We start from the raw sequence: 57,629 nt of genomic DNA, 5'->3' as shown, positions 1-57,629 counted from the left end.
CCACTAACAGAAACTGAGGAGAAAATGGCAAAGGCTTGTTGATTACAGATCAGCAATGAGTTTTTAATAAAATATGAAACTTCATAGACATTTACTCCTATAGATGACTTACATTTTTTAGACTGAGCATACAGTTTTTTTCTCTCTGGAATGCATTTGTTGTATATTTTGGAAAGTTCAGCCAGGTTTCTCATTGTAGTGCTGAGCCTTACAAGCTTAGCCTGAGATTTCACAAAATGGCCATCTTACAGATGATATATATTCTTTTGATTTAGGTGGTTTTCAAACCTGCATTATTTAGTCCAGTTGAATCAGACTCTGGTTTGTTTCCTCCTTGGTAAATTCATTTGGGCATATCTGAACACAGCAGGTGTGGACCAAACAACCATACCAAAACCCTTTAGAGGAAGTGATCTCGATCTGGTTTTCAAACTAATTCTGGTGCGGTTTGTTTGCGGAGCATGATCAAACTCGATCTGACCCGACTAAAAGACGTACCCTGTAAGTTTGAGCTAAACGGTTCTCATAGCCAGGAGCTAGCATGAATGAATTGAGGACTGACGTTGACTAACAAGGAAGTAAGTTGCCTTCTTGATATCTGGGACTTCTTCCTGTTTTAACATTCTTGCTCCCGACCCAGACACAACTAACCAATGAGTGGAGTGAATGTTCTTTCATGACTTTAGTGATGCATTTTAGTTTGCTTTAATTTTTTCTGTGTCAAGGGAATCTGAACCACGAACAAAACGCAACCAGTGTACCAACTCAACCACTGATTCAGACCAGAGCAAACCAACTATAGGTTTGAACCATAGACTGTATATAAAGATGGACGTAGCGAGGTGTGACATCACCCGTTTGTTTGTGTTGGAGTTTGTTTGAAGCAAAGGGTTGCTGCTTATGGTTGCCGCCATCTTTTCCGTTTGGAGCCAGGACCTTCCAAATAAGGAGTGCAGGGTGTTGCCTTTCACGCTCTGGAGACACACCCTGCTGCCTTGTACCCAAGCTAAAGCTAGCTTACTGGGAACATTTAGTGCTGTGCACTTGGGCAAATATTAGTTACTTTAGCTAAATTGTGCTAACAGGGAAGGTATTATCAAATAACATTAAACTTAGTGAAATATTGTTACAATAGTCTGACTCAGTGCGGGGAGATCAGCGGGTGAGCCAACTGTCAATCACAGCTGTCAATCAACACCCACACAGCAGACATCAAAGCTGCTATAAGTCTTCAAATCTTATTAACAGAGCAATAATTTCCAAAATGTCCACCGGCACACTTATTAGAGGGACTGAATTTAGAGATTGAGACCATAATGACTCGTTGAAAAAAATATTGACTTACTATTTCTAGAGAGAAGTTGAGGCTTTTTGAATGAGAATAAGACCAAAGACTAGAAAAGTTTGCAGTTTCCATCCATCCAAGTTTTTTGCTTTTTTTGTGTGTAATGAGCAATGCTTTCCTTAATAACGGCAGCACTTACTCCTGCACGTTCTTTCTCATGAACAAACACATCTGTGGCTTTAAGCTTCGCTGTATCGTGTTACAAGTACTCGCCATCTTAACCCCCTCAGTTCATATAAACATTTATAATGCAGCAGTACACAGGATGCATTAAAAGAAAGCAGATTATTTGCATATTAAAACATTAGCCTGCGTTTTTGTGTGTGTGCATGTCCAACTTAATCTGAGTGAGGGAGAAACATTTACTGGACACACACATACACGCGCAGTGTTTCCATGGGGACCAAGCAGCCACTCTGCTCTTCAATAGCGGGTGAGTGAGTCGAGGTAGACAGCTATTGTGTTGTGTGTGTTTGGGGGGTCGGGGTGGCGGTTTGAGAGGGTTGAGGGGGGAGGGAGGGGGGGCAGAATTAGACAACACACTAGACAGATGAAAGCACTGCACATCTAATCATAATTTAGTCATCACTAGGAGATGCTGTGATCAAAATAAAGAAGGAAATAGGCAAGACTGACAGGACAGAGAGAGACTGAGTATATGAGTCAAGGGAAGGGACTGTTTAATGGAAAATGATGAAGCCTTGTGGACAAAGATGGTCTTATTTCTAAAGTTGATGCTTATTTGTGGCATCCATCCCCACAATGAGGCACATACACATAGCCTAAAAGGGTTTATAAAGCTCAGACAGCTATATTGTTAAAGACAGTGGACCTAAATTCTTGCCTTTTTATGTACAATTATGATGTATTAAAATGCAAAAAACTGAAAGGAAATGGGAAACAAAAGGGCTGAATTTAATACAATTTTCCTTAAAAAGAACAAAATGTTTCTTACTGACTTACAGCAGAAAATGATTTGTCCAAATTCAAGGAAAAACAGAAACATTTGATGGCACACTGAATAAAATGCTGACAGTCCTCAAAGGTGAAAATATCAGTAAAGAAAGCTTTGTGAGCCAGGTGACAGGGAGAGTCCTGTGTGTTTGGCTCAGTATGGATCAATTTATATCTGAGACATGTAGGACTATTATCCTGCAACAATGGTGCAGAGAGAGTAACATAGTAGAGCCCATTAGGCTGTCCTGGCCCTCCTCTCTTTCACTGAGGAGAACTTTTTAAACAAATCCAGACAAAGACCATTCAGAGAAAGGAAGAGAAGGAGGGGGTACAACTGGGGTTTCCTCAAATGGGCTTTTGAAAGCTTCTAATGATATTTCTTGAATTGGAGCCACTGGTAATCAGTAACTTGTGGTGATATTTGGAATCATCAAATATACCTTTTTTCCTACAAAACATCCAGAAAATTACATTTTTCCAGTGTTTTCTTCAGAATATTATTCTGAACAAATTCATTATACCTCAAACATGATTTCAGACTATAATTATGCACTATTTATCAGTTTGAAGCAATAATATTGTTTAACAATTAGTGTTATAGTATTAAATAATTACATCCTATACATCTTATTGTTTCATTTAATTTTCCAAGACAAGAGCAGGATTAACCCACCAGGGGGCTCTGGGGCAAAATATGCATGTTCCTCCCCATAATTACTGTTTGTTGTGTCTATGTGTTAATTTGTCACACTTGAAACACTTTATGGATAATTTATGCACAGTGTAAGCACAGTTTCAACATAAAGCCTGTTGAAATATTAAACATATTAAACTTTGACACAGGCTCCTCTGTAAGGCCTATAGACTGGGTAAAAAGCAGGGCCGACCTTAAGTCCTCACCATTTCAGTTTTAATTGTGCTTTATTGGTGCATATTACCAAACAAATTATGATATTACCACAAAGTAGACTGGTTGGGTGCAGGGAAAGCTTCAAGCAGTCCATTAAGGGGAAAACTATTCTCCATCTCTGCTTTTCCTCCACTCTCCAGTCCTCTTCCCATCTTGGTCAGATTCATGTGTAGATGTGTGTCACGAGCTTTCTTTGTGAGACTAAATAAATGCACCACCCCCCTGCTATCACTCAAGGTACTGATGATGCCATTTAGGGATTTTTATCCCATTTCATGAGAGTGAAAATAATGAAAATGACCTATGTGTAACACAAGTGGGGAACAGAGAATGAGTAAATGTAAAAAAAAGGATCAAATGAGGCACATGTTTTTATCCCTGTGTAGCTCTTCCATCATTGCAACTACAGGTAGCAATGAAATGAAGAATATAAATAACAACACAGTAATGGCTTAGCATATTTCCAACATGTCATGAGGGTTTAATGAGAAAGATGAGATGAAAATAAACGTTTGCCAAAAGATTTTCGAATAAAAATTTCTACAGAGCAATAAAGCCAAACTCCAGTATTAGAAGTAATAGTAGAATGATGAAATTACATTCAATAGTCATGCATTGATTGAGACAGTGATGGTGATGACTGTACAAATTTTCCTCACCATCATAGCTATGTATTCTCTTGTTTGTCACGTGTGCCTTTTATTATTATTATTTTTATTGCATCATGTTTTTAAAAGAATATATTTCCTGATTTGTTTTTTTCTCCTCCTATTTTAGGGAGGTATTTTCAGGGCAAAAGATTAACGTGGAAGCTATATATGGGATCTAGTTCCCGTATAAATGAAAAAAAAGAAGCCCTGAGTTGAGTTTGAATAATTTGCTGAACTATCTCACCATTTATTGGTTAATTCATGCTATTTTCTATAATTATCCATAAACATTTATTTCGTAAAATATGATTTTATGTCTGTAGTTTTGCCCTTAATAACATCTATAAAGTACTGAACCGTGTTTGGTGCATGTAATTAGTAACTAACATTGTGCATACTACATGCAGTACTGTGTGACGTTACAGTGCAAAACCGTTACACGGAACCTTCGTCCTGTTGCTGTCGGAGGACTTTATCGCTGACGGACTAGCAAATGACATAATGGTAAACACAGTAAGGTGAGTCCCGATTTATGTTCTATATCTCCTGCTTGGCCCCGGCTTTATCCCAACACAATACCAGTAAAGCTCCACGGAGACGTAATGCTCATGATGTGAGTGAGTGAGCAGTTTTATCCTCTACTGGAGTGACATTGCTCACGGATGGAGAGAGGGTAGCCGTTAGCTTCCAGCTAACTAGCACCCCGGCTCCCATCACATCAGCTGGGAACAGAAGAGGCCTTTCTCAGCCTTTCTCAGCATTTTGTCAGCCAACCCTCTGAATGATTCATCCATTTCTAATATTTATGTAGAAGTGTCGTGATAATAAGATGTATTAGCGAGCTAGCTCACGTAGCAAGTCACGGTAGCTAAGCAGTAGGCTGACCGTGGCTTCACCTCTGCCAGTGTTTACTGCTGACACACACAGACACACACTGTAAACGACTGTACTGAGGCTTCAGTCGGGTTTGTTTTATTTCTGACTGCTTCTAGTCAGAATAAACTTTGGTAACATTGTGTATTAAAAGGACGAGTTAAGCTAACAGGCAATAGTTATATTCAGTCTCCATGATGTAAGTTCTCACTTTGAATTGAAGATGTAATTAACCTGTATATCAACATTCAATATCATGTTTATCATGTTAAGTGTAACAGCTGAGTGACGAACAATTCCTCTTAGGACCAAAGTATAAAAACATTTTAAAAAGCATCTGAAGTGTATGGGTGCATAAAAAGGTAATTATAGATGTGAGTTTTCATTTGGATAAAGTAAAAGAGTAAAAACAAAAGGTGCTGCATTTACAGGACAAACACACACAAAAAAGCTGCTCTCTGACTGTGTTGTTTTGGTGGACAAAGACCTGAGTCAGCAACCACAAGAGAACCTCACATTGCACACTGTGCTCATGTTTTCTGTATTTGAATCGCAGAGTTATGAGCTTTTATTATGTAATAGACAGAATTACTATAATAGTAAATTGTGAATAAAATTCCAAACATGTTGCTACAACCTGAGTATGACATCAGAGTGGTGTTAAATGTATATGATGAATTTGTTGTGGCTAATTCAGGCTCTAACCAAACAACACATACTTCTTTTTAAACTGTACCTGTCTGACTTCCTAAAAAAGAATAATGCTTTATTCAAGTTTGATAGAAGGTGCCGTAAAGCTTTCACATAAAGGACCAGATAAAATATTTTTGTTAAATTCAAAAAAATGAATTTTGTTAATTTTATAAATCTGTGCAAAACCCCAAGTAGATGGAGCCTGGTTCCAGACCTCTGAATTGCTGCCAACATCTCAGATTCTGTTCAGGGATTCAAAAACTGTACATTCAAATAAAGCAGGGAAAAAATAAAATAAAAATAAATAGTAATTCAATCTAATTATCAGGCTAAAGCAGATATAACCTTTGGGATGTACACATTTAGGGCAATGGTGGTGAGAGTTGGATGTATTTAGATTTTAGTAAAATTAAACAATTTGATATTTTGTTGGTGTAAGTATTTGATTTGTTGAGTTTCGTTCATTCAGCTGTTTTCCTCATGGTGACCACAGACTCCAGGTCAGATTTTAGACATTTTTTTCAAAAGTTGTCTATTGAAGATAAAGAGATTTGTACTTGGGTTTTGATATGAGTGGACTTTTACTAATTATTCTAATGTGCTTATGCATAGTTGACGGTAATGGCTTGACAGCATGTGTGAGTCAACGGGTGTTCAGTGGGAAGCTCAATGACTAATTCATCTTGATGACTTGCTCAGTAAGATCAGAGCTGTATCTGTAGGAAGATGATGTCATGGTAAAATGCGTATACAGCCTCATGAGTACATACAGGGTCATACTGTGTGTTCATTTAAAATGTAAACTAGTGAGTGTTAGTGATGGAGACACATTAACCATGGATGTGTCAGAAAAGCTGCTAGCCTTGTCCCCAAGTCCCCAAACAAAACATAAACATCACTGGGACATCTACGCTAATATCCTCTTTTGTATCGTCAACAAATGATCATGGATAAATCGTAAATATTCAATATATCGCCCGGCTCTACTAGAAATTGGATTACAGTGATGTAATGGCCTTTTAAAAAATTCATATGCGGGGAAAAGTAAAAGAGCCTGAGCTGTGGAGGAGAAGAAAATCAATGAGAGGGAGAGAGCACATATGAGAAAGAAAGACATATAGAGAGAGAGAGAGACAGAGGAGTGGAGGGAATAAGAAGAGACAGGCGGTCAGGCAGATGGATGGCAACCCCACCCCTGGCCTGCTTCCTCTCTGCCTGCCCAGTCCAGTGATAAGCAGCTGAGGAGGAAGTCCAGTATTATTTCATCAGGACATGTGAGAGAGGATGATGCTGCTGCTGCTGCTGCTGAGGAGGAATCTGTGAAGCTCTGGTCTCAGTTTGATGAGGGGACTGTAGGTGGGCAGGTACAGTAGCAGGATGCTTCAAGTTGTCAGACAAGACTTCAAAATCTTTTAACTTTTATCTTTTCAAAGCCTTTATTTTTACTTTAAGAAATCATTTGGAACATGAGTCTATTTTTTATGTATCTATGAATAACTACCCTTTTCTGGTGGCTGTGTTTCCATTCTTTATATTTGTTCGGCATGCTTCCTTTTTACTGTTTCCTCTTTCTCTCTTTCCTTTTGTTACAGTGAAGCCACAAACAGTCTTCACTGACTTCACAGCCACAGACGAGCCAAAACGCAAGAATTTGTCTCCAGCCCTTGAACAGTCCTGTTTAGCTCTGGCATTAAGCTTCAGTAGCTTTCCCCTCAAGAGGTAGAGACATCCCATAGAAAAGGAAGGCTGTAAGCCCTGGATGAAGGCCCTGTCTTGAGGCAGAGAGCAGGACTTGGCTTCAGACAGCAGTTCGTGAAGCCTGCAGGCTGCTTGGATCTTCTTCACCCTTTCCTTGCTTGCCCACATGCCTGAAAGACTCGCAATTGTCCAGCTGACTGCTAGTTTTGTTTGTTGGACATGTGGATGCTGCTAACAGGGTTTTTGTGCCCATTTTGGAAAGCTATCTAGTTGTGAGATTTTCAGCTCAGGGGAAGGCCCAGCCATGGAGGGCCTTGAGCAACTTGACATGGTGGGAGATATCAGCCCGGCTCTGGAGGCTACCGAGGACTTCATCCACTGCATGGATGGGATACAAGGCCAAGGTCCGAGCCAAGCTCAGACAGGGAGCCTCCAGCCTCCCAGGCAGCCAAAGCAGTTGCAAGAAGTCTCCAGTGCCGCACTGGGGAAACTGAGCTCCAGCGGTGTGTGGAGCCTCCTGGCTGGAGAGCAGCCGGAGGTGGGGCCCTTAGGCCTGGCATGGGCCGACAACTTCAGCGTGTTGGGGCTGGGCATGGGCTTGAGGCATGGCAAGAGGAGCCGAGCACGCTCCACCAATGACCTGGCAGCCCATACCAAGGAGTGTACCAATAACACCGCTAACTCCTCATCCAACTCTGCCTTCAAGAAGGGACACAGCCGGTCAAGATCAGACGTCAACTACCGGCCGTCTGCCTACACCGACAACGGACTGCCCACCATCGACTGCAACACCTTGAAGAACATGATCCTCAACCACCAGCAAGAGGGTGAGTTCACGTACGGCACACTGTGTTTGGGTCTGTGTGTGATCTGATGTAGATATACTGATTATAGATGTGTTAGTCTGAATCTTTTAGGTCTGTGAAAGAGCTGAAAAGATGAATCACTTAAAAATTGCAAAAGTTGGGATAAGCTTTTATTTTGATCAATCAGTTATTTTGATAATAATGTTGGACAGTTGAGCAGACAACACAAGCTATTTTAGGACGTCACTTTGGGCTTTGGGAAATGTTGAGCATTTTTAACTGTTTTCTTACATTTCATAGAGTAATCAATGATCAAATATAGATTCAAAGATTATAAAAAACTGCAATGATTTGGCATCAAAGTAGACTTTTTGCACCATGTTCTCTCTTATTTTGCATAAATGCTGAAACTTAAATTATCTTTTTTACTTATATATTAGTGTTTTTCACTTCACTTTTTTCTCTTTTGTTGTCAGCAGTTTCCATTGGAAAATAAGGCTGGGTGATTTGATGAAATATACTGTGGGACAATGGACATGAGTGAACTTTTAGAGATTGTAGAGTTTATACTGAGTTATCTATCCTGTAAAATAAAATCAAGTCAAATTAATTTAAATAGCCCAAAATCACAATATCTCTGGTTACATACGGCCATTACAACAATGTTGTGTTTAATAAGTAGTGCTTCTTCATGGCAGTATTGGAATTGTAGATGAGTCTGATGAAATACCTTAATTATCTAGTTGTTTCAGATTGTTAATCTATAAGTGGTTTCTCAATTGAATTGGCAGAAAATATACTATATCATTATATATATTACATATACTATGATATGAGACATTATTGCTTAGCCCTATTTGAATGTAACTTTAAAGGTAGAAAAGTGAAATGTGTCTTCAGTGAGGTCTCTGGATTATCCTCAGTATCCAAACTCGCTAAACTAAACAGCATTAATCTACATTGTATTTAGGAGGCAGTACGAGGGTCAGTGGACCTGTTAGACATATGTGTTCTGTAATTTAGGTGACCTGACCCTCAATGGATTTGCCTAATTGGGCGTTTGTGGCATGGAGAGCCGTTGTCTCCTTGACTTATTAAACATGATGTCATGTCCTTTGGTAACCAACTCATTAAAACTGAGGTATTCTTAATTCTAGGCAATATGTCTGTCCCTACCTGTCAGATACATGTATTACCTCCTCTGATGTGTACTGATCAACCGTCCAGTCACTGGAAAGCTTTCTCAGCCTTGAGAGGCTTTGGCAGGACAGAAGTCCTGGACTATTTGTGCTGCAGATCGGGGCGTATGCTGTACTTATGTTGAAGCATCCTCAGAGAAGCAATAATGATAGAAGATGATGATAACTTGAAATGACACAGCTGTGCTATGACAGTCAGTATTCAGGCAGAGAGACGGACACACACACACAAACATACACACACACACACACACACACACACACCATTTGTTTGTGTGTTTTGGCCATCTGAAGGCCTAAGGAGATCCTAAGGGATCCTGAGGGATAATAGCCTGTAATCCTGTCAGCAAATGGACTCAAATGAGGCGAGAGAAGAGGGAACCCAATTACCCGTCTCCTGATACTGGCAGGATTATTTAGTATTAGCATATGTGTGAAAAGGCATCAGGCTATTTAGTTTGGCTCGATGTGTATTGAAAGGAGAGAGGTAGGAAAAGGCCAGTAATAAGCAGAAGGCAGAGTGATTTAGCTCGGCCTCGCTACATCTCTTCATTCACATTGGGGAAAAAAAAGTAGCGTGTTTGCCTTTCCATTAGTGACAGCTGGGGATGTTTAGATGGTAAATGGAAATGATGATCCAATATACATGTATATACAGGACCAAACAGGCTGTGTGTGATGCTTTTATTAAAGCTCTTTATTTCATAACATTACTCTCATAGGATATTGTGAAAAAGACTACAAAAGCTTGCAAATTATTATTGTAAATAATAGGTCTATATTTGGTTGCACATTTTGAGTAAAAACACATGTCTCTGTGAAGCGCATTGAGCTTATCTGTAAAGAAATGTGCTATATATAAAGATTAATGTTAATCAGGTCAGAAATGAAAATGATCTCTTGTCTGGTTTGTAGTTCCAACAGAGTGATAAGTCCTCTCTCTAGCAGATCACGTCACGTTCTCACAAATAAACTTTCTTTCATCAGATCAATATTTAAAGTTGATCAACTCAATAGTTTTGAAACAGGACTTTTGGTATTTAGATCAAGATGTTTGTGTAAAATAAGGTGTGCCAAGTTTAGTAGTCTACAGCTGCATTATTTCAGTATGTCAGATACATTTACTCAACAATATGAGTATTGGCTCGGATTCAGTATCAGCAGACACCCGGTCTTAAACAACTAGGATCTGGGACAAAAAACTTGATTGGGACATCCCTGCTGAAAACTGTTGATAAAATAGCCTTGTCTTACCATCTTCAACACATCAGACTCCAAACCTCTGAATCACTTATTCATTCATTCATATGAAACACTGTTTGGTGTTTGTAGAGAGAGAGTGTGCCAACAAATTGAAGGATATAAAAATCAATAAAAATTAAAGCTGCAAGCGGCAATGATTGGGCCCTGGTGCTCCTGCGTACGTCGAGTCGGGTGCAGTCGAAGGGCTTCAGCCACAGGCATGTAGATGTCTCCAGACCCGGGCTGTTTTCAGATAATGAAAGAAGGAGGTTAACATCACTTCCTTTGTCCGCTATTTTACCTGCTGCTGGTGCTGCATTGAAATTTCGTAGGGGGCGCTATGGAGCCAGTTTGCATCACTGACTGAATATTGGTATGAAGACGTGTTCAGGCTGGGAGTCTTATCAAACATGTAAAGTTTGGTGTAGATTCCAGCATTTACACTAAAGTTATAGCAATTTCGTCTGTCATGGCGAAACATCAAAACTCAACGCCACGTCATGGCCACATGCTTCAACGCTAGCTAAATCTTTTGATAACTTTTGATCATACACTAGTGTAGATGACACACACTGATTTTGAAGTCGTTACGATGAATTCTGTAGGAGTTCATTAAAATACAAGGTATGCGAAATGGCCAAAAAAACATGAAAATTGACCAGTTTTCCTGTAGGACTTACAATATGGCTCCAAGAGGCTTTTTTGTGCGTCTTGACATGATCTACGTTAATCTGGAAGGCGGGGCTACAATTTTGAAATTTTCAAGGGGGCGCTGTTGAGCCATATTGCCATGCCTATGTAAATGAGGATTATCCAGGATTTTAACTGGTGTCACTCCAGACATGTGTGCCAAGTTTCGTGACTGTACACCCATCCCTTGTCCCTGAAAAACAGCATCGTATTTCATGGCGAAGGATGTGTCGCCATGGCAACGGTGTTTTGTTATGGCTCATGACCTGCTGAATGTAGCATCACCAAGGTCTTACATCTTAGCTGAGTCAATTTCAGGTGCATCGGCCAAATTTCCTAGGAGTAACACAACAAAGAATGACGCATAATACATCCTGTTGCGCTAGGACTGTCACTAAATATGGGCCTGAACATGTGTTCAGACTGTGACTAATACAATTTGATCTTCACTGCTATTATAGTATGTTACTGGTTAGTACTACAGAATAACAACAATCATAATAATAACAATAAGTATAAGTAGCAATAGCCAGGGAAAGATGCCAACAGGACTGCGAAGAACCGCAAAGGCTTGGCCTGCATCCCAGGATTCCTGCGAGATGAGAAAGCACAAAAAACTCCAGGGAAGAAGCAAAGTTAGTGACATGCATTGATGTTACATGAATGCATACAGATGGAGCTCAGTGCATCATGGGAAGTCCTTCAGCAGTCTAGGCCTATAGCAGCATAACTAAGGGCTGATCCAAGGCGAGCCTGGTCGGCCCTAACTATAAGCTTTATCAAAAAGGAAAGTTTTAAGCCTACTCTTAAACATAGAGAGGGTGTCTGCACCCCGGAACGAATCTGGAAGATGGTTCCACAAGAGAGGAGCCTGATAGCTGAAGGCTCTGCCTCCCATTCTACTTTTAAAGACTGTAGGAACCACCAGTAAGCCTGCATTCTGGGAGCGCAATGTTCTAGTGGGATAATACGGTACTATGAGCGCTTCAAGATATGATGGTGCCTGACCATTAAGGGCTTTGTAAGTTAGGAGAAGGATTTTAAATTATATTCTAGATTTCATAGGAAGCCAATGTAGCGAAGCTAAAATGGGAGAAATGTGATTTCTAGTTTTTGTTAGTACATGTGCAGCTGCGTTCTGGACCAGCTGGAGAGTCTTTAGAGACTTGTTAGGGCAGCCTGATAATAAGGAATTGCAATAATCCAGCCTAGAAGTAACAAATGCATGGACTAGTTTTTCTGCATCTTTTTGGAGCAGGATGTGCCTGATTTTTGTGATATTACGTAAGTGAAAAAGGCAGCCCTTGAAATTTGATTTATGTGGGAGTTAAAGGACATATCCTGATCAAAGATAACTCCCAGATTCCTTACGGTGGTGCTGGAGGCCAGGGTAATGCCATCCAGAGTTAAAGTTAGTCATTAGATAATGTGTTTCTAAGGTGTTTAGGGCCAAGCACAATAACTTCAGTTTTATCTGAGTTTAGCAGTAGAAAATTGCAGGTCATCCAGGTCTTTATGTCCTTAAGGCATGCTTGGAGTTTGTTTGACTGATTGATTTCATCAGGCTTCATTGATAAATATAATTGGGTATCATCTGCATAACAATGAACATTTATGGAGTGTTTCCTAATAATGTTAAGCAAAAGAACTCCTTCAGTTAATGAAATGAAATAATCCAAAGATTATTGACTGTACTTGTATAGCGCCTTTCTAGTCCTGTGACCACTCAAAGCGCTTTTACACTACGAATCACATTCACCCATTCACCACCGATCTTCCAATTAGTGGACGACCTGCTCTACCTCCTGAGCCACAGCTGCCCCCTTATTATTATATTATAAATATGACATAAAACAGACAGCAAAATCAAAAGAGGTAGTGAGTTTGTGACATACAAAAAGAGTGACTTCCTCCCTAACTATTTATGCTATTTTGATCTCTGGAATTTCTTCAGTCCATGTTTATTATTACAACCAATGGAACGAGTCCTGTGACGCACAATGTGGTATTGAATGTGTGTTGAGCAGGTGTGTGTGTGTATAGTCACACTTTACCACACATTCAGTTTCACTTAATTTCCACTTTTTTTGCTCATGTCTTCCTATGAAAATGAAACTGTGAACATCTTTTTGTTAATGATGAAAGTTAATTGGATGCGTTTATGACACCTAAAGCCAACTCTCCATCTGTCTACCTTCATTCGGGACTTTATACTGACTTTGCATGCACTCGTGGCCTCTAAATTTCATTTCCGGTTCTTTCTGAAGGCACTGTAACACATTACTCATATTTTCTCCTCTAAATTCCTCACTCAACTTAAGAATTTACCACTGTACTTAGTCCCAAAAGACACACACACACGTGCCCGCCTTTATAGACTTCTCAGAAGCTGCTTTTACAAGTTGACGCTGATTGATGACTGGGTACTTACTTTAAGAGAACTCTAAATTTACCTGTAGATGTGAATATGTTTGCCTGTGTATGTGTTAGCCCTTTTATAGACTGGGGACCTGTCCAGATTGTACCCTACGTCTTGCCTAGTGCATGCTGGGATAGGCTTCCTGAACAGGACAAGCGCTGCAGTTTAGAAAGCAGTTGGATGGTGGACTGGTGTGTGGCTGCAGGTGCTTTTTCCTGCTTTTTCATGTTCAGTCTATATGTGCGTTGGTATCCAGGAAACCATGGGAGTCTGTTAGATTGTAAAAGAGCATGATTGGCTTTGTAATCAGTGGGTGAGGTTGCTTGTTTAAGGCTGAAGCAGGGGGTTGTGTTCTATGTCTTGATGGACTTGAGGGCAGTTGTACTGAAGAGTTAGTTTGCAGCGCTGAGAGTGAAGTATTAATTCTGGCTGAAGGTTTGTGTGTGTGTATATTAGACTATTACTAGGGTGTGATGTCAAAACCTACCAGGTGGATGTGACGGCTAATTGAACCAAGCAGTTTCCCCCACCGCACACAAGCCTAATTCTCATCTCGACCTTCCCAAGCGTGAAGACTGCCAATCAGCCCGACTTGATTCCAGCTAAACTTATTTGCATATTCATTTGTTCCCTAAGCAAAAGGTTTGTTAACATGCAAAGTCTGAGACCTGGAGTGACACCGTGTCTACTGCCGTTTTTGATAAGATTGATGAGGCACTTGACTCGCCACCCTCTAGTTAACAGGAGCTGTAAGAGATTTAGGTTTTCCTTTTCCTTCTTGACTGATTCAGCACGTCAAGAAAACAAAATGCAATATCAGCCAATTACACCACTTCTCCTGGGAGTGTACATTGAAATTAGTTTGTGAGATTGGTGGAGGGGTGGGGATAAGTGATTGTTGTTATTTTTAAGTAAACCTGTCTGCTCAGGAAGTGGTTATTTAATGATTTGCAGGTCAAAAGACGTGTAGATGTTTAGGTTTAAACTGGGCTAAAGGTGACAAAACAATCTCAACAACACAAAGTTTCACTCAGTAGCTGTTCTGGAGTTTCTGACTGTATCACACTAAGTTTTGTTGAAGTTTTTAGACATCAAGGTTACATATAACCATTATGTTAATAATTGTGTTCAATTGTAAAGGAGGCCTGGGCTAAATGTTGAAATATAGTCTCATATATAATCAAGAAAAAACAAGACAACTGTACCTATTTATTAAACTCACAAATATCTCCCTCTTCCACCCAGATTTAGCTGGTAATCAAAAGATGAAATTTCAAGTCCTGCCTTGGTCATACTAAATACTACCGGAAAAAAAAAATGAAATAGAAGGAAGAACATAATTATTAAGAAAGGTTAAACTAAGGTAACTTTAAGTCCATTAAAAGACCATTATTTGCAGAAATTTGAAGAAATTACTTTTTAGAAATACCCAGATGTCACCTGCATTTACTCTGTGGAGAAGGAGGAAATAAATCAAGTAATAATAATGATAATAATAATAATAATACAGGCTTAATACAGGCAGTCTCACATAAGGCTTGTGAGAATAGTAAAAAATGGGGCAAGGTAAATTACATACATAAATGCAAGAAAATTGTACCATGTCTATATTCACATAGAAAAATCCTTTCTTTAATACTTCACAATGTTGGCCTTGTCTTTGTTGCACGATCTCTCTGTTCCTCTTTTTAGTTGAAGACCCAGTGGGTTGAGGTTGAAACAAAAACAAGAATGATGTCATTTTTAAACATTGTTTGGTTTTATGGCTTATGTGAAACGCTGCATACTTAAACTGCTGACGTATGGCTACAGTTCCCAAATATTCATCCACAGGTCACTGCTATGTGGTAACATTCGCTCTTCTAAACGATTCAGATAGCTGACAAGCTGAATCACAGCTACACCTCAAGGTTAACATTTGTATGCACAGATTATTATACTGGATGAAGTTACTGTTTACATTTTTACACTTCAAATTGTAACACTGAAATAAAATAGTGGAAAGTAAAGAGTGTTATAGATAACAAACAGATTCAATGTCTTAAATTTGCTGTTTATTATCATCTGGCTGGTATGGTTTTTTTTAGAATTTTTTCAGGCCATATCACAGCTCTTAATAAAGGCTGGCCCAGTTTCATGACCTGTTGTCTATCTGAGTGTGAACCTGCCTTAATCAAGGAGAAAACACTCCATAATCACAGGAGAAGGAGAGTGAGACAGAGAGGGGAAAGACATAAATGAGGGTAAAACAAACCTCCTCAGAGAGAGGGGTGTGCCCCGGTGCCCTAGGATTATGTGGCCTCTTTTACAATGCTGTTTCTTCCTGCCTTGGTGACAGGGAACTTTCTCAGAGAAGCACTGGTGCATGGCTATCTCTTACCAAAATACCAAAGCTCCTGTGTGAGCCGCAAGCCTCTGATAAGGTACCTTGAGGAGGAAACTGGACCATCCAGATTCAGGTTCCTGAGATCAGTTAGAGGTGTAAGGACTGACAGAAACGGGGAGAAAAAGCTACGTAAGCAAATGAAAAGGACAAAGCTGAGCAACTCTTAAGGACAGTGTATTACCTGTGTAAGCTGTCTCTGCTCTACCAGCTGTATGAGATTTTTTTGTTTGCTACAGCATACATACAGATGAATGAGAAATTAAACGAAAAAACAGTACAGGTGTGAATGCTTGACCCCAGCATAACAGAGCCACCAGATCCCCTCACTGTAGGGGTCAAGCATTCAGACCTGGACCAGGTTTTCCTTTAATTTGTCACCCGTCTGTATCTGCTCTGTAAATGGATGAGAAAACATCAGAAGCCAAAGGGAAGAAACTGGAATATTGTCAGTTCTCTATCAACATAGTACAGCTCTGTGGACAACTTGTTTCCAGACAGCCAATTAAATCGCTTCAATTTAAACCACATTTCCATAAAGCAGTGACATTGGCGTTCTTTCATAATCAGAACAGACGGTCACACTGAGCCTGATAGCATCCTGTTAAACAACACAAGAGCCACAGACTCTGAACAATCCCATATTTGCTTTCCTGCTAAAGTCTCCTTCTCTAACTTACAAACATGAACAAACGTCTTCTCCTGCTGTTGCACATGTGTACCGCTAACGTCAATTAGGAGGCTAGGTTGCTAATTAGCTGTAAATATCCTTTCAGTTTGTTTATATGCTAGTGTGTTACTTACTCTCCTGTACCACTGCTAACAACACAGTCTGTCCATGACTTATAGCACAAGTTTGTTTACTTTGTCCCTTGTTCTCCTGCCGGTGCTAGAGATCAGTGGCTGTCAATCAAACGCAGACATTGACACGCCCCTCCTGCTGAGATGAAAAAGATTTTATTTTTGATGTTTCCCAAAAACCTTGTTCCGTCTTCCTTTTAATAATAAAAAACTATTAAAATACACTGAAGAACGTGTTGATATAGTTTTTGACCACAAAAAATCATGAATATCATCAATAAATGTGATATCAGTTGGACTTCAACAAAATCAATAAGATTCAGTTCACCACTTAGAACTGTCAGCCTCCAGATAAACAAATATTTATCTATGAAGGCAACAGAACATGTACTGTATGATATTGTTCAGTATGCAGGTGAGGAAGACTATTCACACATAAACATTAAACAATTACAGCTGCCAACGCCCACAAAGAATCAAGCTGCAGAACTGTCATAGCCACCTTTCAAGTCTCGGGGGAATGTATGAATGTTTGTACTAAAAAAGTTTCAGTGCATTTACACTAAAATATTCCTTTCCTTTATAATTAAGCTTGTTTACTTGTTAATTACAAATGTTCATTAGCAAGGTAATAACATCAGAATCGTTACTTTACTGAAATAAAAGCTCTTGTTGTCTCAGATGTTGTTAGCCATAACACAGAGACATTACTCATCTCTGTTTGATCATTCTCTCCCTCTCTGTCACTCTCCGTCCTTCTCCCTCCCATGTTTCCCTGCACAGCTGATAAAAGCAGCAGTAGCAGTGTGGTGAAGCAGGGAGAGATGGAGCAGCGTGAGGGGCCCCGAGGCCGTTGGACATCCTGTCATGTTGAGCTGACACCCTGCGAGCTCCGTCTGTACACTCTGGACAGCAGCGCCAACCGCCAGCTAGGCACAGCCTACTCTCTGTCACACTGCCAGAGCGTCATCTCACCAGCACCTTGCAGCCAGCCTGGCCAGATCACCCAGCCTGCTGACCAACGCACGCTCCAAGCCTTGTTCTTCAACAGCACACGCCTCCAGCTGAGGGCGGCCAACCAATGGGAAGCCATGGAGTGGAGACGGCTGATGTGGGAAAAGGTGCAGGCAGTCAGACCCGTAAGACAGGAGAACCGCCAGCGGAAGACCGAAGTGGAAAATCAACAGGTTGCCAAGTTCCCTGCACCCATGTCGCCCTCCTCATCACCATCACCGTCGGGGCTCGACACCAGGCCCGATGGCGACAGCGACACCCCCATCTCTGCAGAGACGTCACTCTCTCTCCAGCCTAATTATGGTGTCCTGAGCAGACCCACCACCCTTCCTCTGTTCACCAAATGCTGCCAGGACGTCCTCAAAGCTGGTCTGCTCCACCAGCTGATGGACCAGAACAACTGGAGGGCCTTCACCTTCGTCCTGACCAGATCCTCTCTCCAAGCCTTCCCTACCGAGGGCCGCGGGTCTGTGTCGCAACCTGTCCTCCAGTACCCCCTGGTTTCCTGCTTGGCCGTGCAGAAAGATCAAGAGCCAGAGAACGGAGAGCCATGGACCGATAGAGGGGACTGTTTCCAGGCTGTTTTCTCCAAAAATGTACTCCGACTTAGAGCGGATGATCAGCTCAAGGCTCAGGAATGGGTGGAGGCCCTGCAAGAGGCAGTGGGAGCACAACGGCCTGCACAAGAAGAAGGTGGAGACTTAGGAGAAGGAGCTCCAGGTCTCCAGGGGGTGCTGCTGAGATCAAAACCATCTCGGGAGAGGAGGCAGCGGGAGGCCCAGAGAGCCAAGCGTCAGTCAGTCACCACCAGTTTCCTGAGTATTCTCACCTGTCTGGCTGTGGAGAAAGGGCTCACTGCTCAGAGCTTCAGGTGTGCAGGTGAGTGGCCTTCACAGATACACAGATACATACACATACACACACAGTGGAGATTAGTAGTTGCTTTCAATACAAAGTGTTTGAAATTTCAACACATGACACCTCACCTGATTGGCTCCCAAGCGAGTGTATTATAGGTATACAGATACATTTTCTCACTGGGTTTGTTTGTTTGAGTCTGAAACAGTTTGATTGTCCCTCCACCTCTAATCCTGCTGGTCGGCTTTCATTCTTGTTCCAATCCAGGGTCTGCTTATACATAGTTCTTTCGTCTACTAAGTGCGACTGCTCACGATTCTCAGGAAATGAGACTGGACTCTGCAAGAAAAACTGAGAACAATTAATGTCCAGGTGGAGCCACCAAGCCTCAAGGAACAGGGCCTTATAGCTTTAATTGCTATCGATTAATAATTAATCACTGTAAAGTCCATTCTCAGTGTGTGTGCACTGCAGGCTCCAAGTTTCCACATCACACTTGTGTAAATTGCATAGTGGACCACGATTGGTTCCAGACTACTTGTGATGTCACGAATCAGGCTCATAGGTACACGCCTTACACTCAGATTTTCAGTGAGCTCACAGAAATGTTCTGCCTTTAGCAGATGAATGTGAAAACACACTCAGCACAAACATCACAGTCTGGTGACAAAAAGAAAAACACAGTTTTTAGTGGAGGGGGACTTTAAGAAGTTTTAAAGAGCTGTATGTGAAGTATTTTCAGGCCATTCATGTATGGAAGCAGTCTGTTTAGCCAGAGATGGACATTAATGAGCATGCTCAATGGAAAAGCACCTGACAGACCTTGTCTCTACACTGCATTGTGTCAGCCTACATGGACGTGTTCATACATGTTCCATGCAATCCACACCGTCATAAATTTTGGGCTGCCCACGAACAGTCCTCGCAGTCTAGGGCAGTTGATGAAATTCACATCATGCAGATCCTTGTGCCTTTGCAGATGCGGAAAGTACAGTTTTGCCTTGTTGCATTCATGGAGCCGTGTGAGGTCAAAAGGTCAGAAAGAAATGCAGGAAAAAAAACAATACAGAATGTTTTTTCAAAAGCTGAAATTTAAAACTTTAATAAAGCCTTTTCCGCTTCATAGTAACTTCCAGTGTATGTAAGGATCATTTATAGTATAACAAACATCCTTGTGTTGAAATTGCATAACAAGAAGCCAAAAATAATCTCAAATTGTATTATAAATGATATATACATGCTGTAGATATTACAGTTGTACAGTGTGAAGGATGCTGTCTCTTTCATTGCTTCAACCTCTTCCTGTCAGTCAGTGGTTTTGGGTGTTTTTCAGTATTTAGTCTTTACCCTTTTTCATATCCTGCAGCATTACAGCCTGTCTGCCTCCTTTATTATTATTCCTGTTGGTCTCCATACCAGGCCCTTGGACAGCCCCATAAATGGCAGGCGGTGCCTTTACTCTCCCTGGGTGTGAAGCGTGGGCTTCCTCTCTCTCTCTCTCTCTCTCTTAGGAGGGCTTTGAATAATCACCGCTCACCTCCCTTTTTATTTGTAACAACTGGCTTATTAATGCAGGGCTGTTTGAAAGGCCAGCTGAAACAGGAACAAGGACAGAGGACGTCTGGGGGCAACTGATGATAATTGGTAGGCTTAAAGCACCAGAGGAGAGGAAAAATGGATGAATGAATGAATGAGAACGAATGAAAGCGTCCTGGGGATGCTACAGTGGTCGGGCCTGATCGTAGTTGTTGGATTGAAGGGTCTCTGGGTAGAGCTGGATGGGAGGGACAGCTGGATACGTCCATTTTCTATACAGAGCTCACCTCTGCTTACTCAATCCGTTTATTTCCCTCTTTTTTCCTCCCTTTCTTTCTTTCACCGGTTCATTCAGCCTTTCTCTCTTTTTGTCTCCCCGTCTACCTCTGCCTTCCCCTTCATTTATTTGACTGTATCCCTTTTTAGTCTCCTGCAGTGTTACTTTGCGGGTCCTGAAAAAGCATTTTACAGGATTTGAATTAAAGGCCCTAAAACTGAATTCTAAATCCAGGTATTGTTAGAGGTCCTGTCTTTTCATAGGATTATATTTTCACATTTTTTCATTTGGAAATTGGTCCCATAATGACACTCTCACTAGTTTTAAAATGACAATCTTAAATGTAAGCATAGAGAACAAATCTCATGTGCAGAGCCAGACCAACAATGAAGTAGTATGTATTCAAAGCCTGATATATCTTATTCCTCTGTGCCATAGACCTCTGTTATTTTCTAAAAAGTGTGACATGTTCCTTCACCAGGAAGAGATCAGTCACAATCATTTGTAGAAACGTATCCAAAGACTAACATCTGTAATTCCATTTTCAGTCTCAGGAGAGAAGTTCCTTGTATGGCAGACACCACTGAGCATGTGCAGCAATTTGGTTCCATTTACAGAGCATCACTAGCTTGTTGTGCTACATATCACGACTCTGTAAACGGAAACCGCATTCCTGCACATGCGTAGTGGCGTCTGCCTTACACAGAACTACTCTCTGGAAACTGAAAACGTGATTCCAGTTATTAGTCTTTGGAACTGTTTCTAAACAAACTACCAAGCCCAAACTCTTCAAAGCCAAAGAACATCTCACCCAGTGTCAAACTCTGTACATACAGTACATCATCCTGCACAGTGAGGCTCAAACATCAGCTGAAGGAACAAGAAGTAGAACATATTTTTGAGTGGAGGAGGAATTTAATGACTAATTCAACTTAGGCAGGCCTGGTTAGTGCTTCCTCATTTTTGAAATAGGACTGTGATTTACAGTGAGTAGAAAATGCATCATTCTCTCCCTCCCTTTAATATATGTGATTGTACCTTCTTTTTTGTGTTTATCTGAAAGAAAGGTTTAGGATACACTGTGAGCAGAACATCCACACAGTAGAAACTGAGCACAGACAACCTCTCTTACAAACCATGCAGGATGGCCAATAAGTAAGAAGATGCATCATCTGTTGAGCTTTCATCAAAGTCAGAGTATTGATGCAGCGGCTTTGTGTGGAGCATTAACTCAGCACATTAGACGTGTCACTTGTAAATGGAGCTACTAATGCACTAATGCTCATATTCTGTGTTGTGCAAATTATGCCCTTTGCTGTTTCTGGTGCAAATGCCCAGACATTGTTGATGCTGTTTTAGTTTACTTTTGATGAATACTGCTTGGTTGGAAGCTCTGCTCACAACAAAGAAATAGGGAATATTTGGCTACACTGGTGGCCTGGAGGTTCTGGGGTCAAGTCAGGCCTTTGTTGCATGTCCCAATCTCTCTCTCTCTCTTCCTTCCTTTACTATCATCTCTCTTCTACCAACACGAAATGCCCAAAAATATGTAAAAGAAATGAAGAATGTAAACAAAGACGATGTAAGGTAAGCACTCATATTGGCCCTTAAAACCCCATAATCCCAGTGTATGGAAAACATCCCTCTTCTGTTAACCTGAATGCACATCTGATTATTCATATATGAAGCCGCCACTATGAACAAGATCTCTTCATGATGACGACTGTGCCGCCCGATGTTCAGCATGCTACTTTGGTTTCCACCAATTCCTCTTTGAACTTGTTTCAAGTCTTCCCTTTGCATATGCATGTTGCCTCCATCTATACATATTGAGTGATTGGTTATTTAACATCAAAATGTAAAATGTATTCAACTAATTACACATGGGAATTGCTGCGTTTGTCATTCCTTTTGAAGAAAACTGTTAGTGTTCGTTTGAAGACCGTGACTCCCCGTCACCCCTCACCACACACACACACACACACACACACACACACACACACACACACACACACATTGTGCAGTGTGTCCTCAGGTTTGGTGACCCCTGTCATTGCACTGGAGCACATTCTCAGGCCCCCAACAGGCCGGGTGAAGTGGGAATCGGTAGATATGAGCAAATAGAGGATGTAGGAGGTGGGCCCACATCAAAATATAGACAGTCTCTCTCTCTCTCTCTCTCTCTCTCTCTCTCTCTCTCTCTCTCTCTCTCTCTCTCTCTCTCTCTCTCTCTCTCTCTCTCTCTCTCTCTCTCACACACTCACACACACACACACATTCTCTCACTATCTTTCTCATAGTACTCGCCATTGGTGCACATTTTCATTCGAGTGTTCGGTCGATATGAATGAGACACATCAAAGCTCAGCCTTCTCTCGCCTTTTCAGTTTTAATTCACACACATGTACATAACACGCACACACACACACACACACACACACACACACACCAGTGTCCTCTCAGAGGTGTGGTAGTTTGAACCAGCAGCGGGCAGATGAAAGCATGAGCCCGTTTTTGCCCACATGTCATCTCTCTCTCTCTCACTCTCTCTCTCTCTCTCTCTCTCTCTCTCTCTCTCTCTCTCTCTCTCTCTCTCTCTCTCTCTCTCTCTGTCTCTCTCTCCACCGTACACTCACCCTGGGCAGGTCAAAGTGACCCTCTCTCACTACAGAGAGCCGCAGTACAATCGGTAGACCTTTGAGCTACGTTTGAATTCCCATTCATCTTCCCTTCTGTCCCTCTTTCTCTTAGTCCCAGAAAGACCCATAAAAGATCAGAGACGAGTAGAAAAAGCAGTTGTAACACAGTGCTGAAAACGGATAAAGTAGTTAGCAATTAGTGATAGAAGGTATTAACAGTTCATCTGAAAATGGAGAAAGTACCTTGAGCGTTGCGAATAGGTTTAAAATGGAGAAAAGTAGTGCCAGTAAACTCTGAAAATTTAAGAAATAGTTTATTGTTAGTTGTAGTTGACAGTAGTTGATAATTATAACACCACATCCTTTTACTCACTTTTCATTATCAGCACAAAATGTGGTTGAGGAGGTACTTCTTATTAAAACAAACAACAACAACCAGGATCTTTGCTGGGCCTATTTTTCCCACAGTTGTCTAATTACCTGACTAAACTATAAATAGGATCTAATATTATTGATATCCTGCTGTGGAGCCACACCCTGTAGAATAAGCATTACAGTTGTAACTGCTGGTACAGGTCAGATTGGTAATTACTTCTATGAATGATTATTGTGGTATCTGCTGTGTGTAATCTTTAGGGCTGTAGTTTATGTTTTCTGCCTTTATAATCTATATAAAGTCTAGGGTGTTGTCTTTCAGTTGCTTATTTTGTCTGAATAGCAGCCATAAAACCCAAAGCATGGATATTACCCCAACAGAAACACAGCTCCGCATGTGACTAAAACGCCAAATACTATTTTTTGTACATTCATTTTTGATCTATTTGCATTGGCTTTTGCTTGATATTAATCTTTTTCAGGCATTTGACCAATAACACAAGTCAAACTTTTTTATCAACAATCTGGTTCAGACAGAGGAGGGGGCTCCTTCCATTTCCACAGGAGGACAGAAAACACACAGTGGTTTAAAATATAAACTTCCAAAACACACAATCAGTAGCTATAAAAAAGAAACAAAAAAAAGTGTTGCAGCCGCAGCATCCATGACTTTTCTTGGCTGTAGATGGCGCTCATCAGCACAGCTACATCAGGCTGCAACTACTACAGCTTGAGGCTGAAGCCAATGTGGAAGTATCTGAAAGTGCAATACCCCCGACAGCCGCTAGATGCTCCAACTGACTCCCATTCATAAAAACTCAACTTCTCTCTAGAAAGTCAATCTTTTTTTTTTTAACGAGTCATTATGGTCTCATTCAATAAATTCAGGTCCTCTAATAAGTGTGCTGCTGGTCATTTTGGAAATTAATGCTCTGTTAATAAGATTTGAAGACTTATAGCAGCTTTGATGTCTGCTGTGTGGGTGTTGATTGACAGCTGTGATTGACAGTTGGATCACTAGCTGCTCTCCCTGCTTCGCCAGCGCCAGAGAAGACAGCCACCCCTCTACCTGGAGAGGAAGCCAGGGACTGGGGCAGTCATGGCAGCAGTGGCATCATAAAATCTTGCCCACTTGGATTTTCCACTTCCAAGATGACCCTCTCGTCGTCCATGGTGACAGATACCCATAGCCACACAAGACATAATGTTGATGTAGTGATGTGATATACGATTGGGAGTCTGCACAGGGTGATTTATTTTGAAAATTAAACGGATCCTCTGTGCCATTCCTGTGTCTGACTTCCTGCCTGGCTTGATCTGATCTGTGTAGCTTGACGCAGCTTCCGTGTATGTTTAGCAGAGCGAAGAGCCACTTCTGAAATGCATTGCACACGTCTGGTGGGATCACAAGCAATTGACTAGAGTGGCTGCGAGCAGCTCTGGCGGCCGCGTCGCAGCCGGAACGTGAGGCATACGTGCCCGTTTAAGTTTAAGTTTAAAGGGAACCTATTATGCTTCTCTGTACTTTCAGTCATATATATATTATGTTACAATATCAGATGTTCATGTTAAAAGTGGCCAAAGTTTCAAATAATGAAGTATGTAGCAGGAATCCCTGTGAGCAAATCAGACTGCTCTGAACGCTCAGCTTCCAACATTTTTTTTCTGCTTTCAGCCCGAGCTGACGTCTGCTTGTGACGGATTTCTTTATATGCTCATCTGCTCCACACACACAGCGCATGAGTTCACTGCTCTGCTCCGCTAACATTCTGGCATATTTCCATTGTTTTGGGTGTAGTCACGCTGAGCCATGAATGGAGTTGAGCTGGCGCGCTGTGAGTGTTTTTCCATTACACAGCACAGCAAAGTAAAATAAGTTGTTTACCTGTTGGAGGTGTGCTGGTCATCAGTCAGACATCATCATCACTGTGGCTGTTTCTGCTTGTACTATTAATCCTTGCATTATTTCTAACTGATCCACTGAACAAAGAGCTCCAAATATCTCCCGCCAGCTTAGACTTTACTGCTTATAAATTATATTTTTACTTTAAATTGTATATGTACTTATACAATCACTCACTTTATAGGCATGCCAGTTAATAAAGCATGGCATAAAATGTTAGTTATCTGTAGGAACAAATAGTTTCTTGTTGGTTGGGTCGTCTCTGGTCTCTGGTTAGAATCATGCAGGCTTCTCTCTGTTTTGAGGTTGTTTTGCTGCTTGTTGTGGTTTTGGTCAGGAGCAGGTCAGATTTATATCCCTGCTGTTATTTTATCCTTTTTCTTCTTCCATAGTCCCACATTTTCAGTGGAAGGTTTTCGCTGCTTGTTGTACTGTGCAGAGCACATTATAGGCTGTCTCAGTTGTGGTAGTAGTATGTTCACCACCGTGTGTGTATGCGAGGGTGTGTTCTCCTCTTGTCCTCATGATATAGAAGTTGAGGTTAAGGTTAAAGGTTGTTATTTGGTTTGCGTATGTTTTCAGGCTACATACATATGGTTATTTGTTCCTCTGGTCCCAACAGCAGGAGACCAACCCTGAGGCCGCAGTTGGCCAGCGAGCCGGCCTCGTGGTCAGCTCTTTCCTCGAAATGACACAGTGTTTCTCTGACGGTTGACCATCCCCACTGCCTGCTGGCTCCCAACCAGTGGACTGTGGTTTTGTGAAAGAGCATCCACCCCAACAACAGCATGAGCTCACTGCTGTAATTAGCGTACCTACTGAGTTAAACATATGAATTCAGTCATACTGAAGGTTCCTCGAAGATAAGACTTTGTTGTTGTCTTGTTTTCCACCTCTTTATCGACTTAGTTTTTACTCATGTTTACTGTACATTGTTTTGCCTGATTGATTCATCTGAATGTTAATGATAGAACCAGTTTAAGTGTGATTTTCCATGTTCAGTCTAGTGTTGAAAAAAATTAGCTGATTAATAAAATAAGAGTGGCTGAAAATTGACACCAATTTTATTAATGGATTTAATAGTGAAATGGGAGCTAAAGGGCAATTAACACCAGCAGTTTTAAACAAACCTCCAACTTAGTCAAACGTATCTGCTTCATCTTTGGTCTACTGTACTTGCTGCACCTGTGTGCACAGTTTTCCTGGTCAATGAGGGATTGTTCCAGATGTTTCAGGTCTGCTCACTTTCAGTTTTACTTTCACACCAAGTAGTTTTGATCATCTGGATTTAAACTGTTGACTTGTGTTATCTGATGGTCTGATTGTGATTTTTTTTTGTCTGTTGGACTTGATTGTAGTGATGTTGTTGCATTGTCAGATGTCAGTTTGACTTTGGTGAATGTACAGTGTTATCATAAAGGATAGAACTGATGGCCAAAACTACAAAAATAAGTTGTAAAAAAACAAAATTATCCTTTAATTCTAAGATGTTTTGCTTTCTTTGTTTCATATCACGATAAACTGAGTATCTTTGGATTTTTGACAGTTGGTCAGACAAAACAACTTGAAGACATTACCTTGGGCTCTGGGAAATTTAACGGACAATTTCACAATTCTTTTATGTATTACAAACGAAACAATCAATTGATTAATTGAAAAGATGCAGCCATAGTTCAGTCAACAGTACATGTACGCTCCACAATAATATTTTTGGTCAGGTAAAGTAAGAATCCAGGCTAGCACTTATTGGACCATTGTCTGTCGTCTTCAGACGAATTCTTGCGATAAAAAAGTAGCTGGACAAACATCAATTTATTGTCTGCCTTCATCTGTCCTTGTTTGATCTCACTCTTCTTCTCTTTCATGCCGTTCCGTCTATCCTCTCATCTCTCAATAGCCCCTTACTCATTATACTCCTTTTTTCCTATTTCCCCTGTTGGATTCAGTGCTGTCTCTGCTGCTGAGGCACCTCTGACAAACAGGCTGACACACGTTCCTCTTCCTATATCCTTCTTCTTTTCTTTTTTTTGTAGCTTTCCAGGCCTCTGTTTTCCAAAACCCAGATTACAATCTTCTGTTTCTTTTCTTTTCCGCCTCTCTTCATTTGCTGTTTTCCTCTAGGCCCCATGTTCTCCTAGATTGTGTGGATAAGGGACACCTGTCGCAGTGCTGTGGCGCTGGACTGTTTGAGTACGTGTGTGATCATAGACCAGGTCCGGGTGTTTGGGTGAACACTGAACTTTAAAGGGCCCAGAAGACAAAGCAGACAGAGGGCCAGCTATCAAGCTGAATAGAGCAGAGGATCTATTTGTTCTTTTTAAGTGTACAAAACACTTTCTTATTGAAGTCCACTCTGTTGTGACTACAGGAGGAACCAAGACTCCGTTATCTAGAGCTTCAAATGCATTTGGCAGATAGATTTTGGCAGACATGGATTTTAACATTAGAAGATGCACTTAACACAAGAATTTACACTGTCAGTAAAATGTTGCTCAGAGTTTTGGACATCTTTAATAACAGATTGTAGCCATCATACTGGAGTCAAAATATAAAGTGGGCTTATTGCACCAAAAGACAAAAGCGATGTTATTGCTGTTTCCTGCATCTCCACTAAATAACACATCATGAGGTTGCTCATCATGCTAGTCTCACTGCTAAACACCACGGTTTGTGTTGTGGAGAGAGACCAGAGATACAAAGATAAAAGATCATTTAACCACAATTTTAACTGCAAAAGTACAGCATGCAAAGACTTCAAAAACTTTATATTGTTTAAGTCAACAAGTGGTTAAAATTGGCTTATAATAGTGTTTGTATTAGGCTATAAGCAGTGTAAGAGTTATTTTTACTGGTTTAGCTTTTTTTTTCAGAAGTATATTATTAATTACATGTTATCCCCAATGACTCAGAATATAACTGAAATTAAGCAACTAATTAATTGATGTAGTAATAATTAATTTAATAGTAATAATTAATGTAGTGGAAAAAAAGTGTTATATTTGGCCACAAGTAGTATCTGCCAGGCAGTGTACGGCCTTCAGTCTCAGCCAATCAAATGGCTGGGGCAACCTGTATATGGCCTGAGGGGTGAAGTTCTGCCTGACGTGAAACTCTGGGAAAAAAAAACTTTTTTTTATGTTTGCTGTTGCTTATGAAACTTTTACATTATGAGCATATGATTAATTGGTTGAAAACCACTTAGATTAGTGTATGAGTAATCTGGATTATGACGGCTTTGCAGTAGCTTTTTAGCTTTTTAGTCAGTTATTGTAGATAAGATAGTAAATACTCACTTAGAAAGTTCCCAATGCAAAAAACAAAGTGTTAATACCACAGACAACTGAGTGATGTTTAAGCACTGCTCTCCATGATGAATCAGCTTTTACTCTGTCATTTTTGGTGAATGTGGAACGCTCTGATTTTTGCTCACATTGAGTCCAGCATCTGATTCATTGTCATGTAGAATGTGTGTTTGTATTCAAACTCTAAAACTCTAAAAAACAAGGGCGGAAAAAACTGTGATCTTGACAAGTGTACATTGATACTATTTAACATCATATGCAATGATCAGTGGGTCAATTTCAGTTTCCTATCTCTGTTCATATAGGTCATGAAACAACAAATGATCTTATTGGGGTCAGAGTTCCTTTTAAACTCAGACTATCATTATTAGCTACAGGTTTACTCGGCTGGATTAGTGTGGAATTTATTCAGGGACAATAAACTGGCACATATTAACACCAGGTTATCTGCTCTGTCCTGCCCCCACTAGCAGCCTGAACACTAAAAGCTACAAAGCAACACGCCTAACATTAGCCAGTTAGGATCCATAAATGGACACATAGAGCTGTACATTTGTGTCTGTTTTATTGTTGCCATCATTTGATGACAAGCAGATTGTCTAATAAGTCTGAGATAATGTATGAATCCCACATTTGACACTTTCTAGAAAGTGGTTTAACTGGGTTTCTTCATGATTATAGACCCATTCTGACATCTGGGAGAATCTTATCTGTCTTAAATGTGTGCTGTAAGTAAGATGTACACATAGACACTCATTCAGTTGAGCTCTCTCCTCAGGTTGTCAGCGTCCAGTTGGTCTGTCCAAAGGAAAGGCCAAGGTCTGCTACTACAGTGGCTGGTACTACTGCCAGAGCTGCCATCAGGACAACTCCTTCCTCATCCCAGCACGCCTGCTGCACAACTGGGACACCAGCAAGCACAAGGTGGGAATGCACACACACACACACCCACCATCCAAACACAAGTCACCAGCTTTGAAAGTATGCAGTTTATTGCCCATCTGGATCCCACTTTATAAAGTCTTATTATTAATGTCAAAATAAAGTTAACATCTTGAAGTCATAGGAAATCCTGAAAGAATTCTCCCCTCCGTGCTTCCGTAGATCATATGCCAGTCAGGTGGATCTTCATGTGTGTCTGTTGTCCTTGATGATCTTGTCTCTGTGCTCCCGCAGGTGTCTAAACAGGCCAAGGAGTTCCTAGAGTTTGTGTATGAGGAACCGCTGCTTGACGTCCAGCAGCTCAACCCTTGTCTGTATGAGCACTGTGAGCCTCTCAGCACGGTGCTGCGTCTCCGTCAGCAGCTCCAGTCACTGCGGGCCTACCTGTTCAGCTGCCGAGCAACCGTTGCCGAGGACCTCAGACGAAGGTGATGTTGGTGACGATGATGTACAGTTGTGGTTGGTGGTATATTTCTGTAGCACTTTTCAAAAAGACAGTTACAAAGTGATTCTTAATTTAGAGCCCTGTTTGCCAAACTTTTTTGGCATGTGACTCCTGAACAAATGAAGCAATGTCTACATGCAAACAATTGTCATAGGTTTCATATGTCTGAGGACAGTCGGAGGGTATGGTAGTACAGCCGGACTTCGCTTTTCATTTTCATGTTTCACACTGACTGATAGACTTAAATATTTGTAATATTCGTCTGTTGGTGACCAGACACTTGATTACACACACTGTTAACATCTCAGAGTATGATCTGTGTATGGGTGTTTACATGTGTATGTCTGAGTGCATGTGTGTATATTACCATAACTTTTATCTGCATGCATTCCTGCGTGTATATGGGCTGCTTATACATGAAATGTGTGCCTGTGTGTGTGTGTATATGTCCATGTGTGTGATGGTAGGGGGATGACTGTTTATCTGAGTGGGGTCCCACTCTGAAAGCCTTGTCTGTGAGCTGATGGATACTCCGTGGCCTGGTCCGGGTCACTAATACATTCTGATCCGACAGACTGTTTCTAAAGGAGAGGCATCCACTTCAGCGGACAGACTGGAATTTAATTAATTCTCTTTTGCAATAAAAATACAAAAAAAGAGAGATAGCCATATAAAGACAGAGATATAGAGCAATAAAGCCATGTAGATCTTAGTCTTGGTAAACGGTTGTTCCAAAGAAACTAATTTTTGAATGCACAACACTTCCATAGTACTTGCATGGCAACAGAAATCTCAAAGATAGATCTGTCTCTGCAGTTTGTTTGAACAAACGCTTTAATTACAGTAAATTCAAGTCACTGGAAAACCACAATATTATATTTAATTTGTAATTTTCAGCTAAATAAAAAAGATCAGGACCAGATCACGGTCAGGACCCTAAAAGTAACTAGCTCCATTAACTAAAAGTAACATGAAACACATTAAAACACAGTAATAAAGAAAACAAAATGTAGAAACCCATCGCTGGTTAGGACATACATGAGTATCAATGAAAGGTTTTATTACCCCATGATTTAAATGGTTTTTTTTTTTAAGACTTTTTGCCCTGTTAAGTAGCTTCAAACCAAAACTACTGGTATTTTTTATCAGCCTTAAAAAACCTACATTAGTTGTACCGTATTGCAGAGCAGAGCAAAGCAGCATCATTGTGTTCTGTGTTTACTTCAGGCCCATTAGCTAGTGTCGGCCAGTGCCCCGCCACTTCCAAACACTGCAGGATTGATGAGGGCCATGGCGCTAAAACCTTCCCCTAGTCATCAGTCTACTTCAGGGTGGATCTGAAGAGAGGTGTCTGTTGCATACAGGCAGAGAGCCACGGACACAATCACACACACATCCACATGAGCTACCAAAGGCAGTATTTGGCCCAGTGCAGCAGGTCTTAAACACGTGATAGCATTGTCAAAGTTTACTGTCAAAGTTCAGTTAAGGTGTGAATTGATCTCAATAAATAAACCTGTACCTGTTGTGCCCTGATGTCCATATCCTTATGACATGAGCTTTCTTGCAATGACACCTACAGGGGAATGTGTGCTAATAGGTGTGTGAACAAGTTAATATGCTTGAGTCTTTCTTATTGGAAAATTAACAATGTTTGTGGTTAGGTCTGACCAAATGAATTGACCATTTCTAGCCGGCAACCATCAATTTTGCAAGCTGAAATCACGACTGTCGCTGGCAGATTTGATCAGCTCTAGCTAGCTAGCTAATTAAGCTAGCATCAGCTACATGAGTTGGTTGTAATGTTTCTAAGCTAACTTGTTTTAAAACAAGAACTCTGTAAAATGGATCTTAAAGGGTTGGTCCATTATTTTTTGCTTTTTTGAGGTTTTTATATCTTCCCAGTAGTGTTCCATATGTATTCAAATCTGAAAATTCAAATTTTGGTTGAAGTACGTATATTTTAGTGTCAAAATGCCATTTTCCCAAGCCCTTTTAAAAACTTTTTCCCACGTGACATGACGTAGGTTTCTGCATGATGACGTTGCTACATATAAACCGACATAAACCCAATAGTCCACCTAGCCAGTAGCCACAGAGACGGACTGAGCACTCACTGTTGCAGAATTATAGAATTATAAGCTGTGAATGCCTCTTGTTTTGCAGAGCTGCAGTACTATCGGTACAAAAACTTGATCCTTAGCCACTTCATGTATGTAAATGAGGGTTATACAAACATCACTAACTAAGAGCTTCCAAGAAGCTGTATCAGCACTTTTCTGACACCATCAACACAAATTGAATGTTATAAGCTTGACAAAGATAGGATTTATTGCAGAGATATTGTTTGGGATTGCATTAGATTGTAATGTGTTGTCCAACCCCTGCACACACACACACACACACACACACACATATTTGCAGTACTACCTACATCTGCTGGTTCACACAGACACACACTCTTACTCAGGTCAGACCCTCCTTCAGTACACCAATATAATCACTGAGTGATAACAGAATTTTAATGAAAGGTGTGTCCGCTGGACTGGAATGAGCACTGAATAAAATATAGAATCAAAGACTATCAGGTCTTATACAAATATTGTCTTGTTGGCATGTGTGTGCATTTGTACACATGTGTGGACCTGTCTATCTACTGTAATCTAATCCTAAAATGTGTTAGATCTCAAGTACTTTTATCAAGATCAACACACACTTTCTGGGTGTGCTCATCTGGGCACTGAATACACAATCAACAAGTAGCTAGTGTGTATTTGTGATTGTGTTTATCAGACCTGTGTGTGTGTGTGTGTGTGTGTGTGTGTGTGTGTGTGTGTGCGTGTGCGTGTGCGTGTGTGTGTGTGTGTTGATGAATACTGATGTGGTAACCATTGGTTACATGCCAAACAGAGTTTATCGGTGGTGCCTATCACCATGAGGTGTCTGCATCACAAATACCACACACACACACACACACACACACATATGAACACACACATACTTGTGTTTTGGTGACACTCATCACAGCTTAGACAGGATTTAACATGGAGCCATCCATCTTAGTGGTCTGAGAGGAGGCCTCACACACACACACACACACACACACATACACAGCGTTGCACGTCACCAGAACTCTGCTGTGTGTGCTTTGTCACATAATACAAGAAGGTGGAATGTGAGTGGCTGAAGGTTAATATTATTACTTTGTTTAGGGCCATGGACTGAAAGGCTGGGGTTAAACATTACATCAGTGTAATGCTCATATTTACCTACACTATGTGATCATTGTTCCATATTTATATGCTTGCAAGTCAGTGATCTTGCTAAGAATGAATAAAACCTAATACCAATGTAATCAAGTCATTCAAAGCCTGATGATGTTTATTGATGTTCCGGGCCCCATGTGGGAACAGGTGTTGCCTAATGCTTTTTATGGTCTTTTTTTAAATGGTGAAAGACGTAAATGTGTCCAATACAAAAGATGATGTGTCTAAAATTAACTGGCACTGCAGGAAAAGTTCAGTATATTTTATCTGTTTAGTCAGCTTTATGAAAACAATGCACACACATTATTTACTTACTTGATTGCACTTTATCTGATAAGTACAACCAGAATCTTAAAGGTCAGTTTACTGAATTTTACTGTCCTTTGTACCTCTTTTTTCTCTTGTTTTTCCTCCTTGTTGGCGGTGTGCTGTATCTCATCACTGATTGGCTGAACAGACGACTTGCTTCACAGAGAATCATGCATTAAAACTTGTTCTCATCTCTTCACAGAATTTTCCCCAGGGAATACCTGCTACAGCACATTCACCTGTACTCCATGGCGGACCTGCAGCAGGTACACACACATACACACATACACATGCACAGACCCATATCCCAATTTGCATATAGTGATAGTGACGCTACTCACATGTCTGACATGAACCATAACTGGTATTAAAACTAAACCCAGTTTAGTTTAAACTTTAGATCAGGCTGGTAATCACTTCTTCAACAACCCTAGGATTAGTTTAGGTAAAGAAATGTATTATTTAATTTATAATAAAGGATACATTTACTGTATGCTAGTGTAAGCTTCAGTGTAGGCTGTGTGTAGCCTGATCCAGATCTCTGAATCATCACCCACATCTTAGATTTTTTTTTTAATAAACAGTTTGGTGTTGACTGTTTTGCTGGTTGTAGAAACAATCAGAGCCTTTGTGACAGTTCAGTTGGCAACAAGCTGTGCCAGGTCAGGACATCTTAAACTCAGCATTAGTTACTGTCAGTGATTAAAACCATTTAATCACACAATCATGCTTATAATTCCATTATTCTCTAACAGTGTAGCACAGATAACATAGTTTGTCTTGCAGTTTTAGGAGACAAACGCTATGGATTCTGGCTATGCACACTTGCTAACTTTTGCTGGCTTGCTACATTAGCTAACATGTTCGGTACCATTAGAGCCCAGTCACCTATTTTTCACCTAATAGCTAAATGCTAATTCCATGTAAGAAAACACAGGAAATATGAGAAAATAGAGAGAGCTGTAGTTCTGATAGTAGCTATACTGACAAGTTGATAATTTTGTATAGAATAGAATCAACTTTATTGTGGAAAAAGGTATGAAGTTTTTAGCTAGCTAGTTTGCAAATGTTAGCCAGCCATAGAGCTCCATTGTTGCCTAAAACTCTTAAAAACACCAATGAGCCACACCACCTTAGCAAATGTAATCTAATGTTTTCTAAAACCTACAGTGGCCTGCTGTTTTAAGAACTTATTCAGCCTTAAAAAATGAAACTATATATTGTGAGCTGTTTGTCATGAATGGCATCTTCAGAAAGAGCCAGTGAAATTGAGACTAAGAGACAGAGAAGATAGAAAGTATTGAGAGACAGACCAACACATTGTTAGTTTTAGTCTTTTCATGGGATTTGTCGACAATAAAAACATATAGAATAACCCATTCCTCATCCTTTAAGTAAACACAGTCTCTCCTTTGTTCCTTTGGCAAGTGTCCTGGTCATAACAGTGATAAGAGAGGGTAATACCCTCTAATAGCCCCATTTAGACCAGAGTTCGCTCTTTCAAGTGTCCTGATCCAACAAAACAATGGTCTCAGTGGAAAGAATTCATATCTGTGGTGGGGAAAAACTCTTATTATTTTCTAACATCAAGACATTTTGTTTGTTATCACGTATTTAATCAGCACATTTTCTTAACAAATTACAAACTGTCATATCTCTGCTGGTGTTTCTGCTATTAATACCAGTTTTACCGCCCACCTCTGTTTCAATCTCATGTGTGAGGAGAATTTATTTTTGAGACCTGGAGAATTGAAGTGTGTTCTCTCAGCAGAGATCATAAAAAAAGGAAACACATCCTGGCCTTTCAGCAGTTCAGTATGTAGTCGTCGAGCTGAGTTGGGGGTCAGAGGGAAGCGGCCACAAATGACTGAAAAGTTCTTTTGTTTGTCATTATGTTCATTATGTTGTACCCTGCCCCATTTTTTTCTTTCATCCCTCTCTGACTCAGTGCTTGGCCACAGACTCTCACGGTGAAAGAGACTGGACCCCCTCCTCCTTCTTCTCCTCCTCCTCCTCCTCCTCCACTCCCACACTCTGTGTCTCTCTGCTTCACTAATTGGTCACATTCAGAATCAACAGGCAGAAAAACAAAGCGTGACATCCCTCCATTCTTCCCGACATCCCCTTGGCCTCACACATGCTCAGCACACATGTGTGTTAATGCGTGTGAGTTCCTCACTCTCTCTTTCCCCACTAAAACGCTATGGTTTACTTATAAACCCTGAACAGGTGATGATGTACTAAATTTAATAATAGGTGCGGTTGAGTCTGCACACCTCCCTCTTCTCTTTTACTCACCCTCTAACCTCCCCTTCTCTCCCCCCCTCTTAGAGATTCTCAAGCACTCTGCTACTTAATTGGTTTTCCATATTAACAAGCGTGTTTCTTTTGATTCACCTCCTGAATAAAATGACGCTCGTAATCAACATGGCTTTTTTTGTTCCAGCTCAGAGGTCAGTGAAGGCTAAACTCTCCCTGGCTAAACCCTGGACCACACTAGTCTATTCACCTCCCGACAAATAGCCTCCACCCATATGCCCTATTAGGAACCAGTTCATTTGGAGAAACCATATGTGTTTGTCTAAGGCCACTCTGCCCTTATCCTCCTCTGGTTAAGGGATTGTTTCTAGGGTTTTGTGTGAGGACTAAAGTAGTAGAAAAGTAGGTGTGTGTGTGTGTGTGTGTGTGTGTGTGTGTGTGTGTGTGTGTGTGTGTGTGTGTGTGTGTGTGTGTGTGCAGCAGGCTTCCCACAGTGACACCCTGGCATTCCCTCTATGCCAGGCATGCCTCTCCACTCACACTTGTGCAGACACACAGAGGCCTCTTAGGTAAATGTTCTCAGAAAGATTCCCAGTTTCTCTTGATGGCTTTGACTTTATTCTGTATGACGAGGTCATGAAATGTGTCTTTATGTGGGGAATGGGCAACAATAGTAATAATGTAAGAATGTGTAGGTTTAAAGGGCTAAAAGCACACCTCCTTGAGTCGTACTACAAGCTGCGTTTTGTTCTTATAGTCTCTTATTAGCGTCAAAGAAATATTTGATGTGAATAATTGCAGTCAAGCTTTATGATGGATTATGTATTTGTTGAATTTACGTTTGCCAAGAAAATCTCTGTTAATAAATGCATTCATTAGAATTGTGAAGGTGCCAAACATGATAGCTCATTACAGAACAGCAATCACACTAATCTGTGAGGTTTTCGGTGAAACTCACAACTATAGGCACGTTAAAACTAAAGTGCAACAAAAAAACACTTTTCCTCAAGTCAGACTTTTACAAACCTCTCAGACTGTAGAGAAAAGCATCATAGCCAATACACAGAACAGGTAACTATTTAACAAACTCTTTTTAGGATCTTCCCTTATTTAGGAGAGCGGGACCCAAAAAAACGCGAGTGTGTACACATTGATTGGATCACCATGACAACAAGCAAATTGTAATTTTTCATTCATTTTTTGGATTTCTGAATTATTTTCAAATGGGCTGTTATAATTTCAGCTAAAGGTGGTACTGCTATTTTCATCTGAGTGCCATTTTTAACTGATATTTCTTTACATTTTGGCAATTGATGGCATTAAAAGTATGCTGAATTAGCTATTAGCTCCTGTTTGCAGTGTAGCCATGAATGTACACTAAGTCATGACTCAAATGATGAGTTCAATTACCGTGGAGCACAGTGAATATTTCAAATCCCCACTTCCGCGTGTTATGTTAAACCCATCAGAATGGGGCTCTAGATAGCAAAACTGTAACGAGGATATACTTTATTTTGAAGATTGCATGTTTGTACAAAACACAAACTAGTTTTAACAACTGGTAAAACATCTTCTCATCTGCTGAGCTACTCGAAAGTTTGGGGAACTCCTGATGAGACACACTCCACCATGCATACACTAGCAACTAATATATATCAAGCCTTCTGTGTGCACGTGTGTGTGTGTGTGTGTGTGTGTGTGTGTGTGCGCGTGTGTGTGTGCTTGTGTTATCCAAACAGAGCTCACCCTGGTCTCTCCAGCCATGTAATCCCAACTGGCTTTCTAGTTCCTCAATGGAGCTGCGGTAGTCTGTGTGTGTGTGTGTGTGTGCGTGCGTGTGTGTGTGTGTGTGTGTGTGTGTGTGTATGTGAGAGAGAGAGAGAGAGAGAGAGAGAGAGAGAGAGAGAGAGAGAGAGAGGAGGGCAGGCGAACGGCTGTTAAACAGCAGTTTTAGGGGATTAGGAGATTTTGGAGCACAAAGACTCTGCGTGGAGCAGAGAAAGAGGTTGAACTGGAGGGGGAGGAGTTTAAGGGGATGGATGGAGGCAGAGGAGATGAAGTGTGTGTGTGTGTGTGTGTGTGTAAAGAGTACAATCTAGACCTGCTCTGTGTGAAAAGTGCCTGAGATAACTTCTGTTGTGATTTATATAAATAAAATTGACTTGACTTGACTGTGTGTGTGTGTATGTGTGTGTGTTGGAGGGTAAAGGATGTGAATCCATCTGTAGGGTTTGTCCTATTTGTCCTGTAGGCTGCTGTAGAGTCTTACTGTGAATATGGCAGAAATTAGAGATTTAAAGTAACTCTCCACTTTTGCATTGCTCACAAATTCTTGTGGCTTGTGCCGCCTCACTTGAGGTAGAAGCTAACGGGTGATTTGTTGTTGTGGTAAAGCTACAGTTGGATTTTATAGAACCTCATTCACAATTTTTCCATACGCGGTGTTGAATCCAAAATGCTTTTCACCCATTACGTCTCAGCTGGTTTAGTGTCATGATGAAGCATTCAGCACGGCTGGCTATTTTCCACTGGGTTTTGTTAGTGAAGAGAACAACAATAGACTCATTTACTGAGGGGACAACAAGGCTGCAGTGGGTCAAACTTCTGTGAATTTTCAAGATCAGTTTTTAAATGAGGGTGTGGTTATCATCATATGTTGCATTTATCTCTGAGTCGTAAGAGATTTTACTTTCTCAGATTGTCTACTTTTATTTTTATTTAAGACAAAAAGCAGCAACAAAAGATTAGAAACATGGTAGTCTGACAAAATATGAAATTTCATGTTGAAATTGTCTTAAAACTCCAATTTTATGGGTGTCCTGATCCCAGGTTGGGATGCATCCTCATAAAGACGTTAGTCCTACCCAGTAGACCCCAAACGTCCACCAGTCACACTGAGAGAGCTGCCAGCAGTCCAGCAGCTGCTCGGCTCAGACAGGATAGCTGTCGATATTGTTCTTCATCGTTGTCATCGTTGGATGTGAGCGAGGGCACAAATGAAAAGAAAGCAAGGTCACACAAAAAGGGTTGAAGTTCTAAATGATTGTCCCATTGTGACCCTGCTGCCCAGAGCTACTGCAGTGCAGCTAATAAAATAGTGACTATATATTTATAACATGCAGTAACAGCTGGAATATTTTTCTCAGATGAAAATGTGTGCCTCGGGCTTTATGCACACACACACAGGAAGATGGATTGGATTTGCTCGTTGTTTTCTTTCTATTACCGTATCCCTCGTTTAATCTGTCCATTTACTTCTGTCAGTCTCCATCCATCCATCTTTCTGTGCCTCCATCCTTCTTTCCCACCGTTCCTCCAGAGTACGGTCAGCCACCAGAGCTGTGCTGCCAGTCGTTTGATTCTGCCCAGTCCAATTATAGAGGGCCTTAATTACTGAGCCTGTCAGCCTCCATCAGGAGAGCCATTCGTCATGTGGACTGGGCTGGACCGGACTGCTTAGGTTTGGTGTTGGCTGCGCTGGGCAGAGGGGACATATATATCAGTCTGTCACCCTCAGTACCTGTCTGTCTGCCTGCCTGGAAACATTTATCATCTGTACTGGACTGTACTCGTTCTTCATCATATACAGAAGGCCATTAAATTAGGGACACTTATGGGTACACTGTGGAGTCTTGTAAATCAGTGCCCAGCAAACATGTTACCTACCTTATGAAACAGTTTAGATTTTATCAGACAATAGGAGCCTCATTTATCACAAGGTATGTAGAACAAGATCATCTGCTCAGGCTGCAACAAACACATTTTATTATCATCCATCTTCCAATCATTTTCTCCATCAATAAGTTAATAATTTGGTCCATAAAATGTGAGAAAATAGTGAGAAATGCCAATCACAGTTTCCTGGAGCCCATGGGGATGTCTGAACAACAGTCTAAAAAGAGATATTTACAGTCACATGAGACAACAATAGCAAGAAATCCTCACTTTTGAGAAGCTGGGACTAGATAATGTTCTGTTAGTGTTGTGTTAATGTTCATGTTAAAGCAATCTTTGCCCAAAAAGTGATAAAATAGTTGCTTATTAATTTTTCTGTTGTTTGACTAGTAGAGTGATTGAGTATTTGTTTCTGTTAAAGCTCATTAACATACTGTGTAGACACACCCCCAAATGCCATTTATGGTTCCACAACATCCCAAACCCAGTCGCCTTAATGTAGTCAAAATAAACTGAACCGCCTTTAACCTTGTGAGATTTTTTGTAATTCTATTTATTAATTTATTTATTTGTTTTGATTCTAATCAAGAAAGTTGGGAGAAAATATTGGTAAACCGCTGCAACACTGGATAGAGTGTCAAGAAAAACCATAACCATATCTGGAACTATAGTTGACAATCTATAAATTATGCTGATACGGTTGTCGTGACTGCACTTGTCTACCATTAATAGTTTGTTGGTATACGGAGTCAAGAGGGACTATAAAGCCTCCTTTCCACCACAGGAACTTTCCCCAAGTACTACAAACCTCTACCTGCATGTCCACTGGAGGGAACAGGGTCTAAATTAAGTTCCGGGGAGACTGTCTTATCCCTTAAAAAGCCTGCTTGGTGGGGGGTGGGGTTTGCAGGGATGATGGTCGCTGATTGGTCAAACGTACATGGTGCGGCTACCTCAACTTGTGTGCCGCTTCATTCATAAAACAAAGAGGCAGTCTAGTATTGATTTAGGACCACCTTAGAACCAGGGAAGGACATTTCTCTTCATTTGATAACCTTGAAAGTAAAGTCAGGCATTGTTGTTGTTGTCTTCCCAACTCATTTTAAAAAGGACGAGAAAAAGAGCGAGAGAGAGAGAAGGAGAGAGAGAGAGTAGCGGTGGTCGAGCGAGGAGAGTGAGAACAAAGCAGTGAATGAGAGAAATAAAACGTTATTTTCTGATTGTTTCACAGCGGTTACATTCTATACCAGAAATAATAATACTGTGTGTCTAATAGAGATGTGCAGAGAGCCTGGTATTTGTATTTGTATCTGTACTTGTTGAGGCAGCAAAATTATTTGTATTCAAATAAAAGTGGAAAGAGGCTTAAAAGTCCTGTTTTTGTTTTTATTATGCTTTTAATTTTAGAAAATTAAAGTGTTACAATAAAACTTTACTTCATGAAAACAAATAATTTTTAAAATATTTGTATGAAACCCATTATTTGTGCTTTGCCGAATAATATATTTGTATTGGAGCACACCCCTAGTCTCTAAATGCTGCCATCATTTTTAATTCCTCATAGGTCTAATTTGCATGATCTACCTGGTTCATCAGATGTGGTGGAAACACAAACAGGACTGCATAACAGGGACCTAAAGTTCCAAGTTTAGTTCCTCTGTATTAGTTCCTCTGGACACATTCTCAAGCAGAGGAAGAAACTGATGAATCTGGTTCTACATGTGGAAGTAAAATAATAAAAGTTTTTTGGAGGGAACAACGTATTTCGCATCCAATTTCTTCAGGTTGACTGAACATCTGGTGTGCAGTGAGGTATGTGCTTCTAGAACAGTAGTTATGTTTCCATTTAAAATGTTGCTTAAGTTGTAAGCATGTTATATAACTAAAAAAATAAATAACCGTCAGCTGCAGCTGATCAGTTTTACTGTAAATGTTGAGTCAAGTCCAGTCTTGCCAGAGACTCTGACTGGAATAGATCCTGTTTCCAGTGAGATATTGGTCTCATGTTGGTCTGATAATTGAATATCATATATTGTACATTAGCGCACAGTATGTGTTGTTACAGTAAAAGCCTTCAGTGCAGGACATTCATCTCAGTGTAAAGTGTAATAGTGTTTGGTTTACTATAAACATGATCAGTATACCTCAGTGTACTGTTTCCTGTATGTGTGTGTGTGTGTGTGGTTTCTTCCTTCTCGGTCCTTCTCATGTCCTCGTCTTCTCCTCGTGGAACAAACAGCATGAAGGAGGTTATAATTGGGAGGTCCAGAGCTCTGCCAGGTGGAAGCACTTGTATCTGAATACAGGCTCTTGCTCTCCCTCAAGATCTCTCTTGTATATTGTATCTCCACCACTCTTTCTCATACTTTCTACTGTTTTACATTCTGCTCTCACTTTGCTTCTCCTGTCTGCTTTATCAACATCATACCACAAAGCTTTGCCAACATATTTAGTTTTTTGATGTCTGTTAAGATTTTCTTTTCACTTACAGTTGTTCTCTCTGAGTCATCCATTGAGGCCCCCCCCCTGTTCCTGGTCCTTAAAGGAACTTGCCAAGCGTTGCCATTAAAAGGCGTTGACCTCATTTACTGTCTTCCTCCTTTCTTCAGCTTCCCCTCCACACCTTTTCCTCCATGTCCAAGAGAATTTGTCTTAGTTGAAGTCATTTTCAAATCAGTTTTTGTAATTAAAAATGGATCTTGTCTCTGTTCTTCCATGAAGAGTCTTATGGCTTTGGAATAAGTACAAAATTTCCACTCATGTTCAAACATTTTCAGGTTGCACAAGCATCTCTTTGCCTCAATTCACACCGCATCAAAGGAATCTGTGTCTGTTCGCCACAAACTAACAGCTTTACAAACTGTATCAGTTAAAAGCTGCCAGTAGCCACTACTTTTTGCAGGTATTCACTCACTCTAAAGCTTAATGTTTGTTTATCAGATCTTTCCATCAGCGTGCAGAGTGCTGCTGCGGGACACTGGTTACATATTTTTGTCGTTCACTGGGTGGGACATTCTGTTATTGGCTATCCTTTGGCTATGTCGTATCATGTTAGCCAATGAGAACTGTGACTTAGACTCACGGCCAATGACTGAGTATCCATCCTTTTTTATGTGCTTTTTCAAATTTGCGCATAAAAAGTGAGTGGAAATTTTAAAAAGTAGAAATATTGCAAAAGATGTTTTTATGCTTGAATGAGGTGCAAAAGTTGATGTGTTGATAAAAGCAAAATGCAACAAAGTACAATGAAAACATATATTTAGAAACGAATGATGACGTACAGGAAGCATGTGACATAAATGTCCCTGAAGTTTCCACTCCGCTGTCTGTATAACTGACACAGGGCTGTTATCAAAATGCTTCCCAAAGCAAGAAGCTATGATGTTGTCCATCATGCTCTCCATCACCAGGATGTCTATCACATGCTCTATTAATGACGTCATTGGGTTGTGTTGCATTTTGTAGTTTACTGCACTCAGTGAAAGAATCAGCGAAACCAACTGTTTACTTTGATGCACTCAACTATTGATACTCACAAAACAATAGTGGATGGAAACGTATATTAATTCACATTTTCTTGCATCAATTTTCTGAGATTTTGGTTAAAATTTATGCTACATCTGAATAATTTACTTCTCTTCAACTAAACGACTTCCTGGATCAATACCAAATATCATTTATATATAACTGAATGGCAGTAGTCACTCAATATGTTCATTCGGATCAAACAGTAACTGCTTTTTGTGTTATGCTGCTTTAGACCAGCAATAGCACAATGTGGAAAAACAGGAACCCAACAGATACATTTAGTGCATCAGATGTGTATCTGTATGGATTTATATGTATGTCAGCCAATAAGTAACAAGACATTTTAGTACAGAAGTAGATATGTTTCGAAAAGTGTTTTTGATTTTTGCTTAATCTGCTGACATAAGCAGTAGTTGGAATAAGCTTGTGTGCAGCAGCATGGCATAGACAGAAACAACAGCAACGGTAAATGAAGAATAAATGTATACATATCAATGAGTTAGTCTTTAGTTAACTATCAAAAATGAACCCAGTGTTCACAATACAGGCTTACCCTCATAACAAGAAATGTTTATTATAGTTCAGTATGGTTCTAATTTTGATAAATGTTTTACAGATTGTATTTTTCTTATTTTATCTATCTAATATATATTTGTCATGTTTGTATTGTTCATAGCTGATAGTGATACCAATTTATTTTCCAGTGACAGTGTAGTTTTTGAAAGTTTATTTTATACTGTTGGTACAGCAACCGTACAGATAGAATTCCCTGTAGCATTTGCTTGTAGCATTGTGCTAACTGCACTGTTTACCTTGCAAACAGATGACACGGAGGAGAAAGTTATTGCTGCCATGACTTTCAAAAGTTGTTAAACTCAGCCTCAAAGGAGCATAAACTGCTGTTAAGAGTCTGCATTTAATAAACCTTCTAACTGGACTTACTAGGATTGAACTGTTTTTGTGTTTGTGCATCTTTACATACAGAACTTAGTTTGAGTTAATGAGTAGGTGAACTAATGTATTTGGCCACTGAGTGTATTTTTCATCAAAGTGTCTTTGTTGGTGACCATGTCGCCTCTTATTTTCTCCTCTTCCTGACCCCCTCTACCCCTCACCCTAACCCTCTCTCTCCTCACCCCTCCAGGTGATTGATGGAAAACTGGCTCCATTCTTGTCCAAGGTGATCAAGTTTGCCAGCTCCCACGTTTTCAGCTGCAGTTTGTGTCGAGAGAAAGGCTTCATCTGCGAGCTCTGCCACAACGGGCAGGTCATCTACCCCTTCCAGGAGAGCGCCTCCAAGAGGTACACATCCTCACATCACACAACTTCTCAAACACTTCCTCAGCACAGGAATACAGGAAAACAGAAACCTGCTTATTAATGATAGAGCAGTTAATTATTAGTTTAAAATATCATGAGGTAAGTCTTGATTTATTGCCACGAAGAGACGCATAGTTCACTTTTTATGATGATGTTGATTTATTAATGCCAGGAATTTCTACCTACAATGATTGACTGACTTTATTTGTGCAAATTTGACCTCCTAGTGTTTTCCACAAACAGCCAACATACCTACTGTACAGCTCCAAACTTATCAGGAACATCAGTTCTTTCTTTTTTCTTCCAGTTTTTTTTCCTCAGTTGTGTCTGTATGCTCATGAAGTGGAGTCAAACAGCCTGAGGATAAGCGGGAATTTTTTGCTCAAGTTGAAACATGTAGTCTGATCTGTCACTGCCTGAGTGAGGTTTATTTCATCCACAGTCCCTCTGGTAGAGTATTTTTTTTATTTTCATAGCTGCTTGTGATGACCGTTTGAGTTTGAGACCCAGAGAGTGAAGACATTAAAACTCAGTTCTCCAAAAATTTAAAAAACACTGTGGTTGTATCTAACCCTGCCGATAGTTTTAATATTATTATTATGTATATTTATGAAAAAATGAAATGGCTGAACTATATTAAATCAACATGCAATGATGAGCTATCTCCCACTACCTGAGGTCAACTAATCATGCTCTATATATGTATTTATATTCATGTATTCAATCTTTTTTGTCTCTTTTTCTTTCTCCTTCTTCCCCTTTTTTATGATGGATTTACACATTGCATTATTTGCTAATTTGAAAAAATATATATTCGTATATTGTCATGGTTTTAATTTGATGAAATGAAGATTTGATGATATCGAACTGCATGAATAGAGAATATTGTACGTCCAGATTTTGAGATATCCTTCACTTACGGTTCAGCCTCCAGTTTCATATGATGAGAAATGTCTCTCCAATAACAAAGTCCTGGCTACACTCGGTTATCTAAAGACCTCACTGTCAACAGTTGTCATTGAAACTGTCAAAGACAGCAGACCACAGTGAGGTCTGGATCACCCACTAACAGGGACGCTGTTTCTGCAATCTCTTAAATATCATTTTTAATGCTGTGAGCATAACAAACCAAAACTCTATTGTCTTCCATTGTCCTGAGTGGAGAGTGGAGCAGACATCTCAAAGCCTGGACACATAAAACCAAAACTACCTGCTTGGATGGATACAACGAGAGCGAAGAGAGGAAATATGTCTTTTTAATATTGGTTTAAGGGTTCAGGTGAGGTTCAGCAGAGAGGGAATGCATTATGTAAATAAGGATCCCTACAAGTATAAAAGCATCAAATATGTGTACGTGAGCAAGTGCAGCAGAAGCGAGCCTGCTGCCTGTTAGTGACACTGGCTAGCATGAGAGGTGTGCGTGTGTATGTGTGTGTGTTTGTGTTGGCTGAGGGGGTATTCTCGACACGGACAGTTAACATAGTCCAGGTCCTCGTCACTGCGGGTCAGAGTGATAGAGATAAGAGCTAATCAGAATCACACACTGAAACACAGTCTGTACTATCACACACACACACACACCTTGCTCGCTGAGTTGTGTTTTATGACTCCGTGAAGGAAGTGTGAAATGTTGACTGATAACGGCTGTTCTACTGTAATGGACTGGAACTGAGTAGAACTACTTACTCAGACACTGATTGTACAGGAAATGAGCACTGCCCGGATTTAATAGAATATGTCATAGAGCGTTTCCCTTTATTAAGAGTCGGTTGGGGAGGAGGGAACACTGTGATGTCACTAGAAAGAAGTTTCATCCCAAAGGTCTCCAAACTAGCTTAGAGGCTAGGCCAGGCTACACTTAGGATTAGTCCATCTATACTGCAAATTCCTTCATGTAGCTAGTGAACGTCTATAAAGCAGAGTAAATAAGCTGAAATGGATGCTAAATTATCATCAGAGCTGATCTTTGGGAGTTCTGGATGGTTGGGTATTGCTTTCAAATTCATAAGAACCAGGACGTTGATAAGAAAGATGGCTATCAACTGTGGCTCCAAACACTGCATGAGGAGTGGCAGTGACAGCACTTTGTGAAATCATGTTAGCTAGACAGAGACACTGCTGTTCACAAAGTGTGAGGCTTAAATTTCATACTGTGTGGAGTTTAACAACTAGTGTAGCGTGTTGGAGCACTCAGTTTCTAAGTATGACAGAAGTACACAGTGCAAAATGAACATCTCTGCTTTCCGACTCCTTCCAGGTTTTGTGTATTTTTCTTTATTTATGATTGGTATTTCCTCTGTCTTAATGTTACAGTTCTATACATTTTGGGTTTTTTGGGTTTGCACAAGAGTGTTAGCCGCAGCATGACCAGAGGGAAGCACAGCCAGCTGGCCTCTGCTAGGCTCCCAGCTAACGTTAGCCCCGGTTCTGCATGTGGATCCAACCAGAGCCCCGAGCCCTGGTTAGTCATTCAAGTTAAAGTGGGAAGAAGCAGCGGGTCTGACGGGCAGCTTGAGTGAAGTGAAGCCTGCGGAGGAAACACAGAGACCGTCAGGGTGAAACAGTCCGAGGAGGGAAGCAGAGTCAGGCGGCAGAGGAGATGGCAACAAATCGGCAGAAATGGCCGATGCCGATATTTCATTTTAGAGCTTTTATCGGCCGATACCAATGATGTGCCGATAATACCGTGCATCCCTCCTTACCCTCTAACCCAGATAGGTTCATATATGTATATGTTTACATCATGACAGAGCAGAGGGGTACTCCATCAATGCAGTTAAAGAAAGTTGCGCTTACTTGAAAAAGCCTGGCTTGAATTAACCTCAACTTTCAGGCTTAAGCTGTTCCACTAACACAATTCAGCTGTGTCTAGTCAATATTAACTCTAGCCAGGCTTGAATAAACTCGCAGCATGTGTGTGCACGGAGGACATAAGCAGCCCAGAACAGTTGTCGAAAAGACGATACAACGTCACAGAAAGAAGGGAAAACTAGAGCAGTGTTCTTCTCAGCAGCAGGACAAACCTGCTGATATGAAGAATATAAAGTCATCACCAAAAAAGGCAATACTGCTGCAACTAACAAGGTGAGGGAGGTGGCTTGGCAAAACACTGCTGACAGATTAAATGTGTAAATTATAGAAGCCTATGTACATGGGCAGTGGGTGTCTAAAGGTTAGAGAAGCGAGCTTATGACCAGAAGGCCGTCGGTTCAATCCCCCGAACCGGCAGGATGAATCTGGCTGGGATAGTGAAGTCCCTACTTACTGTTTTATACACTCAGATCACTGACTGTGGCTATATTATCAGCAGGTTAGATAATATCAGATGTATGTTTAACATTATGGCTTAGCAAATTTAAGAGAACTAACTTACCAACTTACCATTACCAACTACATAATCATCTACTCTTTGGCACATTTTCTCTTTCACAGGATGTCCGTTCAATTTACAAGCGTCAATGAAAGTTAAAAATGAAGAAGCTGCGGTTGGAGATGAAAATACTGGAGAAGGATATAAGTACAGTGGAAACCACTTAGTGATCACAAACGTCTGTGTCAAATATCATTGTAAGCAGTTTTCACTGTATAAATTTAAACACAGCTGAAGGTCATGGTTTGGACTTTGAACTTGGATTTCATTTTCTTTTTGTCTTCGCAGCTTGAACAAAGTGAGTGAATGAATCAATAATTAACTTCAAAACAATGTTGGCACACTTTTATTTCTTCAATTATAAATGCTAAGCTTTTAAATTAAAGGGTTCACTCCAAAACAAAAGTGACCATGAATCAAATGGGGATTAAGTGAAATAGGTGTTGTTGTAAAGGTCCCTCACTGATCTTCCATCTATGTTTCTGAACACAGACATGACAAAAGTGATGCCAGTGCAAAAAGACACTCGATGGAACCGTCTTTTAGGAGTTTGTTTCTGCTCGTCGACGTTCTTTGACACACAGCTAAATTAGGCTTGACAGTTAGCCTGCTGTGGAGCAGGCTAGTTCTGCGGTATAAGTTACCGTGGTTACTGAGCGGGGAATCATATAAGCTGCAGGAATGGAACGGAACTCTCACTTAAATTAGCGAGGCTTATCTAAATAAGCGAGGCTTTTCCTTTATCCAGCTTGATGGAATACCTCTCAGAGCATGTGCTTGCAAGTGTGTTTGAAACCTCACAAAAACTTTTCCACAACAGCTGCAGTTCTTCTGTGGAAAAAAAACACACCACAAAAAAAACTGTTTGGACTTTCTAACATCAGTGATTAAGGCTACAGGAAGCTGCAACTGCTTGATAATAAAAGCCTTATGGTGGTTTTTGTTTTATTTGTGTTATTTAACAGTGGAGATGTTGAAGGGAGGCTTTATTCAGACCTGAGGTGTGAAACACTGGAGATTCATTCATTATGAATGTAATCAGAATGAATCAAATCTAAACAAGGACTGGAGAATGGCAGAGAGACTGATGTGTGTGTGTGTGTGTGTGTGTGTGTGTGTGTGTGTGTGTGTGTGTGTGTGTGTGTGTGTGTGTGTGTGTGTGTGTGTGTGTGTGTGTGTGTCTGCAGGTGTGACGGCTGCGGCGCTGTGTTCCACACTGAGTGTCGACAGAAAGCCCAGCCGTGTCCCCGCTGCGTCCGCAGAGAACTCCACCACAAGAGGCCATCTTCATTCTGGTCGCCTGATGACGACAGCCCCGGGTGCTTTCACCTGCCCTACCAAGACACCTGAGACAAACACACACACACACACACACACACACACACACACACACACACAACAGCAGTAACAATTAGGGTGCTGCCAGGCCGTGATGCTGGACAAAGTGCCTGTTTTTCTGACTTGTGTGTGTGTGTGTCCACAACCGACTCTGTTACTGTTTCAACCAGAGGACGAGCTCACAGCATCTGATGCACCATCAGGTGTATATTTATTTGTGTTTACCTGCAAACACACACACACACACACACACACACGCACCTGAGCTGAGCCTGCTTTGAGCAGGGAGAAACCCAACTGAAGAACTGCTGCACCAAGCTTTACAGACTGACACACGTGTATTTTGTAGTCCAACATTTTCACATACACGTCCAGGTCATCCATCACCACCATCACTCATCTCTTATTCCAGGAGTCATTAGATGTGTAAAAATCACAGCAGATAAACGAGAAACATCCAAACTGATAGTTGGAACATTTTGGTGGTGAACTCTAACCAACGTCTTCCATCTGTCATTAAATTCAGAGCTGAAACACAACATTAAACCACAAAGATTAATGAAGTCATTTATCAAAAAGACCAAACAGTTTCTGGTTCCACCTTCTGAAATGTGAAGATTTCTTTCAGTTTTGGACTGTTGGTCAAACAAAACAAGCAAATTTCACATGTCTCCTCGGCCTCTGGGCTTTTTGTCTCAGTTTTTTGGTATTTTATAGACTAAATAATTAACTGATTCTCATAATCATGTTAAAGTGACACATTGCTCAAAATCATTTGAGTATGAAACTGTTAGATCCTGTTGGCTTGAAAGGTGGCTGTAACAAGTTTCTGTAGCAGCTGTGTTCAGTCTGGACTGGTGTCAGTTATAATGGACCAGTGTTACTGGTGTCAGTCATAATGGACCAGTGTTACTGGTGTCAGTCATAATGGACCGGTGTTACTGGTGTCAGTCATAATGGACCGGTGTTACTGGTGTCAGTTATAATGGACCGGTGTTACTGGTGTCAGTTATAATGGACCGGTGTTACTGGTGACAGTTATAATGGACCAGTATTACTGGTGTCAGTTATAATGGACCAGTGTTACTGGTGTCAGTTATAATGGACCAGTGTTACTGGTGTCAGTTATAATGGACCAGTGTTCCTGCTGGGAAACAAGTATCACAATGTCCAGAGAAACATGAGAATGTGTTTTTCCTCATCCTTACATGAAAGAATCTTTGGGTTTTGGACTGATGGTCAGGCAATAATTTTTTGACATTTTTATAGCAGACAATGAATCTATTAACACAGAAAATAATCATCAAATCAATAATAATAATAATCATGAGTTGGAGTGTGACATCATCCTGTTTTGTACGACGTTACGCTGTCAGACTACAAACTGCAGCGATGCTCTATGAGATGAATATTTCTGACACACAGAAGTGTTTAGCAAATACAAATGTTTGGAACAAAGCGGCTGCACGGGTGAAAGACATGTTTCTGTAGACATTTTTGATATTTTTTTTCTTTTTGTGAAAATATAAAAATCCATTATAACTGACAACAGCTGCTATTCTCTGAGAAGAATACAAGTGTTTAAAGCCTTTAGATAGGTAGGGATGTTTCACATAATAATAATAATAATAATAAAATAGTTTAAATGACTGCTCTGATTAAAAGTCTTTAACAACTATAAGTTGACAGAAAGATGTTTTTACCTCACTGATCACACTCATTTTATCAGTGTTCAAATGTCAACGGACGTTAATTTAAAGGGACTCTCCGTCAGTCTGTGAGCACACCTTCTGTAAAATAACAAGGCAATAATCTACTGTAACTGATCCTTTCATTGTTGCCTTGCCCCTCCTCTTCCTCTGCGATTCTTCCTCCCGCTGTGCTTTATTCATGCAGAATCCAAACATGATCGCAGCTTTAGCTTTTAGTATCTCTATGCAACCTTTATGACGGCCTTTATAACCCACTGCCTTCATCTGTAAAGGCTTCTCTTTGTGTTCTTACATGTGGCACCAGCTGTGTTTCCATCCAGTTCTAAAGGCACATTTTACTGAAATATTGGAAAAATGAACGCTAGTCAGGAATGTATTGATTAGAATATTTTTTTATAATTAGTTATTTGTTTACGCTGTCTTAACATGAACACTTTATGAGGGAATATAAATCTGATGAGACACAACTTTGTTTTCATAGTTCCAACAGACAAAACATTGCTTCTCGGATGAAAATCTTTTTTGGAATATTACATAAATCATTCATTATTTAAAGCTGTGAGTAAAGCTTTTGTTTCACTGTCCACAAACAGTTTCCCAGCATTAACAAGAAGCCAGAGTGCAGCTTTAAAGTTGGATTCGCTAAAATTTGGATGGAAATACAGCTGCTGCTTTCTGCTACTTGTTTTCTTTCCTAGGAGACTGGAGGTTTGATGTGGCCGGATGGATTTTATCTTCTGTTCTGAAGCTCAGTCCCCCCTTTTTTAGCTTATTTGAGCCATAAAAGCATGTTTACTTTGAAGGGAATTTGTGTGAACAAGCTGCTGTAATCAGCACCCGACTGACAAACCTGAATTATAACGGGTTTATTTGAATCTATGTATTTTTGTGAAAAGCAGACTTTCAGTTATTCATGTTAATACAGCATGTAGGACACTGTAGTCTGACACATAACACGCCAGTGTAGTTAAATATATGGCGGGAAAAGTGCACTGAAGTCTTTGTTTATTTTGAAGTCATTTAAAAAAAAAAAAGAAGTGTTTAAGTTATTGTTGACTGATTGTGTCTGCTGCATAAAGGTCTAATGACAATGTTGCGAAACATTTGAAGTATTTTTGATTTTGTATTTTCAATGTGTGAATTTGTTTTTTATATCATGCTGTTGGCTACAGAACCTGGCAGGTGTCAGGAGTTGGTTTTTTTGGAGTTGTTGTTATTTGTGCACACAAAAAAAATACATTTCTGCACACGCCCGAAACCAACCCGGAACCCAAAACTGTAGCTTTGCTTACCAAAAAGTTAGCCATGTGTGAGACTATTTACAAATGCAGCAGATTGGTGTTGTGTGTAGAACAGATGACTCATGGGTGCTGATAACTGACTCAGAGAGAAAAAGAAAGTAACAAAGTGAAAAAAACTTGTGTACTGAACTGAACATCTTGTACTTGAAGTGTTTGGGACAAATACACTGCAGGTTCCTACTGCTACAGTACACTGATGCTTATTTGAGAGCATGAATCACTCATTTGTGTGCACTAAAACAAAAAAAACCAGCCCAATGCCTGCTGGTCTCTGTAGTTTGCCTCTATGTAGCTGCAGTAGATGACGTGTAGACTTTAAAACCTGTTACATGCAGTCTGTTCCTCTGTTCATTCACACATGTTGGGAGTGCATGTTTGTGCTCTTTATTGTTTCATCACTCTTCCTACAGTGTTGCCATTTTCATCTCCATCTGGATGTGGAAGCGTAAATATGAAGGTAGTATAAAAAACAAACATACATCTGTTCTGTGTCCTTCTCACTGAGGTGACAACAGCAAGTTCTGACAGAACTGTAACGTCTGAGATGAAATCTCGCAGCCGTTTCATGAGCGAGAATCACTGCAGCGCACTGAAGTGTTTACACACATGAGAGCAGGACTGTGTGCGAGTACATGACTGGAAATGTTTATGTTGCAGGCACATGATGATCATCGCACTATGTTTTACTTGATGTGTTTGGAGAAGAATATATTGTACAGTATTTAAAACAGAGTAACTGGACTGAAACTCCTTTCTATTTTGCACTTTTTAAGTTATATTTTTTATCATTGTTACGTTCCATCACAGCCAAACTCTTATGCAAGTACAGGGAGTTGATTTCTGTGATTTGATCAGCCTCTTTCCTTCTGTCTGGTTTTGTTTTTTCAATTTTGTCCGCTAGCCACTGATGCCAATAAAGACAAACTTCTTAATAGTGAAAGTGTTTGAATCCTTTGAAGAAATATTCTCATTTTGGTGTTTGACTTCCTTCAGATACTGTATGTATGGAACTTCTGATGGTTCATGAAGCTAAACACACACAACTATGTTTGCTTGTATTGTTGAACATCTACAGTTTAATCTGCTGAGGAAGATCTTGTGATTCGCTCAAAAGCTCCAGTACAGCTACTAATGGACCTTGTGCTGAGATTGTTTTGTCGACTATATAATAATGGTATTATAACTTTGTATCATCTCATCATGTTCTTGAGTCAATAAATAAACCATGATGTACTTCTGGTTGAAACAGAACTAGAGGGCAGCATTGAAGGCCAGTTTGGAAGGTGTCGACATGTTTGAGCGACAATTTCTGTAACTTTCTAAAACCGAAAATCTGACATTCCACCTGTATGTGAACAACTGAATGCATCACTATGAATATCTGAAAGTTTGCGCTACCTTCTCATGTGACCAATTATTGCATCTCGTCCTTCTCCATGACAACCATTTTTTTATTCTGCCTTCAAGTGTGGCTGCTTGAACAGCTATAAACACTTAAACCTTCAAACATGGTCTGAGAACATGTGATAACACAGCAGTAGTTTAGTTTGAGTTGACTTTATGGTTTGGTTGAAGATGTTTTCCAGGACGTTATAGTGTTCATCTCATGAGGTCTTTAATCCAGCTACTAGTGTTTCACTGCTGCTGATTAACACGTTTGTTATTTTCCTCCCAGCTAACTGTTGATCTGAGCTTCCAAACATCTGTAGCAAGTTATGACGAAATATGTGCAGCTTTAAAGTTCGATCGTTTGAAGCTTTGTCTTTTTCAGCCTGTTCAAGCTGTGAACACAGTAGATTTTAAAGAGAATGAACAACTACAATTCCATGACAACTCCAACCGCTGAGGAGGATCCTATGATATAACCGAAAGCTCCGGAGCGGCTACTAAATGGTCCTTGTGCTGAGATTGTTTTCTCTACAAATGCTCACAAGGTGAAGAATGAACAAAGGGGGTTCACAGTTTGCTGACGTGACAGAAGATGACGTGTGGGTTAGCGGCTGGTCGTCAGGTTTATGAGCTCAGAGCGGATCCATGTGAATAAAAGTGCATGTAAACCTGCTGGGTGAATATACAGATTGTGTGGGAGAGCAGCGAGCTCAGAGCCTCTCATTTGCCTGTGATGTATGTCGAGCAGCAGGCAAATTGAAGCTGAGTGTCGACCGCGCTTAATTGTCATCGCCAATTAGTGCATTGTGGGATGCCCACAATGGATCAACTGTAGCGAGTAGAACGAAGTCCTTTGTGCTTCTCCAGTGGCCCGCAGGCCAGTCAAGACTCATTTAGGGCCCGAACAACGACAGAGCAGAAATGCCAACGAAAATGAAAACAAAAGACAGTTTAAGGAGGAAAAGAGGACGAGGGGAAGAGAAAGAGAGGAGGGGGAGAGGTGGACAACGGTCACAGAGGAGGGAAGGACCGGGCCTCTGCTCTCCCAACATGAGAGGAGGGTGTATGGCTTTGACACACACACACACACACACACACACACACACAAACACCGAGCCCCCCCCCCCCCCCCGACATTTAGCGAGCTACTACACAAAAGCTGGCAGGGCCCCAGTGTTCCCACTGACCTGCTTGTTCAGAGGCTCGTTTGGCCACGTCGAAGCTTTCAGCAGCTTTGAGCCGAGCAGATTGTCAGTGTGTTGTTGTCGGTGTTAAAGGGCAAATTCACCGTTTCTCTACTCAAATCCTTCTTCATGTGTTTTTAGATCATTTGTATTTAAGTGTAAAACAACTTCACAGCAGGTGTAAACGCAGCTCAAAACAGGGAATCTCATGCACTGTTGACAGGTCTGCTAACTAGCTTCCAGAGCTTTCAGCTGCTTCTTGTGGTCTTCATTCAGCTAATGGAGTCTGTTTTTTTGAAGCTCACAGGATAATCTGACATGTTAACTTGCTTAGCTGATAGAAAGCAGTTGATTCAGGGTTAGTCCATCAACAGAAGATTCATCACAAAGCATTTTGATAATCGTACAAACAGAAATATTAAAGATTTTCTGCTTCCAGCTGATTAAATATGAGGATTTGCTGCTTTTCTCATGTTATATCATTGTCAACTGAATATCTTTGGGTTTTGGACTCTTGTTATAGCAACTAATTAATCATTTAGTCTATAATGGGTCAGAAAATTCAATTCCAATGACTTGGTTTGTCAGACCAACAGTTCAAAACCCAAAGATATTTATTTTAATATCATATAAAAAGAGAAAAGCAACAACAGTTAATCAGCAAGAGTTTTGGTGATTTAAATGTTTATGTCAATTGGCGAAATTGACGAAATGATTAATCAACTAATTGTTGCAGCTCTGGTTCTTTTATAACAAGATGGATCTTTCTTTTTCAAGCATTGAATATATGACTAAAAACTAAATCACAGTGAGGGATATTTTGTTTACATCAATAATGTGGGTGAAACAGCAGTTCCTTTGGTTATATATTATGTGAAAATAAGTGTTTCCAAGCTTTTGACTGCTACTGTATATGGACACAAAACTTACAGACTGGCCCTTTAAATGAACACACAGCATGATGCCAATTTGTTTTGATCGACAACCCGACTGTATTTAAAAAGCAGTAAGTTCACTTATCACTGATGTCAATGTAGCTTCACTTTTGTTGGAAAAATAAAGCTCAAAACAATAAATGGAACTGTGACCAGTGAATGATTAATGAGACATAAACCAGGTGCAATTAGACATTTGTCACTGTGTTATCAGTCCACTCTGTGTGTGTGTGTGTGTGTGTGTGTGTGAGAGAGAGAGAGAGAGAGAGAGAGAACAGCAGGACGGAGGCATTGTGCAGACACCTGTATGAGGCAAAATGAAACCACAGAGGAACAGATGTTGTTTCAAACAGCTCTGATATTTCTGGATTGAAGCTGTCAGTTTTGTTTTTGTGCCGATTTAATTCAGTGTGTCACATTGAAATCCTACAGTTAAAACATTAGCATTTATATCTCACTAGCGCACTAATTTTAGCATCCCACTCACCAGAGAGGATGTTGATATTGGACAACTCTGCGAAACCCAGAATTATGTACAGTGATGGTATTTTTGAACGTTCAGAGCTACAGCTTTTTAAATAATTGAATCCATACAGAACTCACTCATGACAACTAGAGTGAGGATCAGCGGGGATATTTGTCTTGGATGCTGCACTGCAGTTCTGTTCAAAGTATAACATTCACAATATACAATTCACTGACATAAAAAAAGATTGTCAGTACTACATCAACCGCTCGGGTTACTCTCAAAAGTTCAGAACAACACATGTAGGTACAAATGAGCATTTATAGTCATTTAAAAGGACAACTTCACAGTTTTTCAAGTCTTAAAACAACAGTCAGGAGCCCAAATGAACATTGGAACATGTTTCTCTTGTTGTAATCATTCCTCCTGTTGATACTGACCCTTCATAATGCACTTACAATATAAAATCCACAGTCCTCCTTCTGTGCTAAAATGTATTTAAAAGTTTATCTGAAGCTAATAAGAAGCTTCAAAATGAGTCAAATCAAACAGATATCTTTCAATGTTACAGTCTTTTTAGTGCCAAAGTTCCTCTTTTTGTTTCTATACTTCCACCTGCAGCTCAACAGGGAAACACTGTCTGAGGAAACACAAAGAGGGAATTTGATGCTAAAAAGACTGTAAATGTGTCAGATATCCACTTGATCCACTAACTCAGACTGCTGAAGCCTCATATAAGCTTCACATCAACTTTTAAATGACTGTGTGGACACACTGTGGATTTTGGCCTCCATCACTTCCTTTGAAAACACATTTGAAGGATCTTTTAACAGTCAGTATGAACAGGAGGAATGATTACAGCGAGGAAAACCTCTTTCACTGTTCACATGGACACCTGACTGTTGTTTTAAGACGCACTTGAAAGACTGTGAATCTATTTTTTAATCTACATCAGGGAACTTCGTATCTTCTGCCAGAGGCTAAAAGTTGGAATTCACAGTGGAGAACATGAGCTGGATGAGATGATCTTCAGGGTCTGTCTAGTAAGACTCTGCTCATACATGGACTGCAGAGTTGGATGATTCCCAAAAACAATGATTTTCAATGTGGACCGCACCAGGTGAGTGATCTACACCAAAAATACTGTATCAAACACTGGAGAAAAAAAGAGACTCTTGAAGTTTATATTTGCTACCTCATGGAGAACAGCAGCTGCAGTCCGCTCGGATCATAATAAATTCTAATGAAGACAACAAACTGATCAAAACATCCTCTAAATCACTCCTGTTGCATAATCCCACTTCACCATTGCCCATTGTCATGCTCAGTATGTTCTGATCATTTCTCCACAGCAGAGCTAAACACTCCACTTCTGCTGCTTTCACCTCCTTTTAGCTCCACTCAAAGTAGCATATGTTGACAAAAGGAGGATTATTGAAGGTATGGTTGTTTGGAAAAAAGTTGTAGTGGTTAAAAAAAAAGAGCAACATTAACTAAAGATCTGTGATGGGATGTGAACTCAGTTCTAAGCTGTGGACAGTCAAACATGCTGTCTATATGCTTGCTTTCTATCTTGGTAGAAATGGTGGAGGTTGTTCCTACAGCTCACATGAGGAAGGC

The 57,629-nt window shown here is 40.4% G+C and overlaps 1 protein-coding gene across 2 annotated transcripts; it reads left to right on the top strand.

Moving 5' to 3' along the window:
- The first annotated feature begins 4,302 nt into the window (after positions 1-4,302).
- plekhm3 (pleckstrin homology domain containing, family M, member 3) lies at positions 4,303-52,975 on the top strand. 2 transcript variants are annotated; one of them, XM_067604476.1, is made up of 8 exons: positions 4,303-4,380; positions 7,021-7,953; positions 17,450-18,559; positions 29,349-29,494; positions 29,747-29,940; positions 33,735-33,798; positions 44,139-44,296; positions 48,872-52,975. In XM_067604476.1, the coding sequence occupies exons 2-8, from the start codon at positions 7,431-7,433 to the stop codon at positions 49,032-49,034; spliced, it is 2,358 nt and encodes a 785-aa protein (XP_067460577.1). In that variant the 5' UTR covers positions 4,303-4,380; positions 7,021-7,430; the 3' UTR covers positions 49,035-52,975. The 2 variants fall into 2 exon arrangements, with proteins under 2 accessions (XP_067460577.1, XP_067460578.1); XM_067604477.1 differs by lacking the exon at positions 4,303-4,380 and adding an exon at positions 4,406-6,792.
- Positions 52,976-57,629: the final 4,654 nt, after the last annotated feature.

Source organism: Thunnus thynnus, chromosome 11, assembly GCF_963924715.1.
Source record: "Thunnus thynnus chromosome 11, fThuThy2.1, whole genome shotgun sequence".
Taxonomy (NCBI): Eukaryota; Metazoa; Chordata; class Actinopteri; order Scombriformes; family Scombridae; genus Thunnus; species Thunnus thynnus.
The sequence above is the reverse complement of the archived record's forward strand: the minus strand, read 5'-3'. Positions and strand labels throughout refer to the sequence as shown.

Bases quoted from the DNA above. Each gene is read 5' to 3' on its own strand.
- plekhm3 (XM_067604476.1), top strand. From the start codon at position 7,431: ATGGAGGGCCTTGAGCAACTTGACATGGTGGGAGATATCAGCCCGGCT. The intron at 18,560-29,348 runs GTGAGTGGCCTT...CTCTCTCCTCAG, and splicing joins TCAGAGCTTCAGGTGTGCAG to GTTGTCAGCGTCCAGTTGGT. The intron at 33,799-44,138 runs GTACACACACAT...TCACCCCTCCAG, and splicing joins CCATGGCGGACCTGCAGCAG to GTGATTGATGGAAAACTGGC.